The following is a 54,241-nucleotide window of genomic DNA, read 5'->3' as shown; positions in this document are numbered from 1 at the left end:
ATGTGAAGACATGGTTTTGAACGTCTCCAAGGTTCTCCTGAGCTAACCTCTCCAGTAAGTCTAGATTGCAGCACGGCTGCCTCCAAAGGCATTGCATCTTCATACAGTCTTTCAACAAAGAGCCTTCAAAAACTCTCTAGTCATGAGTTCCAAACCAAAGCTGAGAAAGGAGTGAGTGAGGTCATCTCTAGATCATTTAACATTGTGGAGGAAGGCACAACAGATAAGTACCTCCAGCCTGTATCTACAACCACCACATCTACTGATATTATACAAACCATGGTGAAAGACCAGCAGGAGCTCACCCAGACCACCCAATCATCTGACATGGTATCTGGAACATCCCTGCTCACCACTGGACAGGTTTCTGAGAAAAGGATCTGGTCTGCTGCTTGTAACATCTACTACAGTCTGCAAAGTAAGATTACGGAGTTTCTCAGAAAAGATCTTCAAAGATCAGACACAACACTTGGTTCAATCCAAATCTCTACCTATCAAAGCAGTCCTGCATCACAAAGAGCAAGTATCGGCCATCTTGAGGTCAACCAGAGCAGTGTTACACCTGGTGGAAACGATGACTGTGTGGACATTCCGCACAAATTACTATCTAAAACCACTGAGCTCTCAGGATCCATGCTGGAGGATATTGGCACGATCCGTTGTAGGAGTGCTGACAGCCAAAATACAAGAAATACCTCTTCTTCACGCTCCTCCATCTCTCTAACACCTACTTCAAAATTAAGGCAGTCGAAATGGCACTTTGCCTTACCCGGGACTCCCATCCCCACTGAGTTTCCTGCTCAGATTGACTTTCCCATTGTTAGAAACACAATCATTGAGGACTTCTTTCACACAGAGGACTTACTTCCTGTAACCTTTGTGGACAAAGTCAGGCAAGCTGCTGGGGTGGTAGTGGACATTATGGTGGAAAGTGTTGAGAACACACAGGAAGATGGACAGGGTGCTTCTCATCTTGACGACCTCCGATCTGCTGTTAGGAAATTGAGAAAAATTATTTCCACTTGGACCATCCACATTTTCAGTCATGAATTGGTGGATAAAGTGATAGCCCTTCAGGACAGCCACAGCACTCCACAGGTCTTAACATTGGATGCAGCCAAAAGTGCTTCAGACTCCATTCTTTCAAGGCTGAAATGGGGAAAGGAACAATGTGCCATATCCAAGGAGCTCTCCTCTCAGCTTCTCCAGATATTTGCTGAAGAGACAGTGAAGGGCTTCCTGAGACAGTGGTCAGATGAGTATGAAAACATAAACTTTGATGTTTCAGTCCAGAACGATCCAAAGACTTCTACTTGCATGGTCATTCTTCAAATGATCACCAAAGCCACTGCTAAATGTTATTTTGAGTCCACTACCAGTGTGGCCACCAGTGACATTGTAGAAGGCATGTTTGATTTGGAAAGGGATACCATCAGCAGTACTGGAGAGCAGGTCCTCACCTTTAACACAAAGGTATAGTACACATACATCTTTCATGAATAACACTGCTGTTGACCTTTTATGAGATATATGATTCTTTGTGTCATGGCATTGCACTGCTTCTTTGCAATTGATATGCTGTACTTTAAGATATCGAAAAAATGTCAGTTTGTTTTAATGTGCCTTTTCCCACCAACCAGGGTTCCAAGAAAGTTAGTAAGAACCTCTGTTCTCAAGAGTCTATGGAGTACCAGCCTCAGAACATTTCCCCTACTGTGTACTTTACAGGTAAGCCCTGCTGCTGTTTAGGCTGCTGCTCAGTCAAGACGGAGACATTATCCCTTTACCATTCCACTAATTCATTTGGAAAGACATTGTACTCCTCTGAGTTGTTACCTATGACATACTGTACTGTGGGCTGGGTGGTAGCCTAGTGGGTTAAGAGGTTGGGCCAGTAACCGATAGGTTGCTGGTTCAGAATCCCTGAGTTCACGAGGCAAAATCTGTCAATGTGCTCTTGAGCTAGGCACTTTATCCTAATTGCTCCTGTAAGTCTCTCTGGATAACAGTGTCTGATAAATGAGTTAAAATGTAAATTGATGGCATGCTGGATGGTCTTTCGTTGCAGAGACGATGACAACATCTCATGGCTCCTTTTCTCCAGAGGGAATTTATGATATCGCATCGTCCTTCCCACTTGAAGAGAAGAGTCGCAAACCCTCCCTTCTCACCAGATTGTCAAGAACCATCACGAAAGGCTTTGCCAACCCATTCAAATCTTCAAGGAAAACCAAATTATTTAAATAAATTCCTCATTATAACAACGAGAGCATTCATTTGTTCAGATGAGAATCTAATCGTATTGGTCACATACGCAGAAAACAACTGTGACAGGCTTTATTACGAGCACATTCCCAACAATGCAGAGTTAAAAAAAGTAAGAAATATTTTCTAAATAGTAACACAATAACAATAACAAGGCTATATACAAGGAGTACCAGTACCGAGTCAATGTGCATGGGTGCGAGGCAGTCGAGGTAATACAGTATGTACATGTAGGTAAGGGTAAAAGTGACTAGGCAATCAGGATAGATAATAAACACAGTAGCAGCAGCTAGTGTGAAAGTCGGTCAGTGTCACAGTGAATGTGTGGGTAGAGTGTAGTGAGTGTGCATCGAACCAATTTAAGAGAGTCAGTGGAAAACAATTTGAAAAATACATCAGTAACAAAGGGGGTCAATGCAAATAGTGCAGGTGGCCATTTAATTAACGTTCAGCAGTCTAATGACTTGGGGGTAGAAGCTGTTCAGCAGTCTAATGGCTTGGGGGTAGAAGCTGTTCAGCAGTCTAATGACTTGGGGGTAGAAGCTGTTCAGCAGTCTAATGACTTGGTGGGTAGAAGCTGTTCAGCAGTCTAATGACCAGGATCCTGGTGTCTACCCAATGTGCTGAGCACTCCTCCTGGCCAGAGTCCGCGCTACATTCAGCTGCTGCAACCATGGTCTCTGTGTGAAGGCACTGTTAGAGAGTCAATCAACCAGAACAAGGTTAGGAGACCAAATCTGTGTCCTAGCATTGTGAAATACTGTATATGTAATGGCCTCAATACATTAATGAAGCGCCCTTACATCCTATCCTCTCCCCATACTGAAACAACTTGTTAGGGTGAACCAATAAGACACTATATACCTTCTAAGTTGGCTGATGATTTGTTTCAGGACTTGTTAGGGTAAACCAATAACAGCTTCTAACCCCAAGTCATAAGACTGCTGAACAATTAATCAAATGGCCACCGGACAAGTTCAACTGTTTTATTATTTGTTACTTTAGTTTATTGGGTAAATATTCTCTTCAACTCTTCTTGAACTGCACTGTTTGTTAAGGGCTTGTAAGTAAAGTATTTCACGGAAAGATCTACACTTGTTGTATTCAGCGCATGTGACAAATAAAGTTTGAGTTGATTTGATTTTACTATGTACCTTCTAAGCATGATGGTTGGCTCATGATTTGTTTGTACTGAAATCTATTCAGGGAGGATAAGGGTATATCATAGGCAGTGATGAAGTGGTAAAACCATTGACTGGTAAATGCTGATTGCCGTTCAGGATTAAAGAAGTATATATATATATTCATATTCACCGTAGCTGTCATTTAAACTTGGACTAACCTGGCCAAGGCCAAACAGTTTATGGCGTTTTCTCTGGGTGTGCGGTCGCAGTGGAGAGAAAAGGCCTCCAGTGAGGTGGTGAGGATCTGGGCGGAGTTTGGTGAGGCAAACCCAGGTCTGAGATTGGTGTCTCTGGAAATGGGTGGGAGCGGGACTCTGCTCCTCCATTGGTTGCTGTTCTGATCCCCACTCTCATCCTCCTCACATCCCTTCCCTCCACATCCCCTCTTCTTCTCTCTTTCATCCCTCGTGGCCACAGGGTGTAGCTTCGGTAGTTGAAGAGGTTTATCCTGGGATGCCAGGGCGTGGAGCGGGCAGGATACATGAGATGGGCAGTTGATGGGGGTCAAACGTCGAGAGGCTGTGGACATCACCCTGATACCCGCCTTGGCCTCACTCCTCCTGGGCTTGGAGGACATCTTGGGGAGGGTGAAGCCGTCCACCAGGACCGTGTCGCCCACCCTGGTCCTGAACGGAGCCCTGTTGGGGCTGATGCAGTGCCTAGATGCTGTCCTCCTCTGCCCCAGCCTCACCCAGCCCTTTATCTGGAGGTATGTCCGCATGGGCAGGGCCATACCTGGGAGGACCACCACAGAGCACAGCTTGGTGGCCAGGTGACTCACACACTCCCTGTGGCCGTACTGAAGGGCGATCCTCAGGGGGTCACGACCCTGGGGATCCCGACAGGCAAGGGTCAGAACGCTGCTGGCGATAAAGAGTTTGAGGATGGTGAGCTGGCCACGCTCGATGGAGGCGACAGCGGGACACTTGGTGACGTCGGGGTGGGCCGTCTGGTGGCACCACTCACGGTAAGGGTGAACCCCCACCGGTTCAATGACAAGCACCCCCCTCTCCAGCAGCCAGCCGGCCAGGTCCAGGTGGCCCAGAGAAGCAGCGATGTAGAGTGCCACCCGGAGCTGGAACCTGGAATAATACAGAATCAATGTATTTATAACACGTTTCAAGTTTTTTTTGTCAAGTTCACAAGATACAGTGGGTTATAAAACAGTACAGTAAAATGCTTACTTGCAAACTCTTTCCCACAATGCAGTATTAAATATCAGGGTAAGAGAAAAAACGTATGAAGGAAAAAACACGAGAATATAAGCTACATACAGGGTCAGTACCATCATTGTAAGCTATATACAGGGTCAGCACTATCATTGTAAGCTATATACAGGGTCAGTACCATCATTGTAAGCTATATACAGGGTCAGCACTATCATTGTAAGCTATATACAGGGTCAGTACCATCATTGTAAGCTATATACAGGGTCAGTACTATCATTGTAAGCTATATACAGGGTCAGCACTATCATTGTAAGCTATATACAGGGTCAGTACCATCATTGTAAGCTATATACAGGGTCAGTACTATCATTGTAAGCTATATACAGGGTCAGTACCATCATTGTAAGCTATATACAGGGTCAGTACCATCATTGTAAGCTATATACAGGGTCAGTACTATCATTGTAGCTATATACAGGGTCAGTACCATTATTGTAAGCTATATACAGGGTCAGTACCATTATTGTAAGCTATATACAGGGTCAGTACCATTATTGTAAGATATATACAGGGTCAGTACCATTATTGTAAGCTATATACAGGGTCAGTACTATCATTGTAAGCTATATAAAGGTTCAGTACCATCACTGTTGATAGTAAGTCTATCATACAGTTCAGTGTGTAGATGTGTATTCTGACCTCATCACAGGTCTCTCCCTAGACAGGTGTCGTTGGACGGTCAGTCTGTGTCCCAGGAAGCAGCCTCTGAGGAACTCCGCCCACCCATCCCAGGTGTCCAACCGTAGAGTAGCCCCTGGGAGACAGAGACACATGCAGGTTGTCCTCCTGGTTGCCATGAACCAAGAATGTGTTCCATACAGTCCATTTGTCTCTGTGTTACATCCATAAGGTGTTGAGCCAGAGGACCATTGATCTCCTGCACAAGGAAGGCCATACCCAGGTCAATGGCGTAGTCGTGCAGCCGGTTGCAGTCGTAGAGTTGCAGGCCGGTGGGAGAGCTCAGTCTGAAGGAGCTGACGGGAAGCCCACACTGCTGGGACACCAGGGTCATGAGCCTGGCCACAGACGTACTCAGGAGAAACACAGTGCCCGAGACTGAGAGGGTCTCCCCCGTCACGGCACTGAACACACGCACCACCGGCTCCCGCTGAAGTATAAGACCATGGACATACAGTAAATTCACTTGTTTTACATAAATACCTATGTTGTGTTTATACACCGAGTAAACAAAACATTATGAACACCTGTTCTTTCCATGACAAAGACTGACCAGGTGAATCCAGGTGAAAGCTATGATTCCTGAATGATGTCACTTGTTAAATCCACTTCAGTGTAGATGAAGGGGAGCGGACAGGTTAAAGAAGGATTTTTAAGCCTTGAGACAATTGAGGCATAGATTGTGTATGTGTGCCATTCAGAGGGTGAATGGGCAAGACAAAATATTTAAGTGCCTTTGAACGGGGTAGTAGGTGCCAGGTGCACCGGTTTGTGTCAAGAACTGCAATGCTGCTGGGGTTTTTCACACTCAACAGTTTCCTGTGTGTATCATGAATGGTCCACCACCCAAAGAACATCCAGCCAACTTGGCACAACTGTTGGAAGCATTGGAGTCAACATGGGCCAGCATCCCTGGGGAACGCTTTCAAACACCTTGTAGAGTCCATGCCCCAACGAATTGAGGCTGTTCTGATGGCAGAAGGCGGGGTGCAACTCAATATTAGGAAGGTGTTTCTAATGTTTGGTACACTCAGTATATATAATTACAGGGGTAAGATGAAGTGGCTCCTTTGCACTGATCTTAGGTCTGGTTTGTGTTTTTACTGCTAATGGTAAAGGTTAGGATTTGGTGAGAGTAAACTGATCCTAGATCTGTGCCCAAGGGCAATTTCTATCCAGAGACAAATCAAAGGTCCATGCTATTTAAACTTAGAATCTACCACCATCTCGTGGCTCAAATTTGGAACAACATTTTCTAATTCATGTGCTGTACTGAGTTTTGTTCTATCACATTGAACACGAATCTGGGTGCAGATTAATTTGTTAACAGAAATATTATGAAAATGTATTTCAATGAACCCAAAGGGCCTCTTCTTCTCCTACTATACGGCCTGCTGTGCTCTACTGTACTCTACTGTACTATACACCACTGGGTATACAGACTCTACAGATACTGTTAGCGAACACCAGACTGAGGTCGAGGCGATTACATGGGGAAAAGGTTTATGACTGTAAGGGTGTTTGGTACAAAGGCAACACTACATCGGGCCACATTTCAGCTCTATCCCAGGTCAACCATACAATACTATAGATTTCCACTCTAGTCAACCAGCGAGAAGGAGAGACAGACAGAAGGTCTGGCTTTGACTATGTCAATGATGGGATGTGTAAGTAAGGAACACAAATAAACATTATTCTGATGGTTAAATGTGTACTTAGATACATAACCACTCTCCTCTGTTAGCAAATCTTCCACAGAACTTTGTGGAACAGAGTGAGTTCTGTCCCTGTCTGGCTCTGGACATGTACCCAGGGACCTCTGTACAACAACACTTCACACTCACGAAGCAGTGTTCTTACTAACCAATCACTCTACCATAACCATGGTCTCGGTATAAAGCAGTGTCCTTACTAACCAATCACTCTACCATAACCATGGTCTTGGTTGAGCAAGGTCAATATTACTTTAAGTCTCAAGCAGGGTGACCTCAACATACTATATATCACCATACTATACAGTGGGGCAAAAAAGTATTTAGTCAGCCACCAATTGTGCAAGTTCTCCCACTTAAAAAGATGAGAGAGGCTTGTAATTTTCATCATAGGTACACTTCAACTATGACAGACAAAATGAGAAACAAAATCCAGAAAAATCACATTGTAGGATTTTTTATGAATTTATTTGCAAATTATGGTGGAAAATAAGTATTTGGTCACCTACAAACAAGCAAGATTTCTGGCTCTCACAGACCTGAAACTTCTTCTTTAAGAGGCTCCTCTGTCCTCCACCCGTTACCTGTATTAATGGCACCTGTTTGAATGAACTAAATCCCCTAATCATACTATATAACCATACTATATAATCATACTATATCACCATACTATATATTACCACACTCTATATCACCACACTATATATCACCATGCTATATATATCACCATACTATATATCACCACACTATATCTGAAACACTTTATGTTAATGATAGTATGAAGCGGTTTCAAGCAATAGCCAGCTCACTTTGATATGCATTTTCAAGCACGGGTAGAAACAGCTAGGTGTTCGGCTGGTACCTTCAGCAGGCAGCAGATGGCACTGCTAGGGGTTATGCCAACGTCTGTCAGGACCCAGCTGTCCCGAAGGATGGCACCAGCATAGCTCAGCTCCCGGGAGTGCCTCACCTACTTGTCGTCTGACAGTTGCACGTGGAAGTAATCCTGCCAGAGGAAGAAGATTGGAAACACAATGAGCCGTAATTGAGTGTCCCATACAATCAGAGTGAGAGGGCTCAACACTGATGGAGCCGTAATGGAGGGTGTTCCACCCAGACAGATGTCAATGTTTACCATACAATAATTGTAAACGTGTCCAATTGTGTACAATTAAGAAATAAGGCCCAAGGAGGTGTGGTATATGGCCAATATACCACGGCCAAGGGCTGTTCTTAGGCACAACGCAACGCGGAGGTATATTGGCCATAAACCACAAACCCCCAAGGTGACTTCTTTTTTTTCTCTTCAATTTAGTGTTATCCAATTGGTAGTTACAATCTTGTCCCATTGCTACAACTCCCCTATGGACTTGGGTGCACACATATAGAAGGTGCAAACATGGAGAACATTTTTAGTACCCTAGGGTCCGGGAAAGTGTTGGCCTTTTTAAAACCGCATTTCGTGCAATTCTACATAATTTTACATGACTGGAGACTTTGGGATTATCTTTTTTAAATCCGCAGAAATGATCGAAATGGCAGGCTACTTTGACACTGGCAAACTTAATACTGAGATCAATAAAAACGACCTTGTCTTGAATCCATCAATAGCCTATAGGCCTAGGTTTGTGGAGAAACATATAGTAGGCTACAATATGAGGAGGAAATTAGTCCTAAAAATGCTTTCCAGTTTCACTGACTCACCCAATGATGCGCAGCTCACTCGCTGGAGATTGTCGATGCGCTCGTGTCAAAAGCCTATCTCTCCCTCTCTGTTTTGTAAAAACAATGTTTGGGAGTTGATCAAATATTTTGGTAGTCTACAGCATAGTCTTATCTTTTCAGCAAGAGTCATTGCTTTTCAACCTGTGTTTTCCCTCGATTGTATTTGAAATATTGCAAAAGGCCTGTTTTGTCTGCGTGCTGTTTTTTCACTGACAGATTTGCCTCGCGTTCCCGACTGTAGGCTATTCTTTGTTATTGGGCTACAATCCGCAGCTAGGCTATTTTAAAAAGAAGCTATTGGTCCTCTGTAGCTAAATTATAGGGCTTCTCATGACGTATTAGGCTATTCTGAATGATTTAATTTATTTCTGAAGAGACAGCAGTAATTGCGTAACTTTAGAAAATTCCTCCAGAACCCTTCATGCAGCTATGATTCTATAAGGAAACAAATGATGAAGTGCAACTCTGGAGAGATGAGGGGGCAGGATAATTGACGAAGAGGCAACTCGAATGAACTTTGATCGCTTTTATTATAATTGTTACATAGCAAAAAGTGAAAATGATTTTTCATGGCACGAGAGGTACCTGGATTCGGCCAAATAGGTTCCGGAATAAAACAGTAGGAACGGTGCCGGATCCTGTTCTGGCATGATCCTGCTCAAATTAAGCACTGATTTGAAGTACCTAGGCCTCTACCTGCTGAGTACAAAGATTATTAAACTAGATTCAGTGGGCTTGTCATTCACAGTACTGATGAAAAATCAAGTACAGTTGATCTAAATGTGGGTATACGAGGCCATCTAGTGGTCACCGGATTTTTAAAAAATCCATGCAAGCTATTTTTGCACTAGCATGCGATGCCATATATTTGACGCAGGTATTTATTATTCAACAAGGATAGTCATTGACCCGGACAAAATATAATTGTATGAGCTATGCCTCTGTGTACCGGGGTTGTTGCACCCCTCTACTGTCTGACTTGGTGGGGCGATCTCGTTCTGCATGCCTGCCTCACTTATATTCGTATTCATATGTGTCGTCATGCATTTGTGCATGCACGCTTTTAACGGTCATATCCGTCTTGCTAGCTAACTTAGCTAGCTCATCAACCAGTATTTTATTCGATTTTTCTGCACGATAGCACTTATTAAAGCCTTGAAACTCATAGGGACCTCACTGTTGCCACGGGTCATCGAGCTGGCCCTTATTTGGCAGCAGGGTTGCATCGGTTTCCACTGGTTTTGACAGCTTGTTAGGCTGGCTAGCTAGGTAGCTAATTCGCTAACGCGAACTGTTTATCACGTAGCAGCCTATGCTGACTAGCGTCGCTAGCAACTAGCTAACATAGATCAAGTTTAGTCGTGGGTCCACAAAATCAAACAAATGGTACTGACCTGATGACAAAATCATATTTCGAAAATGTAGTAGCTATTTATGTTGTTGTTGTTTAATGACATTGCAAATATAATCATTTTTGACATTTAACTATCGGTATGTATCTAATCCGGTTTCGGCATGAGAAAAGTATTAATCGCAAATTCCAGCACTAACGGATACCGGGAAATAGAAATAAGAGAACCGGTCACGAATGCGGAGCCACGCCCTAAAATATCATGTGACCACAAGGCGTTTGTGACACATTCATGCGTTCCAATATTGTCATAATTGTCTGTAGGTTCTAAATTGCTTATGAGCTTGGCTGCCCTTCAGAATGTAGCTGATTCTTGTACTCTACAGCTGTATTTTCCTACAGTTAATAATAATACTAGCAACAAAACAGATTTCATTCCTTAAAATGATATTGCCAGATGGAAGAAAATAATAAGGTAGGCCTAAACTGTAATAAGATATACCTTAAAGACTGCTTGTGTTTAATCCTGAATCCAGTTGCCCCATCTTGTACTGGGATAAAACAATAGGCAAGCCATGAACCTTATGGAGGAGTGCATGTGTTTTGCAGACACACCTGGGTTCTAGACTGGCTGAGGTAAACATTTTAGGAAAGCCTGGGTTTTTTAGCAGATATGTCAAAGTTTGTCAATGTCATGTTGCCCTTCTATTTAGATGAAACTAGCGAAAAGGATCATTTTGCTTCTCTTAATCCACATTTTCTAGCAAAAAAACATGTTCATGCTTTAGGGCTGGTGGGCTGCATATATATTCGTAAAATATAAAGTGTGTGTGTGGGGGGGTGGGGGGGGGCGTAGTGGATATAATGGGGTATAGGCCTAACTGTTGTTTTGAGGGTGAAACTTAAATCACAGGATGATGTCATCATTGTAAACTAAATTCAGCATAGCCAAACCTTGTATAAAATAGGTTGAATTTGTACCTTTGAAACCATGTCAGATTTTCAACATTATATACACTTTCAGAAAAAAACAATAGGCAGCACCTCAGCCCGGGATCGAACCCCATCCAGGGTTTTAACTACACCCAGCCCTGCTTAGCTTTAATATGTCACTGACTACTACCAATATGCTATTGTGAGAATGATTATTGAGAGATCTCTTAATAACAAAATATATTCAGTGTTAATATCGAAGTCATTCTAAGGGGTAGGTTTGACAAAGCAAATGAGTGAGTGAGTCTTTGACATGAAGACAGTGGTTAGATTCTGCCATTGGGACTGCTCTGATGTTGTTTCCATTCTCTCCTGGTTATGACCATAGAGCCTTGTCCCAGTCTCTAGACCTGCCTGTCTGTGTGATGGATGACCACCTGACCTCTGAAGCTGTCAATGAGATGGTAAGTTGACCTTGTCATTTCATATTACAACATTAATCCAATAAAATGTTATAGTGATGCTATCATTGGCAATGTTGACGTACCACAACCATCTCTGTTGTGTTGCAGTTGTTTAATTGGCCCAACGTTGCCAATGCTCCTCCACTCTTTAACAGTTAATAATCATTTCAGTATGATATTTGTTGTATATAATGTTTTATTATTTGCAATATAATTACATTTCTACCAGGAGCAGAGCAATTCTACCAGGAGCAGAGCAACCTCAGTGATGGAAACCACAGAAGAGGGGAAGCTCAACAATGTGGAACATCTGACACTTATGGACTTCCTTCAAAACCTAACTGAGAAGTATGTTCTGTTTTCTTTGGTACTATCACACCTTCAAGGAAATAGGATCAAATTAGAAACTGATCAATCGGGAAAAAAAAATTCATTGCTAGAAAAGTTGTCACATTGCAATTTTGCCAAAACAACTGACACAAAGCAAGTATAACTTCACGATCAGGCAAATAATTAAATAAAAACAATTCTGCCACGCATCCTGATATGACAACATTTATAACAATATTGTTTTCAGGCAATGGAGGGGGATTCGTGAGGGCATGTTTGACCCGGTAAGATCATGTTACTGACAATTTAATTAGATTACCATGAAAACTCTGCCTAATGTTTAACCTTGTTCATAAGCTTTTGAAAGACGCACTATGCAACATTTTAAAACACTTCTTCTGTTTCTGGAATACAGCTGACAAAACAACAGCTTGCCGGCTTGTGTCTGAGGATTGTCCAGTTTTTATCGGACAAGCTGATGCAGATCATCATCCCAGGTCTTTACGAACTACTGGGCATCCAAGATGCTGCCTCCTCTCCATTGTCACAGAGATCTCTCACAGCGTCACTCACCAGTCTGTTAGACGATAAGACTAACACCAAGTCCCGCGTGAGATTTACTGAGGCTGGTGTACCTAAGAGGCCAGGCAGTCGAAAGTCGTACAATAGCTTTCGCATCCCGACTCCCTACCCTTCCTCCAACTGTATGGATCAGGAAGAGGAAGAAGAGCAGGAATCACAACTTAAGTCCAAGGAGATTTACCTGACTAAGGGCAGTGGAAGCTACCTGCCCAAGGGGGCCATGAGGTATGTTCTTAAAGGGAAATTTAACAACTTCATATTCATCTAGACAATCTGGACCCTTTCTTTCTAAAATTATCTGCCGAAATTGTTGCCACCCCTATTACTAGCCTGTTCAACCTCTCTTTCGTGTCGTCTGAGATTCCCAAAGATTGGAAAGCAGCTGCGGTCATCCCCCTCTTCAAAGGGGGGGACACTCTTGACCCAAACTGCTACAGACCTATATCTATCCTACCGTGCCTTTCTAAGGTCTTCGAAAGCCAAGTCAACAAACAGATTACCGACCATTTCGAATCTCACCATACCTTCTCTGCTATGCAATCTGGTTTCAGAGCTGGTCATGGGTGCACCTCAGCCACGCTCAAGGTCCTAAACGATATCTTAACCGCCATCGATAAGAAACATTACTGTGCAGCCGTATTCATTGATCTGGCCAAGGCTTTCGACTCTGTCAATCACCATATCCTCATCGGCAGACTCGACAGCCTTGGTTTCTCAAATGATTGCCTCGCCTGGTTCACCAACTACTTCTCTGATAGAGTTCAGTGTGTCAAATCGGAGGGTCTGCTGTCCGGACCTCTGGCAGTCTCTATGGGGGTGCCACAGGGTTCAATTCTTGGACCGACTCTCTTCTCTGTATACATCAATGAGGTCGCTCTTGCTGCTGGTGAGTCCCTGATCCACCTCTACGCAGACGACACCATTCTGTATACTTCCGGCCCTTCTTTGGACACTGTGTTAACAACCCTCCAGGCAAGCTTCAATGCCATACAACTCTCCTTCCGTGGCCTCCAATTGCTCTTAAATACAAGTAAAACTAAATGCATGCTCTTCAACCGATCGCTACCTGCACCTACCCGCCTGTCCAACATCACTACTCTGGACGGCTCTGACTTAGAATACGTGGACAACTACAAATACTTAGGTGTCTGGTTAGACTGTAAACTCTCCTTCCAGAGCCATATCAAACATCTCCAATCCAAAGTTAAATCTAGAATTGGCTTCCTATTTCGCAACAAAGCATCCTTCACTCATGCTGCCAAACATACCCTTGTAAAACTGACCATCCTACCAATCCTCGACTTTGGCGATATCATTTACAAAATAGCCTCCAATACCCTACTCAACAAATTGGATGCAGTCTATCACAGTGCAATCCGTTTTATCACCAAAGCCCCATATACTACCCACCATTGTGACCTGTACGCTCTCGTTGGCTGGCCCTCGCTTCATACTCGTCGCCAAACCCACTGGCTCCATGTCATCTACAAGACCCTGCTAGGTAAAGTCCCCCCTTATCTCAGCTCGCTGGTCACCATAGCATCTCCCACCTGTAGCACACGCTCCAGCAGGTATATCTCTCTAGTCACCCCCAAAACCAATTCTTTCTTTGGCCGCCTCTCCTTTCAGTTCTCTGCTGCCAATGACTGGAACGAACTACAAAAATCTCTGAAACTGGAAACACTTATCTCCCTCACTAGCTTTAAGCACCAACTGTCAGAGCAGCTCACAGATTACTGCACCTGTACATAGCCCACCTATAATTTAGCCCAAACAACTACCTCTTTCCCAACTGTATTTAATTTTAATTTATTTATTTATTTTGCTCCTTTGCACCCCATTATTTTTATTTCTACTTTGCACATTCTTCCATTGCAAAACTACCATTCCAGGATTTTACTTGCTATATTGTATTTACTTTGCCATCATGGCCTTTTTTGCCTTTACCTCCCTTTGCTCACATTGTATATAGACTTGTTTATACTGCATTATTGACTGTATGTTTTGTTTTTACTCCAAGTGTAACTCTGTGTCGTTTTATCTGTCGAACTGCTTTGCTTTATCTTGGCCAGGTCGCAATTGTAAATGAGAACTTGTTCTCAACTTGCCTACCTGGTTAAATAAAGGTAAAATAAATAAAATAAAAAATAAAAATCTCCAGCATCACCATATGTGAAAATTACACATTTCCATGCTTTGTAGTAAAAAAAAATTGAGAGGGACGTAACTGTTTCCAATAGTGCTAAGAAATTAGTGCTTTTTGAGGTTGGTTTGGTTTCGATTCAAATATTTAAAAAATAATCACGGTTTTGGATACTTTTTTTAGACATTGAATGCACTATGGATTATGTGTGTTGAATGCTGTAACAACACATAATAAAACAATGAATAAAAGTCCCATGATGGTAGTGACTGTCCATTACTGTTTATGACTTATCAACCATCATTTACTTTCTCATATAAAATATTTATTTGATGACTTTATTATTTCATTCCAAGTCATCAACTCATCTCTATAGAGCTGCTGCTTATCCTGTCTGACAAAATCACTATTTTAGTAGTTCTTCTAAGTAAATAAGACCTACTTTTATGACCACTGAACACCAACTGTCAATCACTTAGATCATGTATTTCCAGGTAGAGAATCCTCGCAACACAACTGCTTTTTATCTCTCTCATGCATTCTCTCGTCTCTCCGTCTCAGTCAATGAGGTTTCCGTATCTGCTCCACACAGAGTGGACAAGTAAGTGGGCGTGCAATGGATTATGGGCTTTAATTGCCATATTTTCTGTGCTAAACTATGTAGAATATTGACCTGTTGGAAACTACAACTCCCTACTACATTGCATAGTTCGTGCTTGATCTGATTTATCTCTACAGAAACTGAGCATCGAGCTCACAGAAGAAGAAAAAAATTAACTATATGGAATTCAAATAATTGAGCCGACGTCGGTCAATTAGTTGTTTAAAAACCGAAAAATAACAAAAATGTTGGTTAAATGCTCAGCTCTAGAGTCTAATGACATCATCAGTGTGCATCGTGTGATTTTAACCAATTATGAGTAGGCATTGCCTACTAATTGGTTGATGTCATAGAAAACACTTATCTTCCTCTTTCTTTTTTACTATAAAACATAGAAATGCCCGTTTTTCACATATGCTGATGTTGGGGTGGTGCTGGAGATGATGAATATGAAGTTGAAACATTTAGAAATTTCCCTTTAACATTTCTTCAAACTGCCTTGTATTTATGATTGTCCTTGAAGTTATTAGAAGTTACAGTATTTGAAGTTTATAGCAATTTGGATTTTTGTAGAGGATAGATATTGCCAGGATAGATAGATATCTACAGGCCAGTTTCAATACAAATGACTTATACAAAATACATTTTATTGGGCTTTAGAAATTAAACAGTTAGGCTGACATCACACTAAGGTTTTTTCTCAGAGAAACAGCAGCGTTTTCCTCATTGTTTTCAATGGTGCAGATGTATTTGACACACTGAATGTGCATCACAGCCTTACATATTATTTGTTTGACTTTGATGATTTCTGTTGTTTTTTTCCCCAAGGATTCTAACCTCTCTGTCTGATGTGCAGAAAAAAACAACCAACTCTGAGACGCTACAAGTCCTCTTAGGTGTCTCAGAGGACACCCTCGTCACCTGTGTGCAGGACAGCCTGCAAGGCTCTCTCTCCAAACTTGCATGCATGTCCAATTCTCCATCTGGATGTGCAGGCTCTATGATGCTAACCCCTGCTGTAATGGCAGAGTTGGCTAAAGATGTCAAGTCGGCCTTATCAGTGGTCGTTAAGAGTGCCTCCTCTAGCCAAACCTCTCTAGTGACACCGGTAAGGGGAGACTCACAGACCAAGGTGACTGAGAGCATGGTGAGAGAGCTGGCTGCTAAACTTGAAAAAGTTGACCAAGAGAGCAAGAGTCTAACAGGGCAAGTCATGACCACCATCTCTGACCCAATGGTGGCTTTTGTTGACGAGAACGAACAGAATTTGCTGGAAGATCTGAAGGACAAGATCACGTATTTGGCATCGCATGTTGGCTTCATTGAGGATCTTGATGCCCTGATAAGGAAATACGAGAGCAGCTACAATATTAGTGAATCTGGTTCCTCCTGCACGCTCACATCTAAGAGCATCCAAAAACTCTCCAGCCGGGAGTTTCAAACATCAGCAATACAAGCAGTGAGTGGAGTTCTTGCCAAAAAAGTCAGTAGTTTGAGCTTTCCTAGTTCAGTCGTTCAGTCTGAGTTAACAGGTGCTGTATCAGGTCAAACATTGTCTGGCATTGTAAAGACAGAGTCAATTCACCCAGTGGGCTCAGCAGCGTCAGTAGTTGTTAAGACTTTCGTGTCAGATATGAAGTCCTTGGCTGAATCTGAAGAGAGTCCCCAACAGAAGAGTGCCTGGTCTGCTGCTGTTCACATTTACCACAGCATCCAAAACAACTTGAAAGATTATTTCGGCAAGCTTCAGCGATGTGCCTTAAAGAGCATTGTCACATATGATGATAACATCACAAATGCTGAGTTTAAGGAGACAGTTCCACTTCCTTGCTTAAACATGAAATATAGGCCCAGTAAGAGTGAGCCTCAGTTGCCAGAGTCCACTGGTGCAGTTACTTTACAAAGAGGCCTAAGTGAGAGATCAAAACTTCTTTGGGCACACACTGAGTCAGAAGAAAGCAAGCTCCTTCTGACAACTTGCACCAAAGAAGTCATCTCAGAGCTTCTGGTCTTGTACAACACTGAGATGTCAAAGGAGGACCCCCTGTACACTGTTGGAGAAAAAGGATCAGGCTTCTCTATTGAGAGAGAGAAATTTGTAGAGGGTGTTCTGGCTCAGCTTGGGGATATCTCCCATTCCAGGTCCTCATCACCAATAGTTTGTGAGTTCTCCTGTCAAAATGAGGACAGCAGAAGTAAGGCCACAGCTTCTTTGACCAGTCTGTTAGATTGTATTAGAAAACTCTCAAGTGAGGAATTCAAGAGAGACACCACTCAAGCAGTGAGTGAGTTCCTAGTTAAAAAGTCCACCAGTAGCTTAACTAGTGCACAGCCTGCTTATTCTGTAGCATCCAGATCTTGTTCCGTTCAAAACCAGAGAACCTTGTCAAAGCATATTTGTGCGGATTCTGCTGCCTTTGGCATCATTGACACATTTGTGGAAGACCTGCAGAGCTTGGCGCAACCTGCAGAAGTAGAGGAGAGAGAACCTGACCTCCAGGAAAATGTACAAAAGCGAAAGAGCAGGATCTGGTCTGCTACCACTAGTTTATATAAAAATATTAAGAAGACATTAAAGGGCTTCACCATTCACCGGCGGAGGTCAGACGTGCAGAGAAGAATGTCTAGCCATACACCCACAGAGGACTCTGGACATCTTGTGACTAAGGAGTACCTTGGTTTGGCAAGCCAGAACTTGACGCAAGCTAGTAAGAGTGTGCCTCACTTGCCCAGTTTGAACCAGGAAGTGACTCTACACATGGGTGTCAGCGAGAGTTCAAAACTTCTCTGGATTGAAACAGACGAGGGTCTAATGAACAATAGTACCAAACAGGTCATTTCAACAATCTTGACCTCATGCGAGGATCAGACATCAAATGCACCTTGCTTCTCCACAGTAGGAAAGAAAATATCTGATATGTCCCTTGAGGTCAACATGTTGGTAGGTGGTGTTCTGTCTCAGCTGAAGGACATCTCCTTGTCAAGGTCCCCAACACCATGTGAAGACATGTTTGAACGTCTCCAAGGTTCTACTGAGCGAACCTCTCCAGTAAGTCTAGATTGCTGCACGGCTGCCTCCAAAGGCATTGCATCTTCCCACAGTCTTTCAACAAAGAGCCTCCAAAAACTCTCTAGTCATGAGTTCCAAACCAAAGCTGAGAAAGGAGTGAGTGAGGTCCTCTCTAGATCATTTAACATTGTGGAGGAAGGTACAACAGATAAGTACCTTCAGTCTGTATCTACATCCACCACATCTACTGATATTATACAAACCATGGTGAAAGACCAGCAGGAGCTCACCCAGACCACCCAATCATCTGACATGGTATCTGGAACCTCCCTGCTCACCACTGGAGAGGTTTCTGAGAAAAGGATCTGGTCTGTTGCTCGTAACATCTACTACAGTCTGCAAAGTAAGATTACGGAGTTTCTCAGAAAAGATCTTCAAAGATCAGACACAACACTTGGTTCAATCCAAATCTTTACACATCAAAGTAGTCCTGCATCACAAAGAGCAAGTCTCGGCCATCTTGAGGTCAACCAGAGCAGTGTTACACCTGGTGGAAACAATGCCTGTGTGGACATTCCGCACAAATTACTACCTAAAACCACTGAGCTCTCAGGATCCATGCTGGAGGATATTGACACGATCCGTTGTAGGAGTGCTGACAGCCAAAATACAAGAAATACCTCTTCTTCACGCTCCTCCATCTCTCTAACACCTACTTCAAAATTAAGGCAGTCGAAATGGCACTTTGCCTTACCCGGGACTCCCATCCCCACTGAGTTTCCTGCTCAGATTGACTTTCCCATTGTTAGAAACACAATCATTGAGGACTTCTTTCACACAGAGGACTTACTTCCTGTAACCTTTGTGGACAAAGTCAGGCAAGCTGCTGGGGTGGTAGTGGACATTATGGTGGAAAGTGTTGAGAACACACAGGAAAATGGACAGGGTGCTTCACATCTTGACGACCTCCGATCTGCTGTTAGGAAATTGAGAAAAATCATATCCACTTGGACCATCCACATTTTCAGCCATGAATTGGTGGATAAAGTGATAGCCCTTCAGGACAGCCACAGCACTCCACAGGTCTTAACATTAGAAGCAGCCAAAAGTGCTTCAGACTCCATTCTTTCAAGGCTGAAATGGGGAAAGGAACAATGTGCCATATCCAAGGAGCTCTCCTCTCAGCTTCTCCAGATATTTGCTGAAGAGACAGTGAAGGGCTTCCTGAGACAGTGGTCAGATGATTATGAAAACATAAACTTTGATGTTTCAGTCCAGAATGATCCAAAGACTTCTACTTGCATGGTCATTCTTCAAATGATCACCAAAGCCACTGCTAAATGTTATTTTGAGTCCACTACCAGCGTGGCCACCAGTGACATTGTAGAAGGCGTGTTTGATTTGGAAAGGGATACCATCAGCAGTACTGGAGAGCAGGTCCTCACCTTTAACACAAAGGTATAGTACACATACATCTTTCATGAATAACACTGCTGTTAACCTTTTATGAGATATATGATTCTTTGTGTCATGGCATTGCACTGCTTCTTTGCAATTGATATCCTGTACTTTAAGATATCGAAAAAATTTCAGTTTGTTTTAATGTGCCTTTTCCCACCAACCAGGGTTCCAAGAAAGTTAGTAAGAACCTCTGTCCTCAAGAGTCTCTGGAGTACCAGCCTCAGAACATTTCCCCTACTGTGTACTTTACAGGTAAGCCCTGCTGTTGTTGAGGCTGCTGCTCAGTCAAGACGGAGACATTATCCCTTTACCATTCCACTAATTCATTTGGAAAGACATTGTACTCCTCTGAGTTGTTACCTATGACATACTGTACTGTGGGCTGGGTGGTAGCCTAGTGGGTTAAGAGGTTGGGCCAGTAACCGATAGGTTGCTGGTTCAGAATCCCTGAGTTCACGAGGCAAAATCTGTCAATGTGCTCTTGAGCTAGGCACTTCATCCTAATTGCTCCTGTAAGTCTCTCTGGATAACTGTGTCTGATAAATGAGTTAAAATGTAAATTGATGGCATGCTGGATGGTCTTTCGTTGCAGAGACGATGACAACATCTCATGGCTCCTTTTCTCCAGAGGGAATTTATGATATCGCATCGTCCTTCCCACTTGAAGAGAAGAGTCGCAAACCCTCCCTTTTCACCAGATTGTCTAGATCCATCAAGAAAGGCTTTCTCAGCCCATTCAAATCTTCAAGGAAAAACAAATTATTTAATTAAATTCCTCATTATAACAACGAGAGCATTCATTTGTTCAGATGAGAATCTAATCGTATTGGTCACACACGCAGAAAACAACTGTGAGAGGCTTTATTACGAGCACATTCCCAACAATGCAGAGTTAAAAAAGTAAGAAAATATTTTCTAAATAGTAACACAATAACAATAACAAGGCTATATACAAGGAGTACCAGTACCGAGTCAATGTGCATGGGTGCGAGGTAGTCGAGGTAATACAGTATGTACATGTAGGTAAGGGTAAAAGTGACTATGCAATCAGCATAGATAAAAAACACAGTAGCAGCAACTAGTGTGAAAGTCGGGTCAGTGTCACAGTGAATGTGTGGGTAGAGTGTAGTGAGTGTGCATCGAGCCAATTCAAGAGAGTCAGTGGAAAACAATTAGAAAAATACATCAATGACAAAGGTCAATGCAAATAGTGCAGGTGGCCATTTAATTAACGTTCAGCAGTCTAATGGCTTGGGGGTAGAAGCTGTTCAGCAGTCTAATGGCTTGGGGGTAGAAGCTGTTCAGCAGTCTGACTTGGGGGTAGATGCTGTTCAGCAGTCCTATAACTTGGGGTAGAAGCTGTTCAGCAGTCTAATGGCTTTGGGGTAGAAGCTGTTCAGCAGTCTAATGGCTTGGGGGTAGAAGCTGTTCAGCAGTCTAATGGCTTGGGGGTAGAAGCTTGTTCAGCAATCTAATGACTTGGGGGTAGAAGCTGTTCAGCAGTCGTATGACTTGGGGGTAGAAGCTGTTCAGCAATCTAATGACTTGGGGGTAGAAGCTGTTCAGCAGTCGTATGGCTTGGGGGTAGAAGCTGTTCTGCAGTCTAATGACTTGGGGGTAGAAGCTGTTCAGCAGTCTAATGACTTGGCGTAGAAGCTGTTCAGCATTCTAATGACTTGGAGGTAGAAGCTGTTCAGAATTATAATGACTTGGGGGTAGAAGCTGATCAGCAGTCTAATGACTTGGCGTAGAAGCTGTTCAGCATTCTAATGACTTGGAGGTAGAAGCTGTTCAGAATTATAATGACTTGGGGGTAGAAGCTGATCAGCAGTCTAATGGCTTGGGGATAGAAGCTGTTCAGCAGTCTAATGACTTGGGGGTAGAAGCTGTTTAGCATTCTAATGACTTGGGGGTAGAAGCTGTTCAGCAGTCTAATGACTTGCGGGTAGAAGCTGTTCAGCAGTCTAATGACTTGGGGGTGGAAGCTGTTCAGCAGTCTAATGACTTGGGGGTAGAAGCTGTTCAGCAATCTAATGACTTGGGGGTAGAAGCTGTTCAGCAGTCGTATGGCTTGTGGGTAGAAGCTGTTCAGCAGTCTAATGACTTGGGGGTAGAAGCTGTTCAGAATTCTAATGACTTGGGGGTAGAAGCTGTTCAGCAGTCTAATGGCTTGGGGTTAGAAGCTGTTCAGGAGTCTTATGGCTTGGGGGTAGAAGCTGTTCAGCAGTCTAATGGCTTGGGGGTAGAAGCTGTTCAGCAGTCTAATGACTTGGGGGTAGAAGCTGTTCAGCAGTCTAATGACTTGGGGGTAGAAGCTGTTCAGCAGTCTAATGACTTGGGGGTGGAAGCTGTTCAGCAGTCTAATGGCTTGGGGGTAGAAGCTGTTCAGGAGTCTTATGGCTTGGGGGTAGAAGCTGTTCAGCAGTGTAATGGCTTGGGGATAGAAGCTGTTCAGCAGTCTAATGACTTGGGGGTAGAAGCTGTTCAGCATTCTAATGACTTGGGGGTAGAAGCTGTTCATCAGTCTAATGGCTTGGGGGTAGAAGCTGTTCAGTAGTCTAATGACTTGGGGGTAGAAGCTGTTCAGCAGTCTAATGACTTGGGGGTAGAAGCTGTTCAGCAGTCTAATGACTTGGGGGTAGAAGCTGTTCAGCAGTCTAATGACTTGGGGGTAGAAGCTGTTCAGCAGTCTAATGACTTGGGGGTGGAAGCTGTTCAGCAGTCTAATGGCTTGGGGGTAGATGCTGTTAAGGAGCCTTTTGTCCCAGACTTGGTGCTCTCGTATCGCTTCCCGTGTGGTAGCAGAGTGAACAGTCTATGACTTGGGTGGTTGGAGCCTTTTGCCAATCATTTACATATCACTTACTTTATTTTTTTATTTGATTTGATGTCATATTGTAAAAGTATGTATCTGTTTTGCTGAAAATATGATTTTGAAAACAATGAATGTCTACAAGTGCTTCATAAAACAGTTATATTTATTTTTGTATTTTCAAAAGACAGCAAATAGCCAATCAAGTATCAACATAAGTGAAATGAAAGACAGATTCCATTTTCAGTGAATAATTGTCTTGTCCAGTAAGCAACTCAATGACAGCGATTCAATGACATCATTATATCACCTCCAAGAGGCATCTTCAACGTTCACCTGACAACCCATTGGATAAGACACAAACACTAACCAAGTGTTTCTTACCTGTCAAGAAGGTTGAGATCAGAAGCTTCTTCAATACCCCAGAAATGGAAAGGCTTTGAGACAAAGACAATCAACTGTCCAGATAATGCACATACACTAACCCGGATGTTCTACTTGCCCCACTGAGTTACAGCAAAGTTATCATTTATGCATGGGTCCACGATCCACTCATAGCTCTCACAGCTATCTGACAGGACTCAGAATACTAAGGAAGAAGTGTGTGATATTGGATTTGGTATTCTTCCCACTCCCAAGTGATTGGGAGTCCCATAGGGTGCCGCATAATTGGCCCAGCGTCGTCCGGGTTTGGCCATCATTGTAAATAAGAATTTGTTCTTAACTGACTTGTCTAGTGAAATAAAGGTTAAATAAAAATTAACTATTTAAGCTGTCTGCTATGTTGCTGTGTAAATCCACACACTGCAGGCGAATGATGACTCATGCTGTGCTAACACATCGTTACAGTAGTTGTCAGTTTTGTAGCGTAAATAAATGTGAAATACAGTATGTATTGTTTTCCCATAATGCCATTATTTAATGTCTTGTGGTATTTTTAGCATTTTTCCCCCCTTATGTATCAGATGTATTATTTTGACACTGCACAGACTCATTTAAATGAGCAATAATGATTCACATCATAATAAAAGAGTTTTAAGGCAGCAGTGTTCATACTGTATTTTACATTGATTTCAACCACTATAGGTCTTCATCAGCAAGTGAGTATTTCTATGGATAAAAACTGGTGTTAAGTGTGTGTGTGGGGGGGGTTGGAGCCTCAATGAGACCCATGTCAAACACTTACAATCACGTACAGTACAGCCACATTCAGTACAATCACATACAGTACAACCACATAGTCAACTGAATGATTCTAGAATAATAATAATTCCATTCACATTTGGCTACTACAAATAGCCAGTGAAATATGATACGTTTTTTGTTACTTGAGAATAGGAATGACTGAGAATCCACTGCCTGCCTTTGTAAACTTTCTGCACACAAATCAAACACAGTACTGACTATATCTATAAGCCTCATCCAAAGGAACGAAATTCTAAGTCGTCCGCATTGTTTCAGGCATCATCCGTTCCAAAGTCTCATCTTGTTCACTGTAAAAAATATAAATAAAAACTCAAATAAGAGTTCCTTTTTGGACAATTCCAGGTTGTCCCTCCTTGTTTCAGTATGTTTAATCTGCCTAATGACCAGGATCCTGGTGTCTACCCAATGTGCTGAGCACTCCTCCTGGACAGAGTCCGCGCTACATTCAGCTGCTGCAACCATGGTCTCTGTGTGAAGGCACTGTTAGAGAGTCAATCAACCAGAACAAGGTTAGGAGACCAAATCTGTGTCCTAGCATTGTGAAATACTGTATATGTAATGGCCTCAATACATTAATGAAGCGCCCTTACATCCTATCCTCTCCCCATAATGAAACAACTATTGGTGAACCAATAAGACTGACACTATATACCTTCTTAAGCATGATAGTTGGCTCATGATTTGTTTCAGGACTTGTTAGGGTAAACCAATAACAGCTTCTAACCCCAAGTCATAAGACTGCTGAACAATTAATCAAATGGCCACCGGACAAGTTAATAAATAAATAAGCTTTTGAAAGACGCACTATGCAACATTTTCAAACACATCTTCTGTTTCTGGAATACAGCTGACAAAACAACAGCTTGCCGGCTTGTGTCTGAGGATTGTCCAGTTTTTATCGGACAAGCTGATGCAGATCATCATCCCAGGTCTTTACGAACTACTGGGCATCCAAGATGCTGCCTCCTCTCCATTGTCACAGAGATCTCTCACAGCGTCACTCACCAGTCTGTTAGACACCCTCGTCACCTGTGTGCAGGACAGCCTGCAAGGATCTCTCTCCAAACTTGCATGCATGTCCAATTCTCCATCTGGAAGTGCAGGCTCTCCGAAGATGACCCCTGCTGTAATGGCAGAAGTGATTAAAGATGTCAAGTCGGCCGTATCAGTGGTCGTTAAGAGTGCCTCCGCTAGCCAAACCCCTCAAGTGACACCGGTAAGGGGAGACTCACAGACCAAGGTGACTGAGAGCATGGTGAGAGAGCTGGCTGCTAAACTTGAAAAAGTTGACCAAGAGAGCAAGAGTCTAACAGGGCAAGTCATGACCATGATCTCTGACACAATGGTGGCTTTTGTTGACGAGAACGAACAGAATTTGCTGAAAGATCTGAAGGACAAGATCACGTTTCATGTTGACTTCATTGACGATCTTGATGCCCTGATAAGGAAATACGAGAGCAGCTACAATATTGGTGAATCTGGTTCCTCCTGCACGCTCACATCTAAGAGCATCCAAAAACTCTCCAGCCGGGAGTTTCAAACATCAGCAATACAAGCAGTGAGTGGAGTTTTTGCCAAAAAAGTCAGTAGTTTGAGCTTTCCTAGTTCAGTCGTTCAGTCTGAGTTAACAGGTGCTGTTATCAGGTCAAACATTGTCTGGCATTGTAAAGACAGAGTCAATTCACCCAGCTGGCTCAGCAGCGTCAGTAGTTGTTAAGACTTTCGTGTCAGATATGAAGTCATTGGCTGAATCTGAAGAGAGTCCCCAACAGAAGAGTGCCTGGTCTGCTGCTGTTCACATTTACCACAGCATCCAAAACAACTTGAAAGATTATTTCGGCAAGCTTCAGAGATTTGCCCTAAAGAGCATGGTCACATCTGATGACAACATCAGAAATGCTGAGTTTAAGGAGACAGTTCCACTTCCTTGCTTAGACATGAAATATAGGCCCAGTAAGAGTGAGCCTCAGTTTCCAGAGTCCACTGGTGAAGTTACTTTACAAAGAGGCCTAAGTGAGTGCTCAAAACTTCTTTGGGCACAAACTGAGTCAGAAGAAAGCAAGCTCCTTCTGACAACTTGCACCAAAGAAGTCATCTCAGAGCTTCTGGTCTTGTACAACACTGAGATGTCAAAGGAGGACCCCCTGTACACTGTTGGAGAAAAAGGATCAGACTTCTCTATTGAGAGACAACAATTTGTAGAGGGCGTTCTGGCTCAGCTTGGGGATATCTCCCATTCCAGGGCCTCATCACCAATAGTATATGAGTTCCCCTGTCAAATTGAGGACAGCAGAAGTAAGGCCACGGCTTCTTTGACCAGTCTGTTAGATTGCATGAAAAAACTCAAGTGAGGAATTCAAGAGTGACACCACTCAAGCAGTGAGTGAGTTCCTAGTTAAAAAGTCCACCAGTAGCTTAACTAGTGCACAGCCTGCTTATTCTGTAGCATCTAGGTCTTGTTCCGTTCAAAACCAGAGAACCTTGTCAAAGGATATTTGTGCGGATTCTGCTGCCTTTGGCATCATTGACACATTTGTGGAAGACCTGCAGAGCTTGGCGCAACCTGCAGAAGTAGAGGAGAGAGAACCTGACCTCCAGGAAAATGCACAAAAGCGAAAGAGCAGGATCTGGTCTGCTACCACTAGTTTATATAAAAATATTAAGAAGACATTAAAGGGCTTCACCATTCACCGGCGGAGGTCAGACGTGCAGAGAAGAATGTCTAGCCATACACCCACAGAGGACTCTGGACATCTTGTGACTGAGGAGTACCTTGGTTTGGCAAGCCAGAACTTGACGCAAGCTAGTAAGAGTGTGCCTCACTTGCCCAGTTTGAACCAGGAAGTGACTCTACACATGGGTGTCAGCGAGAGTTCAAAACTTCTCTGGACTGAAACAGACGAGGGTCTAATGAACAATAGTACCAAACAGGTCATTTCAACAATCTTGACCTCATGCGAGGATCAGACAATAAATGCACCTTGCTTCTCCACAGTAGGAAAGAAAATATCTGATATGTCCCTTGAGGTCACCATGTTGGTAGGTGGTGTTCTGTCTCAGCTGAAGGACATCTCCTTGTCAAGGTCCCCAACACCATGTGAAGACATGTTTGAACGTCTCCAAGGTTCTACTGAGCGAACCTCTCCAGTAAGTCTAGATTGCAGCACGGCTGCCTCCAAAGGCATTGCATCTACCCACAGTCTTTCAACAAAGAGCCTCCAAAAACTCTCTAGTCATGAGTTCCAAACCAAAGCTGAGAAAGGAGTGAGTGAGGTCCTCTCTAGATCATTTAACATTGTGGAGGAAGGCACAACAGATAAGTACCTCCAGTCTGTATCTACATCCACCACATCTACTGATATTATACAAACCATGGTGAAAGACCAGCAGGAGCTCACCCAGACCACCCAATCATCTGACATGGTATCTGGAACCTCCCTGCTCACCACTGGACAGGTTTTTGAGAAAAGGATCTGGTCTGTTGCTCGTAACATCTACTACAGTCTGGAAAGTAAGATTACGGAGTTTCTCAGAAAAGATCTTCAAAGATCAGACACAACACTTGGTTCAATCCAAATCTTTACATATCAAAGCAGTCCTGCATCACAAAGAGCAAGTCTCGGCCATCTTGAGGTCAACCAGAGCAGTGTTACACCTGGAGGAAACGTTGCCTGTGTGGACATTCCGCACAAATTACTACCTAAAACCTCTGAGCTCTCAGGATCCATGCTGGAGGATATTGACACGATCCGTTGTAGGAGTGCTGACAGCCAAAATACAAGAAATACCTCTTCTTCACGCTCCTCCATCTCTCTAACACCTACTTCAAAATTAAGGCAGTCGAAATGGCACTTTGCCTTACCCGGGACTCCCATCCCCACTGAGTTTCCTGCTCAGATTGACTTTCCCATTGTTAGAAACACAATCATTGAGGACTTCTTTCACACAGAGGACTTACTTCCTGTAACCTTTGTGGACAAAGTCAGGCAAGCTGCTGGGGTGGTAGTGGACATTATGGTGGAAAGTGTTGAGAACACACAGGAAGATGGACAGGGTGCTTCTCATCTTGACGACCTCCGATCTGCTGTTAGGAAATTGAGAAAAATAATTTCCACTTGGACCATCCACATTTTCAGTCATGAATTGGTGGATAAAGTGATAGCCCTTCAGGACAGCCACAGCACTCCACAGGTCTTAACATTGGAAGCAGCCAAAAGTGCTTCAGACTCCATTCTTTCAAGGCTGAAATGGGGAAAGGAACAATGTGCCATATCCAAGGAGCTCTCCTCTCAGCTTCTCCAGATATTTGCTGAAGAGACAGTGAAGGGCTTCCTGAGACAGTGGTCAGATGAGTATGAAAACATAAACTTTGATGTTTCAGTCCAGAACGATCCAAAGACTACTACTTGCATGGTCATTCTTCAAATGATCACCAAAGCCACTGCTAAATGTTATTTTGAGTCCACTACCAGTGTGGCCACCAGTGACATTGTAGAAGGCGTGTTTGATTTGGAAAGGGATACCATCAGCAGTACTGGAGAGCAGGTCCTCACCTTTAACACAAAGGTTTAGTACACATACATCTTTCATGAATAACACTGCTGTTGACCTTTTATGAGAAATATGATTCTTTGTGTCATGGCATTGCACTGCTTCTTTGCAATTGATATCCTGTACTTTAAGATATCGAAAAAATTTCAGTTTGTTTTAATGTGCCTTTTCCCACCAACCAGGGTTCCAAGAAAGTTAGTAAGAACCTCTGTCCTCAAGAGTCTCTGGAGTACCAGCCTCAGAACATTTCCCCTACTGTGTACTTTACAGGTAAGCCCTGCTGCTGTTTAGGCTGCTGCTCAGTCAAGACTGAGACATTATCCCTTTACCATTCCACTAATTCATTTGGAAAGACATTGTACTCCTCTGAGTTGTTACCTATGACATACTGTACTGTGGGCTGGGTGGTAGCCTAGTCGGTTAAGAGTTTGGGCCAGTAACCGATAGGTTGCTGGTTCAGAATCCCTGAGTTCACGAGGCAAAATCTGTCAATATGCTCTTGAGCTAGGCACTTCATCCTAATTGCTCCTGTAAGTCTCTCTGGATAACAGTGTCTGATAAATTAGTTAAAATGTAAATTGATGGCATGCTGGATGGTCTTTCGTTGCAGAGACGATGACAACATCTCATGGCTCCTTTTCTCCAGAGGGAATTTATGATATCGCATCGTCCTTCCCACTTGAAGAGAAGAGTCACAAACCCTCCCTTTTCACCAGATTGTCTAGATCCATCACGAAAGGCTTTCTCAGCCCATTCAAATCTTCAAGGAAAACCAAATTATTTAAATAAATTCCTCATTATAAACAACGAGAGCATTCATTTGTTCAGATGAGAATCTAATCGTATTGGTCACATACGCAGAAAACAACTGTGAGATCCTTTATTACGAGCACATTCCCAACAATGCAGAGTTAAAAAAGTAAGAAAATATTTTCTAAATAGTAACACAATAACAATAACAAGGCTATATACAAGGAGTACCAGTACCGAGTCAATGTGCATGGGTGCGAGGTAGTTGAGGTAATACAGTATGTCCATGTAGGTAAGGGTAAAAGTGACTAGGCAATCAGGATAGATAATAAACACAGTAGCAGCAGCTAGTGTGAAAGTCGGTCAGTGTCACAGTGAATGTGTGGGTAGAGTGTAGTGAGTGTGCATCGAGCCAATTCAAGAGAGTCAGTGGAAAACAATTAGAAAAATACATCAGTAACAAAGGGGGTCAATGCAAATAGTGCAGGTGGCCATTTAATTAACGTTCATCAGTCTAATGACTTGGGGGTAGAAGCTGTTCAGCAGTCTAACGACTTGGGGGTAGAAGCTGTTCAGCAGTTTTATGAGTTGGGGGTAGAAGCTGTTCAGCAGTCTAATGACTTGGGGGTAGAAGCTGTTCAGCAGTCTAATGACTTGGGGGTAGAAGCTGTTCAGCAGTCTAATGACTTGGGGGTAGAAGCTATTCAGCAGTCTAATGACTTGGGGCTGTTCAGCAGTCTAATGACTTGGGGGTAGAAGCTGTTCAGCAGTCGTATGGCTTGGGGGTAGAAGCTGTTCAGCAGTCTAATGACCAGGATCCTGGTGTCTACCCAATGTGCTGAGCACTCCTCCTGGCCAGAGTCCGCGCTACATTCAGCTGCTACAACCATGGTCTCTTTGTGAAGGCACTGTTAGAGAGTCAATCAACCAGAACAAGGTTAGGAGACCAAATCTGTGTCCTAGCATTGTGAAATACTGTATATGTAATGGCCTCAATACATTAATGAAGCGCCCTTACATCCTATCCTCTCCCCATACGGAAACAACTTGTTAGGGTGAACCAATAAGACACTATATACCTTCTAAGCATGATAGTTGGCTCATGATTTGTTTCAGGACTTGTTAGGGTAAACCAATAACAGCTTCTAACCCCAAGTCATAAGACTGCTGAACAATTAATCAAATGGCCACCGGACAAGTTCAACTGTTTTATTATTTGTTACTTTAGTTTATTGGGTAAATATTCTCTTAACTCTTCTTGAACTGCACTGTTTGTTAAGGGCTTGTAAGTAAAGTATTTCACGGAAAGATCTACACTTGTTGTATTCAGCGCATGTGACAAATAAAGTTTGAGTTGATTTGATTTGACTATATACCTTCTAAGCATGATGGTTGGCTCATGATTTGTTTGTACTGAAATCTATTCAGGGAGGATAAGGGTATATCATAGGCAGTGATGTAGTGGTAAAACCATTGACTGGTAAATGCTGATTGCCGTTCAGGATTAAAGAAGTAACGCTCCCTCTACTTTCAATGCATCTTCCACAAAAGGTGGGTAAATGCTTGAACAAAATAAAATAAAAAGTGTGTAAACAGCTTTTACATGTGTTCCCACCACCACTGATTATAGGAGGCTTCTTCTGACAGTATTCACACCTTTCATAAGAAACCTCCAGAGAAATATTCATATTCACCGTAGCTGTCATTTAAACTTGGACTAACCTGGCCAAGGCCAAACAGTATATGGCGTTTTCTCTGGGTGTGCGGTCGCAGTGGAGAGAAAAGGCCTCCAGTGAGGTGGTGAGTATCTGGGCGGAGTTTGGCGAGGCAAACACAGGTCTGAGATTGGTGTCTCTGGAAATGGGTGGGAGCGGGACTCTGCTCCTCCATTGGTTGCTGTTCTGATCCCCACTCTCATCCTCCTCACATCCCTTCCCTCCACATCCCCTCTTCTTCTCTCTTTCATCCCTCGTGGCCACAGGGTGTAGCTTCGGTAGTTGAAGAGGTTTATCCTGGGATGCCAGGGAGCGGAGCGGGCAGGATACATGAGATGGGCAGTTGATGGGGGTCAAACGTCGAGAGGCTGTGGACATCACCCTGATACCCGCCTTGGCCTCACTCCTCCTGGGCTTGGAGGACATCTTGGGGAGGGTGAAGCCGTCCACCAGGGCCGTGTCGCCCACCCTGGTCCTGAACGGAGCCGTGTTGAGGCCCATGCAGTGCCTGGATGCTGCCCTCCTCTGCCCCAGCCTCACCCAGCCCTTTATCTGGAGGTATGTCCGCATGGGCAGGGCCATACCTGGGAGGACCACCACAGAGCACAGCTTGGTGGCCAGGTGACGCACACACTCTCTGTGGCCGTACTGGAGGGCGATCCTCAGGGGGTCACGACCCTGGGGATCCTGACAGGCAAGGGTCAGAACGCTGCTGGCGATAAAGAGTTTGAGGATGGTGAGCTGGCCGCGCTCGATGGAGGCGACAGCGGGACACTTGGTGACGTCGGGGTGGGCCGTCTGGTGGCACCACTCACGGTAAGGGTGAACCCCCACCGGCTCAATGACACGCACCCCCCTCTCCAGCAGCCAGCCGGCCAGGTCCAGGTGGCCCAGAGAAGCAGCGATGTAGAGTGCCACCCGGAGCTGGAACCTGGAATAATACAGAATCAATGTATTTATAACACGTTTCAATTTTTTTTTGTCAAGTTCACAAGATACAGTGGGTTATAAAACAGGACAGTAAAATGCTTACTTGCAAGCTCTTTCCCACAATGCAGTATTAAATATCAGGGTAAGAGAAAAAACATATGAAGGAAAAAACTTTCATATCATATCATTGTAAGCTATATACAGGGTCAGTACTATCATTGTAAGCTATATACAGGGTCAGTACTATCATTGTAAGCTATATACAGGGTCAGTACTATCATTGTAAGCTATATACAGGGTCAGTACTATCATTGTAAGCTATATACAGGGTCAGTACTATCATTGTAAGCTATATACAGGGTCAGTACTATCATTGTAAGCTATATACAGGGTCAGTACTATCATTGTAAGCTATATACAGGGTCAGTACTATCATTGTAAGCTATATACAGGGTCAGTACTATCATTGTAAGCTATATAAAGGTTCAGTACCATCACGATTGATAGTAAGTCTATCATACAGTTCAGTGTGTAGATGTGTATTCTGACCTCATCACAGGTCTCTCCCTAGACAGGTGTCGTTGGACGGTCAGTCTGTGTCCCAGGAAGCAGCCTCTGAGGAACTCCGCCCACCCATCCCAGGTGTCCAACCGTAGAGTAGCCCCTGGGAGACAGAGACACATGCAGGTTGTCCTCCTGGTTGCTATGAACCAAGAATGTGTTCCATAGTCCATTTGTCTCTGTGTTACATCCATAAGGTGTTGAGCCAGAGGACCATTGATCTACTGCACAAGGAAGGCCATACCCAGGTCAATGGCGTAGTCGTGCAGCCGGTTGCAATCGTAGAGTTGCAGGCCGGTGGGAGAGCTCAGTCTGAAGGAGCTGACGGGAAGCCCACACTGCTGGGACACCAGGGTCATGAGCCTGGCCACAGACGTACTCAGGAGAAACACAGTGCCCGAGACTGAGAGGGTCTCCCCCATCACGGTACTGAACACACGCACCACCGGCTCCCGCTGAAGTATAAGACCATGGACATACAGTAAATTCACTTGTTTTACATAAATACCTATGTTGTGTTTATACACCGAGTAAACAAAATATTATGAACACCTGTTCTTTCCATGACAAAGACTGACCAGGTGAATCCAGGTGAAAGCTATGATCCCTTAATGATGTCACTTGTTAAATCCACTTCAGTGTAGATGAAGGGGAGCGGACAGGTTAAAGAAGGATTTTTAAGCCTTGAGACAATTGAGGCATAGATTGTGTATGTGTGCCATTCAGAGGGTGAATGGGCAAGACAAAATATTTAAGTGCCTTTGAACGGGGTAGTAGGTGCCAGGTGCACCGGTTTGTGTCAAGAACTGCAATGCTGCTGGGTTTTTTCACACTCAACAGTTTCCTGTGTGTATCATGAATGGTCCACCACCCAAAGAACATCCAGCCAACTTGGCACAACTGTTGGAAGCATTGGAGTCAACATGGGCCAGCATCCCTGGGGAACGCTTTCAAACACCTTGTAGAGTCCATGCCCCAACGAAATGAGGCTGTTCTGATGGCAGAAGGCAACTCAATATTAGGAAGATGTTTCTAATGTTTGGTACACTCAGTATATATAAGTTAGGAGTCATATAATTACAGGGGTAAGATGAAGTGGCTCCATTGCACTGGTCTTAGGTCTGGTTTGTGTTTTTACTGCTAATGGTAAATGTTAGGATTTGGTGAGAGTAAACTGATCCTAGATCTGTGCCCAAGGGCAATTTCTATCCAGAGACAAATCAAAGGTCCATGCTATTTAAACTTAGAATCTACCACCATCTCGTGGCTCAAATTTGTAACAACATTTTCTAATTCATGTGCTGTACTGAGTTTTGTTCTATCACATTGAACACTAATCTGGGTGCAGATTAAATTGAAGACTAATCTGGGTGAAAATTAAATTGAAGACTAATCTGGGTGCAGATTAAATTGTTAACAGAAATATTATGAATATGTATTTCAATGAACCCAAAGGGCCTCTTCTTCTCCTACTATACGGCCTGCTGTGCTCTACTGTACTCTGCTGTACTCTACTCTGCTGTACTCTACTCTGCTGTACTCTACTCTGCTGTACTCTACTCTGCTGTACTCTACTCTGCTGTACTATACACCACTGGGTATACAGACTCTTCAGATACTGTTAGCGAACACCAGACTCGAGGCGATTACATGGGGAAAAGGTTTATGACTGTAAGGGTGTTTGGTACAAAGGCAACACTACATCGGGCCACATTTCAGCTCTATCCCAGGTCAACCATACAATACTATAGATTTCCACTCTAGTCAACCAGCAAGAAGGAGAGACAGACAGAAGGTCTGGCTTTGACTATGTCAATGAAGGGATGTGTAAGTAAGGAACACAAATAAACATTATTCTGATGGTTAAATTTGTACTTAGATACATAACCACTCTCCTCTGTTAGCAAATCTTCCACAGAACCTTGTGGAACAGAGTGAGTTCTGTCCCTGTCTGGCTCTGGACATGTACCCAGGGACCTCTGTACAACAACACTTCACACTCACGAAGCAGTGTTCTTACTAACCAATCACTCTACCATAACCATGGTCTCGGTATAAAGCAGTGTCCTTACTAACCAATCACTCTACCTTAACCATGGTCTCAGTATAAAGCAGTGTCCTTACTAACCAATCACTCTACCATAACCATGGTCTTGGTTGAGCAAGGGCAATATTACTTTATGTCTCAAGCAGGGTGACCTCAACATACTATATATCACCATACTATATACCACCACACTATACAGTGGGGCAAAAAAGTATTTAGTCAGCCACCAATTGTGCAAGTTCTCCCACTTAAAAAGATGAGAGAGGCTTGTAATTTTCATCATAGGTACACTTCAACTATGACAGACAAAATGAGAAACAAAATCCAGAAAAATCACATTGTAGGATTTTTAATGAATTTATTTGCAAATTATGGTGGAAAATAAGTATTTGGTCACCTACAAACAAGCAAGATTTCTGGCTCTCACAGACCTGTAACTTCTTCTTTAAGAGTCTCCTCTGTCGTCCACTCGTTACCTGTATTAATGGCATCTGTTTGAATGAACTAAATCACCTAATCATACTATATCACCATACTATATATTACCACACTCTATATCACCATAATATATATAATCATACTATATAACCATACTATTTAACCATACAATATATCACCACACTATATATATCACCATGCTATATATTACCACTCTATATCACCATAATATATATAACCATACTATATATCACCACACTATATCTGAAACACTTTATGTTAATGATAGTATGAAGCTGTTTCAAGCAATAGCCAGCTCACTTTGATATGCATTTTCAAGCACGGGTAGAAACAGCTAGGTGTTCGGCTGGTACCTTCAGCAGGCAGCAGATGGCACTGCTAGGGGTGATGCCAACGTCTGTCAGGACCCAGGTGTCCCGAAGGATGGCACCAGCATAGCTCAGCTCCCGGAAGTGCCTCACCTACTTGTCGTCTGACAGTTGCACGTGGAAGTAATCCTGCCAGAGGAAGAAGATTGGAAACACAAGTAGCCGTAATTGAGTGTCCCATACAATCAGACTGAGGGGGCTCAACACTGATGGAGCCGTAATGGAGGGTGTTCCACCCAGACAGATGTCAATGTTTACCATACAATAATTGTAAACGTGTCCAATTGTGTACAATTAAGAAATAAGGCCCAAGGAGGTGTGGTATATGGCCAATATACCACAGCCAAGGGCTGTTCTTAGGCACAACGCAACGCGGAGGTATATTGGCCATATACCACAAACCCCCAAGGTGACTTCTTTTTTTTCAATTTAGTGGTATCCAATTGGTAGTTACAATCTTGTCCCATTGCTACAACTCCCCTATGGACTTGGGTGCACACATATAGAAGATGCAAACATGGAGAACATTTTTAGTAGCCTAGGGTCCGGGAAAGTGTTGGCCTTTTTAAAACCGCATTTCGTGCAATTCTACATAATTTTACATGACTGGAGACTTTGGCATTATCTTTTTTTAATCCGCAGAAATTATCGAAATGGCAGGCTACTTTGACACTGACAAACTTAGTGTCTGAGATCAATAAAAACGACCTTGTCTTGAATCCATCAATAGCCTATAGGCCTAGGTTTGTGGAGAAACATATAGTAGGCTACAATATGAGGAGGAAATTAGTCCTAAAAATGCTTTCCAGTTTCACTGACTCGCCCAATGATGCGCAGTTCACTCGCTGGAGATTATCGATGCGCTCCTGTCAAAAGCCTATCTCTCCCTCTCCCTGTTTTGTAAAACAATGTTTGGGAGTTGATCAAATATTTTGGTAGTCTACAGCATAGTCTTATCTTTTCAGCAAGAGTCATTGCTTTTCAACCTGTGTTTTCCCTCGATTGTATTTGAAATATTGCAAAAGGCCTGTTTTGTCTGCCTGCTGTTTTTTCACTGACAGATTTGCCTCGCGTTCACGACTGTGGGCTATTCTTTGTTATTGGGCTACAATCCGCAGCTAGGCTATTTAAAAAAAGAAGCTATTGGTCCTCTGTAGCTAAATTATAGGGCTTCTCATGACGTATTAGGCTATTCTGAATGATTTAATTTATTTCTGAACAGACAGCAGTAATTCCGTAACTTTAGAAAATTCCTCCAGAACCCTTCATGCAGCTATGATTCTATAAGGAAACAAATGATGAAGTGCAACTCTGGAGAGATGAGGGGGCAGGATAATTGACGAAGAGGCAACTCAAATGAACTTTGATCGCTTTTATTATAATTGTTACATAGCAAAAAGTGAAAATGATTTTTCATGGCACAAGAGGTACCGGATTCGGCCAAATAGGTTCCGGAACGGAAAGGTGCCGGATACTGTTCTGGCATGATCCGGCTCAAATTAAGCACTGATTTGAAGTACCTAGGCCTCTACCTGCTGAGTATAAAGATTATTAAACTAGATTCAGTGAGCTTGTCATTCACAGTACTGATGAAAAATCAAGTATATTTGATCTAAATGTGGGTATACGAGGCCATCTAGTGGTCACCGGATTTAAAAAAAAATCCATGCAAGCTATCTTTGCACTAGCATGCGATGCCATATATTTGACGCAGGTATTTATTATTCAACAAGGATAGTCATTGACCCGGACAAATTATAATTGTATGAGCTATGCCTCTGTGTACCGGCGTTGTTGCACCCCTCTACTGTCTGACTTGGTGGGGCGATCTCGTTCTGCATGCCTGCTTCACTGAGATACAATGTGTCGTCATGCATTTGTGCATGCACGCTGTTAACGGTCATATCCGTCTTGCTAACTTAGCTAGCTCATCAACCAGTATTTTATTCGCTTTTTCTGCACGATATCACTTATTAAAGCCTTGAAACTCATGGGGACCTCACCGTTACCACGGATCATCGAGCTAGCCCTTATTTGGCAGCAGGGTTGCATCGGTTTCCACTGTATGTGACAGCTTGTTAGGCTGGCTAGCTAGGTAGCTAATTCGCTAACGCGAACTATTTATCACGTAGCAGCCTATGCTGACTTGCGTCGCTAGCAACTAGCTAACATAGATAAAGTTTAGTCGTGGGTCCACAAAATCAAACAAATGGTACTGACCTGATGACAAAATCATATTTCGAAAATGTAGTAGCTATTTATGTTGTTGTTGTTTAATGACATTGCGAATATAATCATTTTTGACATTTAACTACCGGGTATGTATCTAATCCGGTTTCGGAATGAGAAAAGTATTAATCGCAAATTCCAGCACTAACGGATACCGGGAAACAGAAATAAGAGAACCGGTCACGAATGCGGAGCCACGCCCTAAAATAACATGTGACCACAAGGCGTTTGTGACACATTCATGCGTTCCAATTTTGTCATAATTGTCTAGGTTCTAAATTGCTTATATGCTTGGCTGCCCTTCAGAAAGTAGCTGATTCTTGTACTTTACAGCTGTATTTTCCTACAGTTAATAATAATTCTAGCAACAAAACAGATTTCATTCCTTAAAATGATATTGCCAGATGGAAGAAAATAATAAGGTAGGCCTAAATTGTAATAAGATATACCTTAAAGACTGCTTGTGTTTAATCCTGAATCCAGTTGCCCCTCTTGTACTGGGATAAAACAATAGGGAACCCATGAACCTTATGGAGGAGTACATGTGTTTTGTAGAATCACCTGGGTTCTAAACTGGCTGAGGTAAACATTTTAGGAAAGCCTGGGTTTTTAAATCCCGGTGAAAGCAGATATGACAAGGTTTGTCAATGTCATGTTGCCCTTCTATTTAGATGAAACTAGCGAAAAGGATCATTTTGCTTCTCTTAATCCACATTTTCTAGCAAAAAAACAGGTTCAAGCTTTAGGGCTGGTGGCTCCATACATATTGGTCAAATGTAAAGTGTGTGTGTGGGGGGGGGGGGTCGTGGATAAGATGCGGTATAGGCCTACACTGTCTTCATCCTCTAAACCCTGGATGTTTACTAACTTTGGGAAGTTGGAAACACAAGCATCTTCATATACAATAGGTTTGTTTCAAAATTAGCATGTTTCTGGTCAATTAGTATTTTTAATCAGCTCAAGGTATCGGTTGTCTTAAACCACAGGTTTAGGATCAGATGACCCATTAGGGGGGTGAAAGAACAGTTGACCCTGTACCAGTGGTTAGTGTTATCTTCTACTAACATGTTACAGCGCAGGCATCCCACTGGGCACAAACTGGTTGAATCAACGTTGTTTCAGCGTAATTTGTCAATGTATTGTGTGACATGGAATCTTCTTGGAAAATACATTGAATCGTCAACATAATCTGTTGTTTTGAGGGTGAAATTTCAACCACAGGATGATGTCATCATTGTAATCAAAATTAGCATAGCCAAACCTTGTATAAAATAGGTTGAATTTGTACCTTTGAAACAATGTCAGATTTTCAACATTATATACACTTTCAGAAAAAAACAATAGGCTGGGCAGCACCTCAGCCCGGGATCGAACCCCATCCAGGGTTTTAACTACACCCAGCCCTGCTTAGCTTTAATATGTCACTGACTACTACCAATATGCTATTGTGAGAATTATTATTGAGAGATCTCTTAATAACAAAATATATTCAGTGTTAATATCGAAGTCATTCCAAGGGGTAGGTTTGACAAAGCAAATGAGATGTAACAGCTATTGTTTCAATTCAACCCAGAGTTCAACTAATAGACAAGGCATACAGTATGGGCCTAGTGTCTCAAGCTTTGGTTGATTTCAAATTGAATCTTCCAAGTTAATCATTCACATTTTGGATTCACGTCTCCATCTCAACCAAAAATCTAAGTTAAAGAATAGGACTAAATTTAATCAAACTTTATTTAAAGTGCATTTAAAGTTTGATTTGATTAAATATAGACCTATTCTTTAACTTAGATTTCTGGTTGAGATGGAGACGTGAATCTAACATATAAATGATTCATTTTTAGACAAACTGGAATTAAAGCCAGACTAAGTCAGTGGCACAGAAGGTTACTATCCAAGCAGAAGATACGTCTCCTTCAAATGGTGATATCAAATCAAATTTATTTATATAGCCCTTCGTACATCAGCTGATATCTCAAAGTGCTGTACAGAAACCCAGCCTAAAACCCCAAACAGCAAGCAATGCAGGTGTAGAAGCACGGTGGCTAGGAAAAACTCCCTAGAAAGGCCAAAACCTAGGAAGAAACCTAGAGAGGAACCAGGCTATGTGGGGTGGCCAGTCCTCTTCTGGCTGTGCCGGGTGGAGATTATAACAGAACATGGCCAAGATGTTCAAATGTTCATAAATGACCAGCATGGTCGTATAATAATAAGGCAGAACAGTTGAAACTGGAGCAGCAACACAGTCAGATGGACTGGGGACAGCAAGGAGTCATCATGTCAGGTAGTCCTGGGGCATGGTCCTAGGGCTCAGGTCCTCCGAGAGAGAGAGAAAAAAAAAAAGAATTAGAGAGAGCATATGTGGGGTGGCCAGTCCTCTTCTGGCTGTGCCGGGTGGAGATTAAAACAGAACATTTCCAAGATGTTCAAATGTTCATAAATGATCAGCATGTTCGAATAATAAGAAGGCAGAACAGTTGAAACTGGAGCAGCAGCACGGCCAGGTGGACTGGGGACAGCAAGGAGTCATCATGTCAGGTAATCCTGGGGCATGGTCCTAGGGCTCAGGTCCTCCGAGAGAGAGAAGGAGATAATTAGAGAACGCACACTTAGATTCACATAGGACACCGAATAGGACAGGAGAAGTACTCCAGATATAACAAACTGACCCTAGCCCCCGACACAAACTACTGCAGCATAAATACTGGAGGCTGAGACAGGAGGGGTCAGGAGACACTGTGGACCCATCCGAGGACACCCCCGGACAGAGCCAAACAGGAAGGATATAACCCCACCAACTTTGCCAAAGCACAGCCCCCACACCACTAGAGGGATATCTTCAACCACCAACTTACCATCCTGAGACAGGGCCGGGTATAGCCCACAAAGATCTCCGCCATGGCACAACCCAAGGGGGGCGCCAACCCAGACAGGATGACCACATCAGTGAATCAACCCACTCAGGTGACGCACCCCTTCCAGGGACGGCATGAGAGGGCCCCAGTAAGCCAGTGACTCAGCCCCTGTAATAGGGTTAGAGGCAGAGAATCCCAGTGGAAAGAGGGGAACCGGCCAGGCAGAGACAGCAAGGGCGGTTCGTTTCTCCAGAGCCTTTCCGTTCACCTTCCCACTCCTGGGCCAGACTACACTCAATCATATGACCCACTGAAGAGATGAGTCTTCAGTAAAGACTTAAAGGTTGAGACCGAGTTTGCGTCTCTGACATGGGTAGGCAGACCGTTCCATAAAAATGGAGCTCTATAGGACAGCCCTGCCTCCAGCTGTTTGCTTAGAAATTCTAGGGACAATTAGGAGGTCCTGCGTCTTGTGACCGTAGCGTACGTGTAGGTATGTATGGCAGGACCAAATCAGAGAGATAGGTAGGAGCAAGCCCATGTAATGCTTTGTAGGTTAGCAGTAAAACCTTGAAATCAGCCCTTGCTTTGACAGGAAGCCAGTGTAGAGAGGCTAGCACTGGAGTAATATGATCAACATTTTTGGTTCTAGTCAGGATTCTAGCAGCCGCATTTAGCACCAACTGAAGTTTATTTAGTGCTTTATCCAGGTAGCCGGAAAGTAGAGCATTGCAGTAGTCTAACCTAGAAGTGACAAAAGCATGGATTAATTTTTCTGCATCATTTTTGGACAGAAAGCTTCTGATTTTTGCAATGTTACGTAGATGGAAAAAAGCTGTCCTTGAAATGGTCTTGATATGTTCTTCAAAAGAGAGATCAGGGTCCAGAGTAACGCCGAGGTCCTTCACAGTTTTATTTGAGACGACTGTACAACCATTTAAGATTAATTGTCAGATTCAACAGAAGATCTCTTTGTTTCTTGGGACCTAGAACAAGCATCTCTGTTTTGTCCGAGTTTAAAAGTAGAAAGTTTGCAGCCATCCACTTCCTTATGTCTGAAACATATGCTTCTAGCAAGGGCAATTTTGATATTTGGTTTCGTTGTCAACCAAACATAATTCAATATTACTTTAGTAATACAGTAGATAGCCTAAAGTTCAGTGTACCTTACAAACTAATGGAACAGTATTTATTCAACCTTAAAATGAGCACCACATTTTGACAAAGCGTGCATGTTCAAGGTAGTGACGTGTGTAACTCTGTGTTGTTGTTTTTGGTCGCACTGCTTTGCTTCATCTTTGCCAGGTCGCAGTTGTAAAAGAGAACATGTTCTCAACTGGCCTACCTGATTAAATAAAAGGTGAAAAAACAAGGAATAAAAAAATAGCATTTTAAGGTCGCAGATCTGTGGAGATCTTCCCAATTGCTATAATAATCTGCGCAGAATCTCAAACAGCATTGATCACTTGCACACTGTTCTTTTAATGTAATCTCAACTACAATCCAGGTCATTTGGTTGTGCTATTAGATAAAGCACATTGATAAAACATTTCAATAGTTGTATAAATACTAAATGTCTGACATTGTATTTCCATTTGAACTTTGTTGTGCTTTTAAATGGTTCAAAGTGCTGTGAAAACACATTTAGATGACAGATAAACCAGAAATCAGACAGTTTTTCCAATGGAATTTGGTTGTGCTTTTAGATGGTTGAACGCATAGTGAAAACACATTGGGAATTAAACACACTTCTCATTGTCTTTTTGAGTGGGGGATGCAACCAGGCTCACATGAAACCCTTCATGAAGACAAGTAGCCTAGTGGTTAGAGAGTTGGACTAGTAACCAAAAGGTTGCAAGTTCAAATCCCTGCACTGACAAGATACAAATCTGTCGTTCTGCCCCTGAACAGGCAGTTAACCCACTGTTCCTTGGCCTTTCTTGAAAATAAGAATTTGTTCTTAACTGACTTGCCTTGTAAAATAAAAATCTGAAGCAGAGTTTAATTTGTAAATTGGGAGGTGTCCGAACAAAAAGTGAGTGCTAGAAGGGGGGTTCTGTGGTACCAGAACTCATGAGAAAAAAAGATCACCTTTTATAATAGAGCATTGAACGCATATCATCACATTTGAGTAGAGCCATTTACAGAAGGTGAACACATGGGGAACATTTTTAGTAGCCAAGGGTCCGGGAAAGTGTTGGCCTTTTTAAAAACCGCATTTCGTGCAATTCTACATCCTTTTACATGACTGGAGACTTTGGCATTATCTTTTTTAAATCCGCACAAATGATCGAAATGGCAGGATACTTTGACGCTGACAAATTTAGTATCTGAGATCAATAAAAACGACATTGTCTTGAATCCATCAATAGCCTATAGGCCTAGGTTTGTGGAGAAACATATAGTAGGCTACAATATGAGGAGGAAATTAGTCCTAAAAATGCTTTCCAGTTTCACTGACTCACCCAATGATGCGCAGCTCACTCGCTGGAGATTGTCGATGCGCTCGTGTCAAAAGCCTATCTCTCCCTCTCTCTGTTTTGTAAAAACAATGTTTGGGAGTTGATCAAATATTTTGGTAGTCTACAGCATAGTCTTATCTTTTCAGCAAGAGTCATTGCTTTTCAATCTGTGTTTCCCCTCGATTGTATTTGAAATATTGCAAAAGACCTGTTTTGTCTGCGTGCTGTTTTTTCACTGACAGATTTGCCTCGCGTTCCCGACTGTAGGCTATTCTTTGTTATTGGGCTACAATCCGCAGCTAGGCTATTTTAAAAAAGGGACCATTGGTCCTCTGTAGCTAAATTAGAGGGTTTCTCATGACGTATTAGGCTATTCTGAATGATTCAAGTTATTTCTGAACAGTAATTCCGTAACTTTAGAAAATTCCTCCAGAACCCTTCATGCAGCTATGATTCTATAAGGAAACAAATGATGAAGTGCAACTCTGGAGAGATGAGTGGGTAGGATAATTGACGAAGAGGCAACTCAAATGAACTTTGATCGCTTTTATTACAATTGTTACATAGAAAAAAGTGAAAATTATTTTTCATGGCACGGGATTCGGCCAAATAGGTTCCGGAACAAAACAGTCCAGAACGGAACGGTGCCGGATCCTGTTCTGGCATGATCCTGCTCAAATTAAGCACTGATTTGAAGTACCTAGGCCTCTACCTGCTGAGTATAAAGATTATTAAACTAGATTCAGTGGGCTTGTCATTCACAGTACTGATGAAAAATCAAGTATAGTTGATCTAAATGTGGGTATACGAGTCCATCTAGTGGTCACCGGATTTTATTATTTTTAATTAATGCAAGCGATCTTTGCACTAGCATGCGATTCCATGTATTTGACGCAGGTATTTATTTTTCAACATGTATTGTCTGGAACAAAATATAATTGTATGAGCTATGCCTCTGTGTCCCGGCGTTGTTGTACCCCTCTACTATCTGGCTTGGTGGGGCGATCTCGTTCTGCATGCCTGCTTCACTGAGATACAATGTGTCGTCATGCATTTGTGCATGCAAGCTGTTAACGGTCATACCCGTCTTGCTAGCTAATTTAGCTAGCTCATCAACCAGTATTTTATTCGCTTTTTCTGCACGACAGCACTTATTAAAGCCTTGAAACTCATGGGGACCTCACTGTTGCCACGGGTCATCGAGCTAGCCCTTATTTGGCAGCAGGGTTGCATCGGTTTCCACTGGATGTGACAGCTTGTTAGGCTGGCTAGCTAGGTAGCTAATTCGCTGACGCGAACTGTTTATCACGTAGCAGCCTATGCTGACTAGCATCGCTAGCAACTAGCTAACATGGATAAAGGCTAGTCGTGGGTCCACAAAATCAAACAAATGGTACTGAACTGATAACAAAATCATGTTTCGAAATTGTAGACGCTTTTTTTGTTGTTTTTGTTGCTTAATGACATTGCGAATATCATAATTTTTGACTACCGGTATGTATTTAATCCGGTTTCGGCATGAGAAAAGTATTAATCGCAAATTCCAGCACTAACGGATACCGGGAAATAAATAAGTATTAATCGCAAATTCCAGCACTAACGGATACCGGGAAATAGAAATAAGAGACCCGGTCACGAATGCGGAGCCACGCCCTAAAATAACATGTGACCACAAGGCGTTTGTGACACATTCATGCGTTCCAATTTTGTCATAATTGTCTGTAGGTTCTAAATTGCTTATGAGCTTGGCTGCCCTTCAGAAAGTAGCTGATTCTTGTACTCTACAGCTGTATTTTCCTACAGTTAATAATAATACTAGCAACAAAACAGATTTCATTCCTTAAAATGATATTGCCAGATGGAAGAAAATAATAAGGTAGGCCTAAACTGTAATAAGATATACCTTAAAGACTGCTTGTGTTTAATCCTGAATCCAGTTGCCCCTCTTGTACTGGGATAAAACAATAGGCAAGCCATGAACCTTATGGAGGAGTGCATGTGTTTTGCAGACACACCTCGGTAGTGGAGATAATGGGGTATATGCAGACACACCTGGGTTCTAGACTGGCTGAGGTAAACATTTTAGGAAAGCCTGGGTTTTTAAATCCCGGTGAAAGCAGATATGTCAAAGTTTGTCAATGTCATGTTGCCCTTCCATTTAGATTAAACTAGCGAAAAGATCATTTTGCTTCTCTTAATCCACATTTTCTACCAAAAAAACATGTTCATGCTTTAGGGCTGGTGGCTCCATATATATTGGTAAAATATAAAGTGTGTGTGTGTGTGTGTGTGTGTGTAGGGTGGGGGGGGGGGGGGTAGTGGATATATTGGGGTATAGGCCTAACTGTTGTTTTGAGGGTGAAATTTCAACCACAGGATGATGTCATCATTGTAAACTAAATTCAGCATAGCCAAACCTTGTATAAAATAGGTTGAATTTGTACCTTTGAAACCATGTCAGATTTTCAACATTATATACACTTTCAGAAAAAAACAATAGGCAGCACCTCAGCCCGGGATCGAACCCCATTCAGGGTTTTAACTACACCCAGCCCTGCTTAGCTTTAATATGTCACTGACTACTACCAATATGCTATTGTGAGAATTATTATTGAGAGATCTCTTACTAACAGTGTTAATATCGAAGTCATTCTAAGGGGTAGGTCTGACAAAGCAAATGAGTGAGTGAGTCTTTGACATGAAGACAGTGGTTAGATTCTGCCATTGGGACTGCTCTGATGTTGTTTCCATTCTCTCCTGGTTATGACCATAGAGCCTTGTCCCAGTCTCTAGACCTGCCTGTCTGTGTGATGGATGACCACCTGACCTCTGAAGCTGTCAATGAGATGGTAAGTTGACCTTGTCATTTCATAGTACAACATTAATCCAATAAAATGTTATAGTGATGCTATCATTGGCAATGTTGACGTACCACAACTATCTCTGTTGTGTTGCAGTTGTTTAATTGGCCCAACGTTGCCAATGCTCCTCCACTCTTTAACAGTTAATAATCATTTCAGTATGATATTTGTTGTATATTAAGTTTGATTATTTGCAATATAATTACATTTCTACCAGGAGCAGAGCAATTCTACCAGGAGCAGAGCAACCTCAGTGATGGAAACCACAGAAGAGGGGAAGCTCAACAATGTGGAACATCTGACACTTATGGACTTCCTTCAAAACCTAACTGAGAAGTATGTTCTGTTTTCTTTGGTACTATCACACCTTCAAGGAAATAAGATCAAATTAGAAACTGATCAATCGGGGAAAAAAAATTCATTGCTAGAAAAGTTGTCACATTGCAATTTTGCCAAAACAACTGACACAAAGCAAGTATAACTTCACGATCAGGCAAATAATTAAATAAAAACAATTCTGCCACGCATCCTGATATGACAACATTTATAACAATATTGTTTTCAGGCAATGGAGGGGGATTCGTGAGGGCATGTTTGACCCGGTAAGATCATGTTACTGACAATTTAATCAGATTACCATGAAAACTCTGCCTAATGTTTAACCTTGTTCATAAGCTTTTGAAAGATGCACTATGCAACATTTTAAAACACTTCTTCTGTTTCTGGAATACAGCTGACAAAACAACAGCTTGCCGGCTTGTGTCTGAGGATTGTCCAGTTTTTATCGGACAAGCTGATGCAGATCATCATCCCAGGTCTTTACGAACTACTGGGCATCCAAGATGCTGCCTCCTCTCCATTGTCACAGAGATCTCTCACAGCGTCACTCACCAGTCTGTTAGACGATAAGACTAACACCAAGTCCCGCGTGAGATTTACTGAGGCTGGTGTACCTAAGAGGCCAGGCAGTCGAAAGCTTTACAATAGCTTTCGCATCCCGACTCCCTACCCTTCCTCCAACTGTATGGAGCAGGAAGAGGAAGAAGAGCAGGAATCACAACTTAAGTTCAAGGAGATTTACCTGACTAAGGGCAGTGGAAGCTACCTGCCCAAGGGGGCCATGAGGTATGTTCTTAAAGGGAAATTTAACAACTTCATATTCATCTCCAGCATCACCATATGTGAAAATTACACATTTCCGTGCTTTGTAGTAAAAAAAATATAGAGGGATGTAACTGTTTCCAATAGTGCTGAGAAATTAGTGCTTTTTGAGGTTGGTTTGGTTTCGATTCAAATATTTAAAAAATAATCACGGTTTTGGATTTCAATACTTTTTTTAGACATTGAATGCACTATGGATTATGTGTGTTGAATGCTGTAACAACACATAATAAAACAATGAATAAAAGTCCCATGATGGTAGTGACTGTCCATTACTGTTTATGACTTATCAACCATCATTTACTTTCTCATATAAAATATTTATTTGATGACTTTATTATTTCATTCCAAGTCATCAACTCATCTCTATAGAGCTGCTGCTTATCCTGTCTGACAAAATCACTATTTTAGTAGTTCTTCAAATTAAATAAGACCTACTTTTATGACCGCTGAACACCAACTGTCAATCACTTAGATCATGTATTTCCAGGTAGAGAATCCTCGCAACGCAACTGCTTTTTATCTCTCTCATGCATTCTCTCGTCTCTCCGTCTCAGTCAATGAGGTTTCCGTATCTGCTCCACACAGAGTGGACAAGCAAGTGGGTGTGCAATGGATTATGGGAATTAATTGCCATATTTTCTGTGCTGAACTATGTAGAATATTGGCCTGTTGGAAACTACAACTCCCTACTACATAGCATAGTTTGTGGTTGATCTGATTTATCTCTACAGAAACTGAGCATCGAGCTCACAGAATAAGAAAAAAATTAACTATATGGAATTCAAGTAATTGAGCCGACGTCAGTCAATTAGTTGTGTAAAAACCTAAAATAACAAAAATGTTGGTTAAATGCTCAGCTCTAGATTCTAATGACATCATCAGTGTGCATCGTGTGATTTTAACCAATTATGAGTAGGCATTGCCTACTAATTGGTTGATGATGTCATAGAAAACACTTATCTTCCTCTTTCTTTTTTACTACAAAACATAGAAATGCCCGTTTTTCACATATGCTGATGTTGGGGTGGTGCTGGAGATGATGAATATGAAGTTGAAACATTTAGAAATTTCCCTTTAACATTTCTTCAAACTGCCTTGGATTGTCCTTGAAGTTATTAGAAGTTACAGTATTTGAAGTTTATAGCAATTTTGATTTTTGTAGAGGATAGATATTGCCAGGATAGATAGATATCTACAGTTTCAATAAAAATGACTTATACAAAATACATTTTATTGGGCTTTAGAAATTAAGCAGTTAGGCTGACATCACACTAAGGTTTTTTCTCAGAGAAACAGCAGCGTTTTCCTCATTGTTTTCAATGGTGCAGATGTATTTGACACACTGAATGTGCATCACAGCCTTACATATTATTTGTTTGACTTTGATGATTTCTGTTGTTTTTTTCCCAAGGACTCTAACCTCTCTGTCTGATGTGCAAAAGAAAACAACCAAATCTGAGACGCTACAAGTCCTCTTAGGTGTCTCAGAGGACACCCTCGTCACCTGTGTGCAGGACAGCCTGCAAGGTTCTCTCTCCAAACTTGCATGCATGTCCAATTCTCCATCTGGAAGTGCAGGCTCTATGATGCTAACCCCTGCTGTAATGGCAGAGTTGGCTAAAGATGTCAAGTCGGCCTTATCAGTGGTCGTTAAGAGTGCCTCCGCTAGCCAAACCTCTCTAGTGACACCGGTAAGGGGAGACTCACAGACCAAGGTGACTGAGAGCATGGTGAGAGAGCTGGCTGCTAAACTTGAAAAAGTTGACCAAGAGAGCAAGAGTCTAACAGGGCAAGTCATGACCACGATCTCTGACACAATGGTTGCTTTTGTTGACGAGAACGAACAGAATTTGCTGGAAGATCTGAAGGACAAGATCACGTTTTTGGCATCGCATGTTGGCTTCATTGAGGATCTTGATGCCCTGATAAGGAAATACGAGAACAGCTACAATATTGGTGAATCTGGTTCCTCCTGCACGCTCACATCTAAGAGCATCCAAAAACTCTCCAGCCGGGAGTTTCAAACATCAGCAATACAAGCAGTGAGTGGAGTTCTTGCCAAAAAAGTCAGTAGTTTGAGCTTTCCTAGTTCAGTCATTCAGTCTGAGTTAACAGGTGCTGTATCAGGTCAAACATTCTCTGGCATTGTAAAGACAGAGTCAATTCAACCAGTGGGCTCAGCAGCGTCAGTAGTTGTTAAGACTTTTGTGTCAGATATGAAGTCCTTGGCTGAATCTGAAGAGAGTCCTCAACAGAAGAGTGCCTGGTCTGCTGCTGTTCACATTTACCACAGCATCCAAAACAACTTGAAAGATTATTTCGGCAAGCTTCAGCGATGTGCCTTAAAGAGCATTGTCACATCTGATGATAACATCACAAATGCTGAGTTTAAGGAGACAGTTCCACTTCCTTGCTTAAACATGAAATATAGGCCCAGTAAGAGTGAGCCTCAGTTGCCAGAGTCCACTGGTGCAGTTACTTTACAAAGAGGCCTAAGTGAGAGCTCAAAACTTCTTTGGGCAAAAACAGAGTCAGAAGAAAGCAAGCTCCTTCTGACAACTTGCACCAAAGAAGTCATCTCAGCGCTTCTGGTCTTGTACAACACTGAGATGTCAAAGGAGGACCCCCTGTACACTGTTGGAGAAAAAGGATCAGACTTCTCTATTGAGAGAGAGAAATTTGTAGAGGGTGTTCTGGCTCAGCTTGGGGATATCTCCCATTCCAGGGCCTCATCACCAATAGTATATGAGTTCTCCTGTCAAAATGAGGACAGCAGAAGTAAGGCCACAGCTTCTTTGACCAGTCTGTTCAATTGTATTAGAAAACTCTCAAGTGAGGAATTTAAGAGAAATGCCACTCAAGCAGTGAGTGAGTTCCTAGTTAAAAAGTCCACCAGTAGCTTAACTAGTGCACAGCCTGCTTATTCTGTAGCATCCAGGTCTTGTTCCATTCAAAACCAGTACACATGGTCAAAGGATATTTGTGCGGATTCTGCTGCCTTTGGCATCATTGAAACATTTGTGGAAGACCTGCAGAGCTCGGCGCAACCTGCAGAAGTAGAGGAGAGAGAACCTGACCTCCAGGAAAATGCACAAAAGCTACAGAGCAGGATCTGGTCTGCTACTACTAGTTTATATAACAATATTCAGAAGACCTTAAAGGACTTCATCATTCATCAGCGGAGGTCAGACATGCTGAGCAGAATGTCTAGTCATATACCCACAGAGGACTCTGGATATCTTGGGACTAAGGAGCACATTTGTTTGGCAAGCCAGGACTTGAGGCAAGCTAGTAAGAGTGTGCCTCACTTGCACAGTTTGAACCTTGAAGTGGCTCTACACATGGGTGTCAGCGAGAGTTCAAAACTTCTCTGGACTGAAACAGACGAGGCTCTACTGACCAATAGTACCAAAGAGGTCATTTCAACAATCTTGACCTCATGCGAGGATCAGGCATCAAATGCACCTTGCTTCTCCACAGTAGGAAAGAAAATATCTGATATGTCCCTTGAGGTCAACATGTTGGTAGGTGGTGTTCTGTCTCAGCTGAAGGACATCTCCTTGTCAAGGTCCCCAACACCATGTGAAGACATGTTTGAACGTCTCCAAGGTTCTCCTGAGCGAACCTCTCCAGTAAGTCTAGATTGCAGCACGGCTGCCTCCAAAGGCACTGCATCTTCCCACAGTCTTTCAACAAAGATCCTCCAAAAACTCTCTAGTCATGAGTTCCAAACCAAAGCTGAGAAAGGAGTGAGTGAGGTCCTCTCTAGATCATTTAACATTGTGGAGGAAGGCACAACAGATAAGTACCTCCAGCCTGTATCTACATCCACCACATCTACTGATATTATACAAACCATGGTGAAAGACCAGCAGGAGCTCACCCAGACCACCCAATCATCGGACATGGTATCTGGAACCTCCCTGCTCACCACTGGACAGGTTTCTGAGAAAAGGATCTGGTCTGTTGCTCGTAACATCTACTACAGTCTGCAAAGTAAGATTACGGAGTTTCTCAGAAAAGATCTTCAAAGATCAGACACAACACTTGGTTCAATCCAAATCTTTACATATCAAAGCAGTCCTGCATCACAAAGAGCAAGTCTCGGCCATCTTGAGGTCAACCAGAGCAGTGTTACACCTGGTGGAAACGATGCCTGTGTGGACATTCCGCACAAATTATTATCTAAAACCACTGAGCTCTCAGGATCAATGCTGGAGGATATTGACACGATCCGTTGTAGGAGTGCTGACAGCCAAAATACAAGAAATACCTCTTCTTCACGCTCCTCCATCTCTCTAACACCTACTTCAAAATTAAGGCAGTCGAAATGGCACTTTGCCTTACCCGGGACTCCCATCCCCACTGAGTTTCCTGCTCAGATTGACTTTCCCATTGTTAGAAACACAATCATTGAGGACTTCTTTCACACAGAGGACTTACTTCCTGTAACCTTTGTGGACAAAGTCAGGCAAGCTGCTGGGGTGGTAGTGGACATTATGGTGGAAAGTGTTGAGAACACACAGGAAGATGGACAGGGTGCTTCTCATCTTGACGACCTCCGATCTGCTGTTAGGAAATTGAGAAAAATAATTTCCACTTGGACCATCCACATTTTCAGTCATGAATTGGTGGATAAAGTGATAGCCCTTCAGGACAGCCACAGCACTCCACAGGTCTTAACATTGGAAGCAGCCAAAAGTGCTTCAGACTCCATTCTTTCAAGGCTGAAATGGAGAAAGGAACAATGTGCCATTTCCAAGGAGCTCTCCTCTCAGATTCTCCAGATATTTGCTGAAGAGACAGTGAAGGGCTTCCTGAGACAGTGGTCAGATGAGTATGAAAACATAAACTTTGATGTTTCAGTCCAGAACGATCCAAAGACTTCTACTTGCATGGTCATTCTTCAAATGATCACCAAAGCCACTGCTAAATGTTATTTTGAGTCCACTACCAGCGTGGCCACCAGTGACATTGTAGAAGGCGTGTTTGATTTGGAAAGGGATACCATCAGCAGTACTGGAGAGCAGGTCCTCACCTTTAACACAAAGGTATAGTACACATACATCTTTCATGAATAACACTGCTGTTGACCTTTTGTGAGATATATGATTATTTGTGTCATGGCATTGCACTGCTTCTTTGCAATTGATATGCTGTACTTTAAGATATCGAAAAAAATTCAGTTTGTTTTAATGTGCCTTTTCCCACCAACCAGGGTTCCAAGAAAGTTAGTAAGAACCTCTGTCCTCATGAGTCTCTGGAGTACCAGCCTCAGAACATTTCCCCTACTGTGTACTTTACAGGTAAGCCCTGCTGCTGTTTAGGCTGCTGCTCAGTCAAGACTGAGACATTATCCCTTTACCATTCCACTAATTCATTTGGAAAGACATTGTACTCCTCTGAGTTGTTACCTATGACATACTGTACTGTGGGCTGGGTGGTAGCCTAGTGGGTTAAGAGGTTGGGCCAGTAACCGATAGGTTGCTGGTTCAGAATCCCTGAGTTCACGAGGCAAAATCTGCCAATGTGCTCTTGAGCAAGGCACTTCATCCTAATTGCTCCTTGTAAGTCTCTCTAGATAAGAGTGTCTGATAAATGAGTAAAAATGTAAATTGATGGCATGCTGGATGGTCTTTTGTTGCAGAGACGATGACAACATCTCATGGCTCCTTTTCTCCAGAGGGAATTTATGATATCGCATCGTCCTTCCCACTTGAAGAGAAGAGTCGCAAACCCTCCCTTTTCACCAGATTGTCTAGATCCATCACGAAAGGCTTTCTCAGCCCATTCAAATCTTCAAGGAAAACCAAATTATTTAATTAAATTCCTCATTATAAACAACGAGAGCATTCATTTGTTCAGATGAGAATCTAATCGTATTGGTCACATACGCAGAAAACAACTGTGAGATGCTTTATTACGAGCACATTCCCAACAATGCAGAGTTAAAAAAGTAAAAATATTTTCTAAATAGTAACACAATAACAATAACAAGGCTATATACAAGGAGTACCAGTACCGAGTCAATGTGCATGGGTGCGAGGTAGTTGAGGTAATACAGTATGTCCATGTAGGTAAGGGTAAAAGTGACTAGGCAATCAGGATAGATAATAAACACAGTAGCAGCAGCTAGTGTGAAAGTCGGTCAGTGTCACAGTGAATGTGTGGGTAGAGTGTAGTGAGTGTGCATCGAGCCAATTCAAGAGAGTCAGTGGAAAACAATTAGAAAAATACATCAATAACAAAGGGGGTCAATGCAAATAGTGCAGGTGGCCATTTAATTAACGTTCAGCAGTCTAATGACTTGGGGGTAGAAGCTGTTCAGCAGTCTAATGACTTGGGGGTAGAAGCTGTTCAGCAGTCTAATGACTTGGGGGTAGAAGCTGTTCAGCAGTCTAATGACTTGGGGGTAGAAGCTGTTAAGGAGCCTTTTGTCCCAGACTTGGTGCTCTCGTATCGCTTGCCGTGTGGTAGCAGAGTGAACAGTCTATGACTTGGATGGTTGGAGCCTTTTGCCAATCATTTACATATCACTTACTTTATTTTTATTTGATTTGATGTCATATTGTAAACGTATGTATCTGTTTTGCTGAAAATATGATTTTGAAAACAATGAATGTCTACAAGTGCTTCATAAAACAGTTATATTTATTTTTGTATTTTCAAAAGACAGCAAATAGCCAATCAAGTATCAACATAAGTGAAATGAAAGACAGATTTAATTTTCAGTGAAATATTGTCTTGTCCAGTGAGCAACTCAATGACAGCGATTCAATGACATCATTAGATCACCTCCAAGAAGCATCTTCAACGTTCACCTGACAACCCATTGGATAAGACACAAACACTAACCAAGCGTTTCTTTCCTGTCAAGAAGGTTGAGATCAGAATATAAGGTCCATAAACAAACTGAAAATGGCATACTGAAGATGGATTCAAAAGGAACTCAGCCTTTCACCCTTTTCATAGCAATGGAATATGTGACACGGTTCGTTATAGTTCATGTTTTCTACAAAAAATTATAAAGGCAGATTCGATTATCCAGTTAAAAAGTTTTTTTTTTTATCGACAGAACTACCGTCCTTGGGTGTTCCTGAGCTCACAGTTAAAGGTTAAACATGTTATTGTGAGTTCTGGAGGCAGCAGATGCTGTTGGTGGTCGATCAAGGGAACTTCCTGTCTTCGCACTGCTTCCCGCCCTCTTCAAACTCATGTTTTGAGATCCACATTTGCTGGAAAGTTCCCTAGAGTAAGACAACATGATGCTTATCAGTACAAATCCAAAACAATACAACCACCATCATTGATGAAGTGCATTAGGTCAAAGTAATAGGTTATTATCAAACTATTTCAAAACAGGCCAACACACAAATCCCAAAACAAATAGACAAATCATAGTGTGCAAGTGACCAGAAGCGAGGCTGCTGAGCTGCTTAGTGGAGGCTGCTGCCTCTCTGTGGTGAGAGCAATAACACACTGAACATGATGGACAAGGATGCTCCATATAGCCATCCATCACTGTCCAGGCACAGCCTGGGTGTATGTAAAACAATATGACCAGATATGGTTTGATATCTCTTCTGAAACTCTGGTGGGTTTA

General features: G+C 42.6%; 7 protein-coding genes across 9 annotated transcripts; 5 read left to right on the top strand and 2 right to left on the bottom strand.

Annotated features, from left to right (window-relative positions):
* The first annotated feature begins 26 nt into the window (after nucleotides 1-26).
* Nucleotides 27-2,267, top strand: LOC116373041 (uncharacterized). The gene is made up of 3 exons (XM_031821752.1): nucleotides 27-1,473; nucleotides 1,641-1,728; nucleotides 2,069-2,267. The coding sequence occupies exons 1-3, from the start codon at nucleotides 280-282 to the stop codon at nucleotides 2,245-2,247; spliced, it is 1,461 nt and encodes a 486-aa protein (XP_031677612.1). The 5' UTR covers nucleotides 27-279; the 3' UTR covers nucleotides 2,248-2,267.
* Nucleotides 2,268-3,304: 1,037 nt separating this feature from the next.
* Nucleotides 3,305-10,443, bottom strand: LOC116373042 (protein ANKUB1-like). 2 transcript variants are annotated; one of them, XM_031821753.1, is made up of 5 exons: nucleotides 10,188-10,443; nucleotides 7,931-8,074; nucleotides 5,576-5,786; nucleotides 5,318-5,432; nucleotides 3,305-4,531 (listed from the first exon to the last, which is right to left on the bottom strand). In XM_031821753.1, exons 3-5 carry the CDS (start codon nucleotides 5,688-5,690, stop codon nucleotides 3,592-3,594), a joined length of 1,170 nt encoding a protein of 389 aa, XP_031677613.1. In that variant the 5' UTR covers nucleotides 5,691-5,786; nucleotides 7,931-8,074; nucleotides 10,188-10,443; the 3' UTR covers nucleotides 3,305-3,591. The 2 variants fall into 2 exon arrangements, with proteins under 2 accessions (XP_031677613.1, XP_031677614.1); XM_031821754.1 differs by lacking the exon at nucleotides 10,188-10,443 and adding an exon at nucleotides 8,773-9,854.
* Nucleotides 10,444-16,195: 5,752 nt separating this feature from the next.
* Nucleotides 16,196-20,951, top strand: LOC116373044 (uncharacterized). Its single transcript, XM_031821756.1, has 3 exons — nucleotides 16,196-19,665; nucleotides 19,833-19,920; nucleotides 20,261-20,951. The coding sequence occupies exons 1-3, from the start codon at nucleotides 16,198-16,200 to the stop codon at nucleotides 20,437-20,439; spliced, it is 3,735 nt and encodes a 1,244-aa protein (XP_031677616.1). The 5' UTR covers nucleotides 16,196-16,197; the 3' UTR covers nucleotides 20,440-20,951.
* A 2,980-nt stretch (nucleotides 20,952-23,931) lies between these two features.
* On the bottom strand, nucleotides 23,932-44,032 carry LOC116373039 (protein ANKUB1-like). 2 transcript variants are annotated; one of them, XM_031821749.1, is made up of 6 exons: nucleotides 42,617-44,032; nucleotides 35,053-35,196; nucleotides 32,438-32,648; nucleotides 32,182-32,296; nucleotides 30,710-31,633; nucleotides 23,932-24,810 (listed from the first exon to the last, which is right to left on the bottom strand). In XM_031821749.1, exons 3-6 carry the CDS (start codon nucleotides 32,613-32,615, stop codon nucleotides 24,699-24,701), a joined length of 1,329 nt encoding a protein of 442 aa, XP_031677609.1. In that variant the 5' UTR covers nucleotides 32,616-32,648; nucleotides 35,053-35,196; nucleotides 42,617-44,032; the 3' UTR covers nucleotides 23,932-24,698. The 2 variants fall into 2 exon arrangements, with proteins under 2 accessions (XP_031677609.1, XP_031677608.1); XM_031821748.1 differs by lacking the exon at nucleotides 42,617-44,032 and adding an exon at nucleotides 37,288-37,546.
* On the top strand, nucleotides 26,893-29,145 carry LOC116373037 (uncharacterized). Its single transcript, XM_031821747.1, has 3 exons — nucleotides 26,893-28,252; nucleotides 28,420-28,507; nucleotides 28,848-29,145. Exons 1-3 carry the CDS (start codon nucleotides 27,059-27,061, stop codon nucleotides 29,024-29,026), a joined length of 1,461 nt encoding a protein of 486 aa, XP_031677607.1. The 5' UTR covers nucleotides 26,893-27,058; the 3' UTR covers nucleotides 29,027-29,145.
* Nucleotides 44,033-44,329: 297 nt separating the features above from the next.
* On the top strand, nucleotides 44,330-46,699 carry LOC116373040 (uncharacterized). Its single transcript, XM_031821750.1, has 5 exons — nucleotides 44,330-44,489; nucleotides 45,387-45,462; nucleotides 45,692-45,810; nucleotides 46,040-46,076; nucleotides 46,208-46,699. The coding sequence occupies exons 2-5, from the start codon at nucleotides 45,424-45,426 to the stop codon at nucleotides 46,697-46,699; spliced, it is 687 nt and encodes a 228-aa protein (XP_031677610.1). The 5' UTR covers nucleotides 44,330-44,489; nucleotides 45,387-45,423.
* Nucleotides 46,700-47,820: 1,121 nt separating this feature from the next.
* On the top strand, nucleotides 47,821-52,629 carry LOC116373036 (uncharacterized). The gene is made up of 3 exons (XM_031821746.1): nucleotides 47,821-51,689; nucleotides 51,857-51,944; nucleotides 52,286-52,629. Exons 1-3 carry the CDS (start codon nucleotides 47,985-47,987, stop codon nucleotides 52,462-52,464), a joined length of 3,972 nt encoding a protein of 1,323 aa, XP_031677606.1. The 5' UTR covers nucleotides 47,821-47,984; the 3' UTR covers nucleotides 52,465-52,629.
* Nucleotides 52,630-54,241: the final 1,612 nt, after the last annotated feature.

The sequence above is a fragment of the Oncorhynchus kisutch genome, unplaced genomic scaffold (assembly GCF_002021735.2).
Source record: "Oncorhynchus kisutch isolate 150728-3 unplaced genomic scaffold, Okis_V2 scaffold4012, whole genome shotgun sequence".
NCBI classification, from domain to species: domain Eukaryota; kingdom Metazoa; phylum Chordata; class Actinopteri; order Salmoniformes; family Salmonidae; genus Oncorhynchus; species Oncorhynchus kisutch.
The sequence above is the reverse complement of the archived record's forward strand: the minus strand, read 5'-3'. Positions and strand labels throughout refer to the sequence as shown.

Excerpts from the sequence above, each read along its gene's own strand:
- LOC116373041 (XM_031821752.1), top strand. The coding sequence starts at position 280 with ATGGTGAAAGACCAGCAGGAGCTCACCCAGACCACCCAATCATCTGAC. Across the intron at positions 1,474-1,640 it reads TCCTCACCTTTAACACAAAG|GGTTCCAAGAAAGTTAGTAA; the intron begins GTATAGTACACA and ends CCCACCAACCAG. Across the intron at positions 1,729-2,068 it reads CCCTACTGTGTACTTTACAG|AGACGATGACAACATCTCAT; the intron begins GTAAGCCCTGCT and ends CTTTCGTTGCAG.
- LOC116373042 (XM_031821753.1), bottom strand. The coding sequence starts at position 5,690 with ATGACCCTGGTGTCCCAGCAGTGTGGGCTTCCCGTCAGCTCCTTCAGA. Across the intron at positions 5,433-5,575 it reads CGACTACGCCATTGACCTGG|GGGCTACTCTACGGTTGGAC; the intron begins GTATGGCCTTCC and ends TCTGTCTCCCAG. Across the intron at positions 4,532-5,317 it reads AGGGAGAGACCTGTGATGAG|GTTCCAGCTCCGGGTGGCAC; the intron begins GTCAGAATACAC and ends GTATTATTCCAG.
- LOC116373040 (XM_031821750.1), top strand. The coding sequence starts at position 45,424 with ATGGATGACCACCTGACCTCTGAAGCTGTCAATGAGATG. Across the intron at positions 45,463-45,691 it reads CTGAAGCTGTCAATGAGATG|GAGCAGAGCAATTCTACCAG; the intron begins GTAAGTTGACCT and ends CATTTCTACCAG. Across the intron at positions 45,811-46,039 it reads CTTCAAAACCTAACTGAGAA|GCAATGGAGGGGGATTCGTG; the intron begins GTATGTTCTGTT and ends TATTGTTTTCAG.
- LOC116373039 (XM_031821749.1), bottom strand. The coding sequence starts at position 32,615 with ATGGGGGAGACCCTCTCAGTCTCGGGCACTGTGTTTCTCCTGAGTACG. Across the intron at positions 32,297-32,437 it reads CGACTACGCCATTGACCTGG|GGGCTACTCTACGGTTGGAC; the intron begins GTATGGCCTTCC and ends TCTGTCTCCCAG. Across the intron at positions 24,811-30,709 it reads TACTGTTTGGCCTTGGCCAG|CAGGGGTCATCTTCGGAGAG; the intron begins GTTAGTCCAAGT and ends CTGCCATTACAG.
- LOC116373037 (XM_031821747.1), top strand. The coding sequence starts at position 27,059 with ATGGTGAAAGACCAGCAGGAGCTCACCCAGACCACCCAATCATCTGAC. Across the intron at positions 28,253-28,419 it reads TCCTCACCTTTAACACAAAG|GGTTCCAAGAAAGTTAGTAA; the intron begins GTTTAGTACACA and ends CCCACCAACCAG. Across the intron at positions 28,508-28,847 it reads CCCTACTGTGTACTTTACAG|AGACGATGACAACATCTCAT; the intron begins GTAAGCCCTGCT and ends CTTTCGTTGCAG.
- LOC116373044 (XM_031821756.1), top strand. The coding sequence starts at position 16,198 with ATGATGCTAACCCCTGCTGTAATGGCAGAGTTGGCTAAAGATGTCAAG. Across the intron at positions 19,666-19,832 it reads TCCTCACCTTTAACACAAAG|GGTTCCAAGAAAGTTAGTAA; the intron begins GTATAGTACACA and ends CCCACCAACCAG. Across the intron at positions 19,921-20,260 it reads CCCTACTGTGTACTTTACAG|AGACGATGACAACATCTCAT; the intron begins GTAAGCCCTGCT and ends CTTTCGTTGCAG.
- LOC116373036 (XM_031821746.1), top strand. The coding sequence starts at position 47,985 with ATGTGCATCACAGCCTTACATATTATTTGTTTGACTTTGATGATTTCT. Across the intron at positions 51,690-51,856 it reads TCCTCACCTTTAACACAAAG|GGTTCCAAGAAAGTTAGTAA; the intron begins GTATAGTACACA and ends CCCACCAACCAG. Across the intron at positions 51,945-52,285 it reads CCCTACTGTGTACTTTACAG|AGACGATGACAACATCTCAT; the intron begins GTAAGCCCTGCT and ends CTTTTGTTGCAG.